At 43.4% G+C, this 72,089-nt stretch overlaps 1 pseudogene; it reads right to left on the reverse strand.

Annotated features, from left to right (window-relative positions):
• Positions 1 to 32,375: 32,375 nt before the first annotated feature.
• On the reverse strand, positions 32,376 to 46,889 carry LOC127663629 (phosphoglycerate mutase 1-like; annotated as a pseudogene).
• Positions 46,890 to 72,089: the final 25,200 nt, after the last annotated feature.

The following is a 72,089-nucleotide window of genomic DNA, read 5'->3' on the forward strand; positions in this document are numbered from 1 at the left end:
CATTAAAATGCAACTACATAACGTGTTAGTTTCTTTTGTCAGTGCCATAATGAAACACCTGGCAAAAGCAATTAGGAAGGGGCAGGGTATTGTGGCCAACGCTTTTAGGGACATTTCTTCATGGCAGGAAAGTCCTAGCAGCAAGAGGGTGAGGTGTATCCCAGTCAAAGTGCACAGTGAGATGCTCAACTCCCTTTGTGTATGTGTGTGTGTGTGTGTGTGTGTGTGTGGTGTTGTGTTTATAAAAAGATAAGGGAGAGAGGATATAATTTGGTGGGTGTGTCGTAAGATGTTGAGGAAGGGAGTGCTTCTGCAGACTCATGCTGAGGCGTCCCATCCCCCTGAGGTAGGAGCCACACAACAGTATAGTATAGAATAAAGTTTATCCGGGCATGGGGAGGGGAGTTAAGAGGGTAGTACACACACACACACAGACAGAGAGAGAAAGAAAGAGAGAGAGAGAGAGTAGAGAAGTAGAGGATAGCCATGAGCACATGGAGAGAGAAGGGGGAAGGGAATGGGGAGAGATGGGGGAGAATAGAAGCAAAAAGGCAAGAACAAGAGAGTGAGGAGGGAGCAAGCATCCTTTTTAATAGTGAGTCAGGCACTCCTGGCTGTTGCTAGGCAACTGTGGGGTGGAGCTTAGACAGAATGTTAACAGCGTGCGTGCGTGTGTATGTGTGTGTATGTGTGTGTGTGTGTGTGTGTGTGTATACATGCTACCATAGACAAAGATGAATGCTAGCACTCAGAACTCTGTTGTATATGTAATATGCATCTGTGTGCTGACATATGTTGCCAAGGACTAGCTTCAATTTGGCGTTCTGAGGAAGGGTTGTCTTGGAGCAGCAAAACAAATGTCTCAAAGTCAAATCATGGGTTACAAGTTGACAGCCTACGGTCTGCTCAAGACAGCTTTCCAGATTGCTCTATGTTCTGTTTGAGACAGCTTTCTCTTGCTATATTAAAAACTCTCTGGGTAGCTAAACTCTTGCAGATCAAAAGTCCAGTCTTTTATTTACATATCAATTCAGTCATTACCACAGGTTCCCTTTTGATTGTCCCATGAATCAGTATCCCAGTTCCCAGTCCTTCTTTCATAGAAAGAGACAGTGACTACATTTTTTTTTAAAACATTGCAAAAGAATTCATAAAATAGCCTGCCATTGTTAAATATAGACAATAAGGTTGCTGGGTGAGACCCTGCCCTGAAATTACCATTCCTACCATACCTGAGAACCTAAACTTCCTCTGTCCTTAGCTAACCTTGAACTCTGGAATCTGCTTGCCTTTGTAAGCACAAATAAAAAATTTAGCTGAGTGGGATCTTGCCCTGTGATCACCACTCCCTAAATCTCTTTATCTCTTCTCGTAGTATTTTTCTGACAAAATAGTTCATAGTGCAGCTGCTGCTGTGAAGTTCCTTATACAATTCCTATCATATCCTTATATTTTGCATGTTGAGAACTTATATATTTTTGAACTCATGTTTTCAGAGTTATTTCCCACAGCCTTAAAGGCTGCTCTGAAGGTCTCAGCATTTACCATTTTTCTGAGACTTTAGATATCCTCAAATCCTGGACTCATGGTGTTTCTAATTATCATGGAGTCAACCTTGGCAGGGGGAGCATTCTCTAAAGGAGGAACATGAAAACATGTACATTATTATACAAGCAAGCCTTAAGTCCACAGCAACCATCAATACCCATGGAGGTCTATGTCCTGCTGGCTCTGTTCTAGGTAGGGGAACCATGTAATTTTGTCCCTTGCATGACCAAGCCAGGCTTGGCAATATGTGGAGGCCAGAGTTCAACTCAAAGTATCTTTATCATTATCTACTTTTTTCCTCAAGACAAAGTCCTTATGCTTATATATCAAGCAATTTTCCCACAATGAAATCATTTACTCCAGCCCCTAAGCCCTCTTGGTTTTTTGAGACAGAGTCTATCTATATAGTCTGTATAACCCTGACTATATTTGTATTTTTACTATGTAGACCAGGCTGCCCTTGAACTCAGAGATTTGCTTGCTTCTGCCTCCAAAGTGCTAGGATCAAAGGTTTGCACAACCCTGCCTGGTCCAGTTTCTCTTTAGTATTCAGCCTGAAACTCTAACTCATGGAATGGTGTTGCCCACATTCAGGGTGGTTTCCAGAACACCTAGATATGTGTTTCCATAGTGATCCTAAATCCTAAATTGCCATTGAAGATTAACCATCAAAACCAGGTGGGAGCTGGGCATGGTGGCACATGCCTGTAATCCCAGCACTTGGGAGGCAGAGGCAGGTGTATTTCTGTGTTAGAGGCCAGCCTGGTCTACAGAGTGAGTTCCAGGACAGCCAGGGCTACGCAGAGAAACCCTGTCTCAAAAAAACAATCAAACAAACAAACAAACAAACAAAAACAAAACAAAAAACAAAACAAACAAACAAAAAAACCAGGTGGGTTTTATTCTAACATTACAATATCTCTAAGTTGTGGCAGGTATTGTAGTCTGGTGAGTATCTCTAGATGCTTGTGTATGGGAATAGAGAACTGAGCAGAGACACATAGCTACAGTAGAAGCAGGGGCAATTGGTTGGAAAACTTCTTTCCCCCAAGGGTAAAAGGCCAGAGCAAAGCGAAGTCTCACAAAGGCTGTATAAAGAATGGAGCCTTTAACATCATACAGTGAGACTTTTGGGCTCATTTGCATGCTATGAGCTTTCTGATGAATGCCTTCCCTCCCCCCTCCCCCACCCCCCTTCTTCCCTCCCCTCCCCCCTCCCCACCCCCCTTCTTCCTTCCCCTCCCCCCTCCCCCCAGAGATGTGTGTTCCACTGTTGTAATGAGCCAGAGGTCAGCTTCAGACTCTCTGGAGTACCTGGAACCAAGCTAGTGGCTTTAACCAGTTCTAGTTGGCCTTGCCTGAGGTTTCCAGCCATCATCTTTGCTGTTGTTTTTAAAAATTAAGTTGCAGCCTTTCAGTTTTTACCAAAGAAGACTCAGTAGCCAGATGCTGGCGTGAAAGCCTGCTAGTTCAGAAAGCCAGGGAAAGCACCCAGCTGCCCTTCCTACTCCAATGACACCTCAGGAGGAAAACGCTCCCTTTCCTTCACAAGATGTCTTTTCCTCAATGTCCCTCCTTTCTTTTTACTTATGTTCACTCCCATCAGTTTGCTAACTTGCTCGGCCTCTTGACCTAAGGTTGACTTTATCTAGCTCTTGGGCAAAAGGTGTGTGCTAGGGCTGAGCCATACCACAAGTACCATAGAGAAAGTTCTAGGCTCAAAGGCTGAGGATACCACATTACAAACAGGTCCTTACCGTTTACTACCTCAGGGTTCACAATGTGATCAAATATCCTGCAACGCTTTGTCACCTTCTTCTTTCTTCCAAGTGGTTCTTTTCAAGTTACCCTCTGACTTTGTTTACTATGGCAATAGATCTAAGGGAGGAAACAGCGTACACGGTTATATCAGAAGGCTTCAAATAGAGCTCATATGAGCTGACATGTTTTGGGAAGTCAGGCTAGATGGCTAGTGTATACTTTGTCTTTGTCCAGCACAGAGTTTGTGTGAACCTTGGAAGCGATGGTATCTTAGTTAGGGTGTCTATTGCTGTGATACAACATCAAGACCAAAAGCTATTCAGGGGAAAAAAAAAAGAGCTTATATTTCATCTCATACTTTGAGGTAACACGCCATCACCAAAGGAAGTAAAGGCAGAAACCTGAAGGCAGGAACTGAAGCAGAAGCCATGGAAGAACACTGCTTATTGATTTGTTCGTCCTGGCTTGCTCGGCTGTTCCCAATCAAGGGCCACCTACCCAGACATGGCACTGCCCACAGTTGGCTGGGCCCTCACACATCAATCCTCAATCCAGAAAATATCCTACAGACTGTCTACGGTTCCTTCTGATGGAGGCAATTCCTCAACTGAGATTTCTCCTTTCCAGCTTTGTCCAGGTTTGTGTACACTTGACAAAAACCCATCAGCACAGATGGGCTTTACTATAAAGCCACTGTGTATGTGTGTGTGTGGGGGGGGGGGGTGTTTGTGTACATGCGTGCTTCTCCGCATGGTTTTTCTGTGTAGCTCTGGCTGTCCTGGAGCTCACAATGTAGATCAGACTGTTCTTGAACTCCCAGAGACCAGCCTGTCTCTGCCTCCCAAATCCTGGTACTAAAAGTTTGCACCACTACCACCACCACCACCACCACCACCCAGCAAAATTATTTATTTTTATTTGATGTTTGAGTGTTTTGCCTGCTTGTATTTCTGTAAACTGTGTGAATTCAGTGCCCACAGAGGCCAGAAAAGAGAGTCAGATACCAGGAACTAGGGTTACGGATGGTTGTAAGTCCCCCTTTATAAGTATTGAGTCCAGGTCCTCTGCAAGAACAAGTGCTTTCAACTGCTGAGCCATCTCTCCAGTCCCAACATCCACTTTTTAAGTTGCTCTTTTTTTAAAAAAAAAGATTTATTTATTTATTTTATGTATATGAGTACACTGTAGCTGTACAGATGGTTGTGAGCCATCATGAGGTTGCTGGGAATTGAACTCAGGACCTCTGTTCACTCCAGCCCGACTTGATCCGGCCCGGCCCAAATATTTATTTATTGTTATATGTAAGTATACTGTAGCTGTCTTCAGACACACCGGAAGAGGGTGCTGGATCTCATTACAGATGGTTGTGAGCCACCATATGGTTGCTGGGATTTGAACTCAGGACCTTCCGAAGAGCAGTCAGTGCTCTTGTCATCTGCATTTGTACCTTCAGCCTTCCCAGGGAGTCCACAAGCCATCAGAGACCCTTCCAGATTTTTCTTAGCTTAAGCTTCTCCAATTTTCTTTCTTTCTTTCTTTCTTTCTTTCTTTCTTTCTTTCTTTCTTTCTTTCTTTCTTTCTTTCTTCTTCTTCTTCTTCTTCTTTTTTTTTTTTTTTTTTTTTTTTGGTTTTTTGGTTTTTTGGATTTGGTTTTTTCGAGACAAGGTTTCTCTGTATAGCCCTGGCTGTCCTGGAGCTCACTCTGTAGACCAGGCTGGCCTCGAACTTAGAAATCTGCCTGCCTCTGCCTCCCAGAGTGCTGGGATTACAGGCGTGCGCCACCACCGCCCGGCTCCGATTTTCTTTTACTTTTAAACTTTAACATATGTGTTTATTGATTGTGTGTGAGCACACACCTGCAGCAGCATGTGTGCAGAAGTCAGAGGATTACTTGGGGGAGTCAGTTCTTTCCTTCTACTCTATAGCTCCTGGGGTACAAACTGGAGTTGGCAGTTTTGGTGGCAAGTACCTTCACCCACAGGGCATCTCACCTGCCCTGGGCTCTTTGCAGATGTTTCAAATAAAGACTTCTGACTGGTGAAAGAAAACTAGTTTGTTATGTTTTAAGGCAGGGTCTTATGCAGCCAAGGCTAGTTTCAAACTCGATATGTAGCCAAGAATGGCCTTGAACATCTGGGTTTTCTTCCTCCATGTCTTGAGTTCTGGGATTTCAGTTATGTATTACCATGGCCAGTTTGATTTGGTGCTGGAAATTGAACCATGTCTTCCTGAATCCTACCATGATACTAACTGAGATGCATTCTTAGTCCCAAGGTGAAGAACATGTCTTTTAAAAGGAATGCGTCTCAAACCAAAAGCCAACTGTGTGTGTGTGTGTGTGTGTTTGTGTTACTGGTGGGGGCATGGCTCAGAATGGGGAGTGATCCCTAGCATCATTGTGAGAGCTGAGAGTTTATGATTCCTGTGGCAGAGAAGGCTGAATGAACCTGAAGACCAGAGATGTCGGCGATTTCTTTTCTGCAACTGATTAAATTCTAGTTTGCTGAGAATGGGACTGAAGACCCACAGCACAGAAAAGGTGGCTTGTGTTAGTGGAGGGGGGGGAGGGGAGACCTTGTGTGTGTAGGATGGAGCTGGGGCTGAGGAGAACTCTCATTCCACCACCTTCCAGTAGCCAAGTTCTCACAATTGCTAGGGCAAAGCTAGGCTTTGAGAAACAAGGAGTTTCACAGCGCTAAAAAAAAAAAAGTTAAGCGAGAGGGCTGTGAGGTCTGGGGCAATCCTGATATGTATGCAAAGCTATCTGAATACTAAGCAGGACTCAGATGTAGCTGTCTTCAGTTTAGAAGAACTTTAGAATCCAGACAATTTAGAATCCAGACATTTAGAACTATTTTTTTCTACTTTTAAAAATAAGGTATTACATTGCTTCCCTCTCCCTCCCTCTCTCTCTCTCTCTCTCTCTCTCTCTCTCTCATTCTGTGTGTGTGTGTGCTTGCACACATGTGTGGACTCATGTCAAATGTGTGTGGAGCCCAGAAGATAATATGTGAGAAGGAGTTGGTTATCATCCTCCATAAGAGTCCAGGGGATAGAATTCAGGTTGTCAGGCTGGGTGACAAACTTCTTTACCTGATATCCTGATTTTTATTGTTGTTGTTTGGTTGTTTGGTTGGTCAACTTGATAGGAGCTGGAGTCAGCTGAGAAGAAGGGCCCTCAACTGAGAAAATACCCCCATCAGATTATCTGTGGGAAGGCCGAGCTCACTGTGGCTGCTGCTGTTGCTAGTTCTGGCTTCTGTGAGAAAGCAGGCTGAGTAAGCCAGTGAACAGCAGCCCTCCATGGCCTCTGCTTTAGTTCCAGCCTCCAAGTTTCTGCCCAGCTTGATTTTGGGGTGTGTGTGTGTGTGCGCGCGCTATTGTTGGTTGGTTGGTGGTTTTGTTTTGTTGTTGCTTTGGTTTTGGAGATAGGGATTCTCTGTATAGCCCTGGCTATCCTGGAACTCATTCTGTAGACTAGGCTGGCCTCAAACTCAGAGATCTGCCTGCCTCTGCCTCCCTAGTTCTGGGACTAAAGGCATGTGCCACTAGTGCCCAGCCATGCTTGAGTTTCTGTCCTGACTTCTTCAATGGTGAACTGCTATGTATCAGTATAAGATGAAATAAACACTTCCCTCTTCTTATTGCTGTAGGTCCTGGTGTTTATCACAGCAGCAGAAACCCTAAGACACCCATTGAGGCATTTCCCCTGCTTTTTGTCCTTCCTTCTCTCGCTTCCTTTCTGTCTTCTTCCCTCCCCCTTCCTTCCCTTCTGTGTGTGTTCTTGTTGTTTGCTGTTGTTTTGACACAGAGTCTCATGATATAGTCTGAGCTGACCTCAAACTTGAGACCATCTTGATTCAGGTAGGATGATAGGCAAGCACCACCCGGTCTCACTTGTCTGCCAACTTAGAATTCTCCAACTCGCTGTCAACTCCAGCTAAAAAGCCAGCCCTGAGCCCCCATAGCCTGTGCTTTGTATTCTCTCAGTATGGGTTTTTTTGTGTGCAGCCGTGGGAAGGTCTTATCCCAGATACATACTCTGTCCACAATCTTGTCTACCCCTTGTATCTAGAATCAAGCATACAGCACTTCTGAAAAAGAAAAGAAAACAAAAGAAATGAAAAGCATCAGGGCAGGACCCTGTGAAGGTCCACAGTGAGCTCTCACAGTCACATGGGCAGGGAACTTCAGCAAACCCACGAGGACGAGCTGGATTACAGGCCTGGCACAGGCTTCGCTCTTTGGGACAGGGTGTGTTCAGGGGAACATTGGATCCAAGTAAAAAGAATTTCACTTGAAGATGACCTTAACTTTATTTTTTTTTCCTGTGCTTTCATAAGTCTTTGTAAGTAAGGTTCAAACATATATGCAGATGTGTATACAACAGATAAGTATGAAAAGAAAACATCGTGTAGCAGACGCTAACAAAGAAAGGGAGATAATTGGGTAGTGTATAAGACAAGTGCCTAAGTTACTAATGGGTTTTGTGTAAGACTTTCTGCTCTGGTAGTCCAGGTTGCAGGTAAATATTAGCATAGATTTTCTTGGTGTAACTGGTTAGCCACTAAGAGACAATTTCCCAAGTTGTCATTCTAAAAAATCCCCAAGGAGGTGGTACCCCAAACCAAAACCAAATTTGGAAAACTAGTTATTTGGGTAAAAAGTGACTCTCCATTGTGTAACTTGGCTTGGTGATGTGACAAAGGCATCCTCCCCCCCCCCCCCACACACACACACACACCAGGCATCCTTCGTGGGACACATCATGTCTTTCCATATTTCTTGGAGATACCTTTCTCCTGACAGCTCAGTGCATTGTAGAGAGTAAGTGTGGGGGAGAAATAGAACAGAACCAACTTGGCTCCTTTCTCACTGCTGGGACAAATACCCGACGAGAGGCAACCCAAGGAGTCAGGGCTTATCTTGGCTCACAGTCTCACGGATACAGTCCATCACGGTAGAGAAGGCACGGTGGCAGGCCACTCTATAACAGAGGGGACGGGCATCTGCGGATTCTCAGCTCCCAGCAGCATCTTTGTGGGACAGGAAGCAGAGACTGGTGAGTGTCTTCATTACTTTTCAATTGCTATGGCAAAGCACCATGACCAAGGCAACTTAAAGAAGAATCAGTATTGCGGTGGCAGCATGGAGGCAGGCAGCCCTCACACTGCAGGCAATTTTGAAACGGTTTCTTCAGCTCAGAAAAGCAGGACAACTTAAAACACATACAAGGTCTGTACACTTCTGCACTAGAGGACAGGGTTCTGGGAAGAAAATGTACACTATCTCTTTAAAGATTCTGTCTTCTTTCACCTTCCGAGGGGTGGTCCTTAGCCTGCAATTGAATCAGTCCTACTGGAATGTTAGGCTCCACCTGGAGCTATAGATTCCATTTTCTCCACCAGGAGTTTGGTTGTTTTGTTTTTTATTGGTTTTTTTTCCTATGTTAACAGTGGACGATGGGCTGGAGAGATGGCTTAGTGGTTAAGAGCACTGACTGATCTTCCAAAGGTCCTGAGTTCAATTCCCAGCAACCACGTGGTGGCTCACAACCATCTGTAACAGGATCTAATGCCCTCATCTGGTGTGTCTGAGACAGTTACAGTGTACTCACATACATAAAATAAGTCTTTAAAAGAAAAAAACAGTGGACAAAAGGAACTTCTGTAAGTTGTGTACACTGTGATACACAAATACGTAGAATCTATCTTCTATCATCTATGTATCTATTAATCTATCATCTCTCTCATCTCTCTACAATCCATCTATCTCTCTATTACCTATCTGTCTGTTTGTCTATCTATCTATCTATCTATCTATCTATCTATCTATCTATCTATCTATCATTTGTGTTTTTCTGCCCGTCTAGCTAATAAAGCTTTTCTTTTAATAAATCTCAAGGCTATCCATCTAGAACAAACAAGCAAGCATTTTTTTTAAAGATTTATTTATTATTATATGTAAGTACACTGTAGCTGTCTTCAGACACCCCAGAAGAGGGCATCAGGTCTCCTTACGGATGGTTGTGAGCCACCATGTGGTTGCTGGGTTTTGAACTCAGGACCTTCGGAAAAGCAGTCAGTGCTCTTAACCGCTGAGCCATCTCTCCAGCCACGAAGAGCAAGCATTTATAACAGCCATTAGCTCAGCAGTGATAGCAGACCTCCCTTGTCCACAGCACAGTGGCACACCAGCACCTTCTGTGCTAGAGCAAACATCTTGAGATGGGAATGTCTCTGAGGTGGGGGTGCCAGGCGTGTGGCATGGGCATCTGCACTGACACAGTGTTTGGGGAATATCCTAACATATTAGGGAAGAAGGGCTCAGAGGACAGAAGCTGAAGATGCTAATAACCTGACAGGCTATGCAAATGGAAGGCAACTCTGTACCTCAGGTTATTTTATGGCATGCCTTGCTTAGGGTTTTCTGAGACAATTCACCACACTACCCAAGTGGCTCTGCAATTTGCAGACTCTCATGAAAGTCCCACCTGAGCTTCTGACTAGCTCATCTGTACCCCAGCCCCCGTGCCTGGATCAAACATCAGGCTTCTGTGGTTTTTCCAATGTTGGGAATCAAACGCCCAGTCCTGTGTTTATTAGGCACGTGCTCTACCACTGAGTCACACCCCCAGCACTCATAGTACTTTGAAGAGACTTTACACGGTTGCTTTAATCCATTTATTATGAGTATTTGTCTTAGTGTATGCAAATATGCTTTCCGGCTGCTCAAGGAAGTCAGAACAAGATTCCAGATCCCCTGGAGCTGAGGTTTCCAGCTGGAGTGAGCCCCTTAATGTGGTTTCTGGGAACCAAACTCAGGTCCTCTGTGAGAGCAGCAAGGGCTCTCCACCATAGAGCCATCTCGGCAGCTCCTGACTACTGCTCTGAAATTCTAGGGTCCTTATCTTGGACATGGGGGCAACTTTAAGTGTCACCTCATTAAGCATACAGCCAATGTTTAAATCTCATTGCTGAGTGCCACCCAGCCATTCACACCAGATCTGGATGGAAACCTGGAGTCTCTGTCTTCTTCCCTCTATCTTAAGAAAATATAAAGAATGTGGGTTTTTTTGAACGTTGACCCTATACACTGGGCTTGGTGGCTTCTGTAATCCCAGCCAGGCACCAGGGAGTCTGAGGCCGAAGATTACTGACAGATAAAGGTCTTCGAGGACTATGCAGTAAATTCAGCCTGGGTTACAGAATGAGATCCTATCTCAACAAACAAACAAACAAACAAACAAACAAGCAAAACAGAAATCAAGCTGAAATGTGTCCTTCTGTTTAAGGCAATGCAGTCTGGGTTTAATCCATCTTCCACAAAACACCTTTAGGAAGCTGAGACCTTCTGTTTTCAAAGCCAAACCTGCTCAAGTTTTAGGGGCTCTGTCTCCTGCTTTATCTCCACAAACAGGTTTTCCTTGTAAGAATTTACTGCTCTACTTCTGGGTAGAAAGAGTAGCAGTTCCTCATTTTTTATGAATACAGGCTGGGATTGTACTGTCCTACTGGAGGGCTCTTGCTGGGGGGAGGGGAGACACCTCAAAGTGGGTTTGAGTGGCGGAGAGTTGGCTGCCTTCACCTGGTCACTTTTGTGTTAGGAATTGCTTTTGTTTCCAGGCAATTGCTGGGCTGCTGGAGAAACTCAAAGTCCCTAGGGGGGTCACAATCCAACAGATTCCCAAACCCCATGCTTTCTGTTACAGGTTGTAGCTCTTCGTAAAGGAGTGACTAGGTATCTTTTAGACATTAGTGAGGATGCCAACAGCAGCAAATACCTATTGCTGTCTAGATAAGAGAGCAGCACCAGGATTGTGAGCACGTTTGGATTTTCACATAAAGTTCTCATTCAATTTCACAATACTTTTACTATTCCAGTTCTGAAAAATTTAATCTTGCAAGATTCTTAGAAAACCACCAACAACAACAACAAAACAAAAAACAGTAGTAGAGAGTTTGAGAGTGGGAGTATGCTGAAGATTGAACCCCTGCAGGGCCTCTTTGGAAGCTCTTCAAGGCCTGCTAGTGGCCAGGCGCCGCCCTGGAGGACGTCCGACCACCAGGCTCCGCCCACAGACCCCACCGTCAGCCCCTCCCGAGGAAAGTGGCTAAGCTCCACCCTACAGAGTAAAAAGCCCAAATTTAGGATTTGAAATCCCACTAATCCGCACGCGTAAATCTCTACCCCCCCCCCAAAGCTACCTGCCCATCCCCACCCATCCCCACCCATCCGGCCCTCACCAAAGAAACCGTTTATAAACCTTGTCTGGCTCACAGCTCAGCGGTTTCTCCGCTGAGCAGAAACAGCCGCCCTCCTGGGGTTTTCCCTCAATGATTCTCTTGTGTGAGGTTTGTTGTGCGGTGTGACTTTCTGGTATTCCTTGCCTTCTGACTGCCAGGATACCTTTCGGTTGGGGAAGCCTTTCCCCTCAGAGCCGTAACGCACTCTTCAATACTAAATTGAACGAATGCTCTACTGAGTTATACCCCAGGCTCTGTAGATTATTGTGTGAAGCTGCGTTTTAAAGCCCCGTTTTGGAAGACTTGTCACTGAAATAACACCGTGCATGTCACCGCAAGGCCTAGGGCCACTCCTGGGAGCCAGCAGTGGTGGTGCATGCCGGTTCAGCCCACTACTGCTGAGGTGGCAGAGAAGATCAGGAGTTCCAGGCTAGTTAGTATAGTGTGTGTGTGTGTGTGTGTGTGTGTGTGTTTCACCTTTTAGTCTCCAAGGGTTCGAGAAAGAAAAAAACTTAAAATAAGTGGATTTTTGTTTTTGTTTTGTTTTTAAAGAAAACAGCCTAAGACTTTCCAAAGCACCTGGTTGTTGCCCTTTTGTCCCGGTTTAACTTAGTGAAATGCTCATAACCTCTGAAGTTGCCATTACACAAGGAAAGTTATCAAATCCAAATGTACAGAGCTGAGAAATGCCAACTCTGCCGGGCAGTGGTGGCGCACGCCTGTAATCCCAGCACTCTGGGAGGCAGAGGCAGGCAGATTTCTGAGTTCGAGGCCAGCCTGGTCTACAGAGTGAGTTCCAGGACAGCCAGGGCTACACAGAGAAACCCTGTCTTGAAAAAAAAAAAAAAACAAATCAAACAAACAAACAAACAAAAAAAGCCAATTCTTAAAGATACTTGGCCCAGAGCAAGGAATCTGTCTAATTCTTAGGAACATGAGATTTCAGGTTCATGGGAGGTTTTTATTTTTTGTTATTCTTTTTTTCTCTTTTTTTCTTGGTTCTGGGGATTGAACCTAGGTAGGGTCTTGAGCAAATGTAAGACTCAAAGTTTCTTTCTTTCTTTCTTTCTTTCTTTCTTTCTTTCTTTCTTTCTTTCTTTCTTTCTTTCTTTCTAAAGTTTCATATTTGGACCATTTTAAAAAGCCTCATAAAAATTCAGCTACAGTTAACTTATCAGCCCCAAACAAATGACTTCATACTTCATGATGCAAGTGACGGGATTTTCAATCACATCTGGACTTACGTTATTGTAACCTAACCCAGGCAGAGACTGCTCAGGGAGGACAGTGAGCTATGAGGCCCGCAGACTCGGAATTAAACTACTTTTCCTGTGGGAATTACAGGGGTGACCACCAAGACGGGCTGTTATTTCACTCTCCCAAAGTAAAGAAACAAAATGAGTTTTTTCTTTTTCTTTCTTTTCTTTCTTTCTTTCTTTTTTTTTTTTTTAAGCAAACACTGCTGCTAACCCCTCTGTGGTCATCCGATTGCACATGCGCACCACTCCATTTACTCCGTTTGGGACTCAACCTTCCTCTCCTTACCCGGAGGCCCATTCCTGGGTGGAATTTCTGCGGCAGAGTTGCTGTATGAGCTCAGAGGTGACACCAGTTCCCCTCCATCTGTTCCAGCCCTTCTGCCTACTACGGGGGAGGGGGAGGGGGTGCGACGAATGCAAGGGAAGGTGCTGTCCCACTTCTCCACTCGGTGGTGGATCCCATGGATCTCCGATACAGTCTTTCTCAGGAGCGAGCTATCTGGCCAGGGATGGTGACAGTGGACAAGGCTTTGTTGAGAAAAGCGCCCGTATTCCTCCTTGACAAGCAGTGTCTGGTCTGTGGCTCATTCTGGGCGCCTGGTTGGAGCATGACTGACTGTCACCCGACTAGGACGGTGAGTTAGCACGGCAACCCAGCAGACCAGGAACCACTTCACACACTGGATGGCCTCTGGTCGCTGACACTGGCTTCCACGGCCCGGTCCAATGCTGAGGCTCTTCCTCAGCACATCCAAGGGGCTCTTTCTTAGTTTCAGTGGGGTATATACGACGTTTGTTTGTTTTTATGTGCATTTGTGTGTGCTCGCGTGACTTGATGTACAAACGGTGCCTGAAGGCATCGAGAAGAGTGCCCCAGATCCCTGCCACAGGAGTCATTACTGTTATGAGCTGTCTGCTCAGAACCAAACCCAAGGCCTCTGTGAGAGAGAACAGTAAGTGCTCCTAATTTAACTGCTGAGCCATTTCTCGGGACCCTCTAGTGGTTTCTTAATTTGGTCTGGAGGTAGGGGTTCGGTACTATAAATGTTTATCTGAATTCTCGTCTTTACCTACACCAGTGGCTTTGCAACTCCACTGTGCAGATAATGGAATGTTTGGCCTAGAGCCAAGCGTGACTCAGATTTAGCTCACTGGGTGAAGCTTTTTTTTTTTTTTTTTTTTTTTTTTTTTTTTTGGTTTTTTGGATTTGGTTTTTTCAAGACAAGGTTTCTCTGTGTAGCCCTGGCTGTCCTGGAACTCACTCTGTAGACCAGGCTGGCCTCGAACTCAGAAATTCGCCTGCCTCTGCCTCCCAGAATGCTGGGATTACAGGCGTGCACCACCACCGCCCCGGCTTTTTTTGGGGGGGCGGGGGGCGGTGAAGCTTTTGAGGTACAAAGAAGAAACGCAGTGAAATGTGGGGTGTTTGGAAGGCATGAAGATCACACACATTTATTCTTTGGCGTTTTCAAGAGAACTGTCCTTGAGAGGGAATTGATAGCTTATAATTAATAATTTTAAAAACTCAAAAAACAACAAAAAATTTTTTTTAGGAGTAGTGCCTCTATATTCTATAGGAAAAATGAAGGAAAACTTGGAAATATCAAAGGTACTGTAGAGTATGGCCGAAGCATTCAATTCCTGAGTGCAGGGGTGGAAGGTTGGGTGAATCATAGTAGTGGCCAACTGTGAACATTTGTGGCTGTTTTCTTTAATTCCAAAGTTCACCACTGGGCTATCTGAGCTCTATCCTTGAATGCCTCTTAACAACATTTATTGAAAGGATTTTTTAAAAGATTTATTTGTTATGTACGCAGTGCTCAGCCTGCATATATGCCTGCATGCCGGAAGGGGGCGCCAGATCTCATTACAGAGGCTGTGAGGCACCATGTGGTCTCTGGGACTTGAACTCAGGACCTCTGGAAGAGCAGTCAGTGCTCTCAATCCCTGAGCCATCTCTTCAGCCCCCATTGAATGGATCTTATAAGCAGTTTCCCACAGATATCCTTATTCTTTGACAATTCCACACATGTCTATCAAGTATTAAGATTATTATTATTTATTTATTTATTTATTTATTTATTTATTTATTTATTTATTTTTTGGTTTTTTGAGACAGGGTTTCTCTGTGTAGCCCTGGCTGTCCTGGAACTCACTCTGTAGACCACGCTGGCCTTGAACTCAGAAATCAGCCTGCCTCTGCCTCTGCCTTTGAGAAGAGAGTCAGTTTTCTTCTGTTATTCAGGTCCTGGGATCAATTTGTGAGGCTTGGTCTTCTGGCTGACTCCGCGTACTGCATTTTAATCTTACATATACTAATTAGCCTTTATTATTCCCCTGCCCCTTCTTCTGGAGCCCTTCTCAATGAGTTCATCTACTTTCCTGTATGTGTGTCTATGTGTCTCACTGAGTTTTATCAGGGTAGTTTGCTGGAGCATGAGAAACTTACCTATAGTTCCATCACTGAAGAAAGTCACTCCCCTACACACACACACACACACACACACACACAGCCATTAACTGTACATTTTTCAAACAACAACAAAAAAAAGTATACACACAGTTTTTTCTTTTTCCTTTTTTTTTTTTTTTTTTTTTTTTTTTTTTTTTTTTTTTTTGCTTTTCGAGACAAGACCTATCTATGTAGTTCTGCTGTCCTGGAACTGGCTATGTAGATAGACCAGGCTAGCCTCAGACTCACAGGGATCCTCCTGCCTCTGTCTCCCCACTGCTGGGATTAAAGGTGTGTACCACCAGGCCAGTTTGTACACAGCTTTAAAATCTCAGACAATATTACAGGACAATGGTGCATTTCTTTAATCCCAGCACTCAGGAGGCAAAAGCAGATGGATCTCTGAGCTTGAGGTCACCCTTGTCTGCAGAGTGAGTTCCAGGACAGTCAGAGCTACACAGAAAAACCTGTCTCCAAACAACAACAAAAACAAACCGAGAAAACAAACAAAAATATATCATTTCGTAAGTTATAATAAGAACAAGTAAAGTAAAAGCATCCCTCCTGAAAACTGTAAGCTAACCCCTAACCCACCCTGGCAGGCTCTTGTCTCCTAGTCAGTGCACCATGTGCTCTTGTTCATTCTTCTGATATTTCCATGTCTTTCAGCAATATATTTATAGTAGCAGTATCTGAACCTCCCCTGTTAGGTGTCACCTATTGACTTAACATTACAGGAATTGAGAAATTAGCATGACTCTTCTCCTGTGGTACTCCTGCAGGCATACATGCACACACATGTATGTGCATGCACAAACATGCACACACCCCTTGGCTCACAGGCACATTTGTCATTCCCCTTTTCTCTAAACAAAGTCACACTGTAAACACGCTCTGATAGACCCTGGAGTAGCATCTACAGAATGGCAACTGTAAAACTGTGAAAGTAGTAAAACTGTTACTTTGCAAGAAAGAGAGTCAGGAAACAAAGTCAGTAAATCCATTTACCTAAAATGGCAGTGGTGATAAGAAGCAGAGGTGGGCCTGTTGCTACTCGTCTTTTTCTTGGTATGTTATTAGTTTTATAAGCAAATGTTTTATTCTTTCCATAGTAAAAGTTAAATGGACTGTTGTTGCACAGAAAGTGTAATATGCACTTTTTCCAACATGAGCATTACAGATAAATATTCAGTCATTTCACTACTTTGGTTATGTGCACAGCTTATTCCGTGACCAGTGGAACTATGGGATATTCCCACTTTCTGATGAGCTGCCCTATATGAGTGCCTGTGGGGCTGTAGACTGTGCCTCCATACAGAAGAATCAGTAAGGTTGTAGCAAGTTTAGTATCCCAATAAAGGAGTTCAAACTAGCTCCTGACCAGGATCCTGTCCTGGAGTACTGAGCAAGTACTGAGTAAGTACTGTTGTTAAAGATATTAGCATGCTTGGCTTATTCTGTTATTTTAACTTAACTTAATTTTTATTTATTTGCACGTGTGAGTCAGTGTAAATATGTGCTGCTTGTGTGTGGATGCCTACAGAGACCGGAAGAGTGAGTTGGATCTCCTAGGCTGGAATTATATGTAGCTTTGAGCCTTCTGGTGTGGGTTCTGGGAGCTGACTTCCAGTCCTCAGAAAGAGCAGCAAATGCTCTTAACCGCTGAGTCATCTCTTTAGCTTATTGTGTGATTGGGCTGAGTGTTGGGGCTTTATTCTATTTAATAATAGATTTTAGTATTGTTCTATTTGGAGACTATTTTCACATTTTAAAATTCCCCATATAGACATCACTTAGTGGTTCTACATCATAGATTAGGAGTGAATCTGGGCTCTGTCTGCCCTGGGCAAAAATCCTTGTGCATGTCCTTAGATAACTTGTGTATAAACTTCTTTTCTTCTTGAGACAGGGTCTCCTTGTGTATCTCATACTAGCCTCAAACTCCTGCCTCAAATAACCATGCCTTGGCTTCCAAAAGCTGGGACTATAAACATATACCAGCATACCCAGCTGTAAGAAGGTCTTCTTGGTTGTATACTTTCAAGTGAAATTCCTGATATGTAATATATATAGTCAGATACGTGGATAGATAGATAATCACATTTGATGACTATTGCTAAAAATGTTTGCATTCCTACTTTGGTCTAAATCATAGTGCGGTCAGGAATAGAGGAGAACGCCGGTTTCAATATAGTGTAACTAAAGTGGTATCCTCTGCCTTGTTTCTAAGTTTGAAAGTTATATAACTTTAAATTATTTTTATTTCGAGGAAAAACACATTACCTTTTTCTCTTGGGTTTTTAACAGTTTCCATGAAAAATGTTTAACTTATAAATTTTATGGGATGAAGACTTACTTTTTTTGTATGCATGTCTTTGTTTCAAGGTAAGATCTTTTCATGAAACCTCAGCTGACCTGGCGTGTGCTCTGTGACTCTGCTTTTTTTTTTTTTTTTTTTTTTTTTGGTTTTTTGGATTTGTTTTTTTTGTTTGTTTTTTTGTTTGTTTGTTTTTGTTTTTTCTGAGACAAGGTTTCTCTGTATACCCCTGGCTGTCCTGGAACTCACTCTGTAGACCAGGCTGGCCTCAAACTCAGAAATCCGCCTGCCTCTGCCTCCCAAGTGCTGGGATTACAGGCATGCGCCACGCCTGGCTCCCCTATGCATCTTTTGTGAGAAATATTTACTCAAGACCTTTCACTGTTTTTAATATATCATGCTCTTCTCTCTCTCTCTCTCTCTCTCTCTCTCTCTCTCTCTCTCTCTCTCTCTCTCTCGTTTGTTTTTTGTTTTGTTTAGTTTTTTTGAGACAAGGTTCCTCTGTGTAGGCCTTAGGCCAGGAGGAGCAGGCCCCGGGGCAGTATGGTCAAGGCCAGACCAAACCCCAGAAATCCCATCCTGTATTGACAGGAATAGGATCATTCTCCATGTACCCTGGGTCTGTATGTCCTGTTACACATAGATCTGTCCATCACCAGAGGAGGTCACATAGCCAGGTTAAACTTCCTTACCTAAGGTCATATCCAGCAGCACCTGGAGTTCCTCTTCAAGCAAATGAGGCATCCGCAGCCCCCTGATACCAGGTAGTAATCTACACTCATCCCGGAAGCCCCTACTCACCCCCAAAAGGCTTAAATAGCCTTTGTTCCCAGGAAACTGAACCAGTTCTCCAAAGCTGTTCCCTGATGTGTGTTCTTTGAGCACTTACAGTTGGCCAAGATCCTGCCTCCACATACTCGCGAGTGGAAAAGCTCCCTCTAGCATAGCCTGGCGTGCAAGGGCTCTGGCTTCCCCTCGTCGGCTTGGGAGGGGAGAGTGGTCACGGGGCAGCAACAAAGCACCAGTTCAAACTGTAATGTACATGAAAGAAAAGGCGTTTGGCTTTTGAAGCAGAAGAGTACCTTGGTGGATTGGGGCCAAGGAATACCAGAGAGATCACGTTATATAATGGATCTTACACAAGAGATTTATTTGGGGGTGGTAGGGGTGGGCGAAGGCTACCTCTGGGTGGAGACAGGAGAGAGATGAAAGGAGAGAGATGAAAGGCGAGAGAGACAGAGAGCAGCATTCCTTTTGGAACAGCGCCCATTCCCTTAATGTGTACGATATCACCCTTCTAGTAGATTCGCATGTATGTGGCCAAAGGAACAACTCCATGTTTCCTAAAAGGCCTGGAGAACACATACCGGGTGCCTCTCCTCTTTCTCTTTGTGTTCGTCGTTTTGGCGAGTTACTGAAAATGGCTGCCGCGGCCAGCTTTCTTTATTTTTATCTTCTGTTTCTACCTGTATCTCTTTCTTATTTTTATTTATTAGCATTTTAAACTCCTCTGTTAAGGTCTGTGTCCATATTTCCTACCTCTCTTGTGTTTGGACCTTCGCCACCTAGCATTTTGTTCAAGCGGATTTATAAGTTCTTATATCCTCGCTTCTAATGTCTCCGTGCCTTATTCTGTTTTGTTCATTTTGATACACACATTTTGGAATTTTTTGTTCTAAGCCTTGCTTCCATACTTTCCAGCTCTGCTATTTTAGTATCTTCTCTATTCTGATTTGTTAATTTTAGCAAGGTCTTACGTAATGCTTGCTTCCACGTTGACCTTCTTCTCTTTCCTGTCTTTCAGACATCTGAGCACTCTCCATACTGATTTATAAAATTTTGCATGTTGGCCTCTAAATATTGTCTCATGTTTCACCCTTTTCCTTTCCCTGTTTCTCAGATATCTGAGTACTCTCTTTACTCTGATTTATAAATTTGTGTATTCTTTCCTCTAATACTTTAACATTGTGTTTGCTTTGTTTTATATAAAAAATTTAATCCTTTTTTTTAAAGGCTCGTGTTTTTTTTCCTAGGGCCCAGTTTCTTTTTTTTAAAGACATAGCAATTAAAAAGTTTATTAGGATAAGAGAGAGTTGTAACAGTGCAATAATTATATTTGCCTTGTGTTAATTTCCTGCAGTTGTATCCCTCATGAACCATTTAAAATAGCATTACGTAAAATCCCAAAGGTCCTTATAGTGCTTTATGTAGACATATCTTTATGTGTCTGTTTCTCTCCGAAATTATCAATTTAACTTCAGACCCCTATTATCTGATTAGGAGCTTTTTGGGGGGTTTGTTGTTACTGTTGTTGGGCTGGTGGTGGTTGTCAGTGTGTGTGTGTGTGTGTGTGTGTGTGTGTGTGTGTGGTGCGTGCGTGCGTGCGCGTGCGCGTGCGTGTGCGTGTGTGTGTGTGTGTGTGTGTGTGTGTGTGTGTGTAAGAGCACATGCGTGACGTGGGCGTCGTGGTAAACAAGCAAGATTCTGGCCAAGAGGATCAATGTGCGGATTGAGCAGAGCAAGCACTGGAAGATCAGGGACAGCTTCCTGGAGCCGGTGAAGCAGAACAATCAGAAGAAAGAAGAAGCCAAGAGAAGGGCACCTGGGTCAGCTGAAGCGCCAGCCTGCGCCACCCAGAGAAGCACACTGCGTAAGGACTAACCTGAAGGAGTCTGAGCTGTTGGTGCCCATTCCATACAGATTCATGGCCTAACGTACATAAATAAATAAATAAATAAATAAATAAATAAATAAATAAATGCCCCAGACTGCAAAGTGTTTTCCTTGGGTTGAAAAAATAAATAACTAAAGTAAGCCAAAAAAAAGTTGTTAGGAAGCAAACTTTAGCTCATCCAGTCAGTGCACAACAAAAACCAGCAGATGCGGAACACACGCAGGTTTACAATGAACATAAATAGCACACTGTGGATATGCTGGGTTTGAGAACATTTAAGGAAAGTGTTACTAATTTTGGAATGCATTCATCATTCAAAAAACAAATCTTGACTTCTAGAGCTATCAAAACCAGAATAATTCCTCAAGACCAGAAAGATATGACAAAGCCAGGCCATGGTAGTGCATACATTTATTTAATCCCAGCACTTGGGAGGCAGAGACAGATGGATTTCTGAGTTCAAGGCCAGCCTGGTCTACAAAGTGAGCTCCAGGACAGCCAGGGCTACACAGAGAAACCCTGTCTCAGAAAAAAAGAAAAAGAAAGAAGAAAAAGGAAGGAAGTAAGGAAGGAAGGAAGGAAAGAAGGAAGAAAGAAAAGAAAAGAAAAGAAAAGAAAAGAAAAGAAAAGAAAGCTATGACAAGAGCAAGTGGTATTGGTACCTAGGCCACAGTTACAATGGCTTTCATGGTGGAAAGAAGAGGCTAAGGAGATAGACAGGGTTAGATAGACAGGAGATAGATAGAGAAATAGAGCCAGACCAGCTGCTAGGTAAAGGTAAATATGTTGAGATAGAGGCGCAAACTGTATATGACTAAGACCTTGGCATTATGTTGTGTAACAGCTTTAAATGTCTAGGACAAGATTAAGAAGATAGGAAAACTACTTAAACAATTTACTCAGGTTGTACAAGTTTCGAAAGACATTCACTGACTTTCTGTAAAGATTAACTTCAGCTATGGATAGAAAGACATCGGATCCACTATCTAGGAAGACACAAATCAAACTTTTAGCTTTTGAAAATGCTACTGCTGAATACAGAGAGGTGATCATAGGATTGAAGGTGAAATCTGCACCTATTGATGAACAAATTAGGGATATGATTGATGTTAGATCTCATTTACCTGAGATATACTTAGGAGCAGAAGCCATCCCTTAAGGTTGTGAGAAAAACCTAACTCACAAATGTCTTCATTCCAGTGAACAAATACATTTCACAAAAACAAAAAAAACAAACAAAAGCAAAACTATAAAGAAAACCAAACTGATTCTGAAAGAGAGTCCATTCCTTTAAGTCAACAAGATGTGGCAAAGGCAAACATCAGACCAAGGAATGCAGGTCAACATTAGAAAAATGAAGTAATACTTTATTAATGGATGCCCAGAGAAGGCTCTTGAAGGCTCCAATACCAAACAGCAGAAGTACTCTTCCACAAAACAAACACCAGTCCTCTGAACTTAGACATTAAAAAATCCAAATATCAAGAACAGAGGAATTTCTATAGATAAAACAAAAAACCCAGAAGGGGCCAAAGATGCAAATATTTTGGCAAGTTTCTATAGATGATTAGAGGCCAAAACTAAAGGTAATTGTAAATAATATTGAAATTGAAGGAATGGTAGACACTGAAGCCAATGTAACACTACTATCACCAAAATCTTGGCTTCCAGATTGGCCTCTTCATGAGATAGATACCTAATTTCAAGGAGTTGAAACTTTATCCCAGGTAAAACAAAATACTAGATGGCTTAAATATATAAGGCCAGATGATCAAATAAGAAAATTAAGGCCACATGTGGCTGATATAGCCATACCCTTGTGGAGAAGAGATTTGTTACAAGATTGGAAAACTCAGGTTAGTCTCCCTCCAACTTCAGAAACAAATCATAAAATAAATGATGTTCCTGATAAAAAATATTATATAAGACAGTTATAGACTGTCCAGGCTGTCCATAAACAAGATAGAGCAGAGGCTTAGTCTCCAACTTTAGTTGGGGGAGCCACAGCTGATAATACACCAACAGCCTTGTCACTAAGGTATTTGGCTGACTAGCCTGTTTGAATTGAGCAATGGTCTCTGACAAAGGAAAAATTACAGGCACTAGAACAACTGGCCCAAGACTGGCTGGGGGCTGTACATACAGGAGTCCATCAGCCCTTGGAACTCTCTTATATTTGTCATTAAAAAGAAATCTGGCAGCCGGGCACACACCTATAATCCCAGTACTCTGGGAGGCAGAGGCAGGCAGATTTCTGAGTTCTAGGCCAGCCTGGTCTACAGAGTGAGTTCCAGGACAGCCAGGGCTATACAGAGAAACCCTGTCTCAATAAAACCAAATCCAAAAAACAAACAAACAAACAAACAAAAAAAGAAATCTGGTAAATGGAGGATGTTGACAGATCTAAAAGCAATTAATAAAAGTATTCAGGGTTTTTTTGTAGCCTGGAATCCCTCTTGCCTTCTTTGTTACCTAAGGAATGGCCCATTGTAGCAATTAATTTAATTGAATTTTCAATTTAATTAATTAGTTGAATTTTCCTAATATTGTTTTACAAGTATAAGAGATAGATTCACCTTCACGGTGCCCACATTTCACCACACAGTGCCAACCAAAAAGTACCAGTGAAAATTCCTGCCAAAAGGAGTATTGAATAGTCCTATCTTGTGCCATATTTTGTACAATAACCATTGGAAATAATTCATAAACAATTTTCTCAGTCTATAATTTACCATTATAAGAATGATATTTCACTGTCTGATTCAAATGGAGATACTTAGAATAAATGTTAAATGAAGCAGAGAGACATTTGCCTTATTGGGGATTACAAATTGCTCTTGAGAAAATAGATAATGAATAGAAGCTTTCTTTGTATTTTCTCAAGAGCAATTTGTAATCCCTAATAAGACAAGTTTGCAGGAAATTTGACCACAAAAGGTACAAATCAGAACAGACCAATTTAGAACTCTTAGTGATTTTTAAAAATTATTGGGAGATATTAACTGGCTACTGCCTTCATTTAGTTTGACTACTCAAAAGCTGAGTAGTCAAACCTTACAAGGTGATAAAGAATTAAATAGTCCAAGAAGATTATCAGCTGAAGCTGAAAATGAATTGGTTTTAGTAGAAAAAACATTAAACTACAAAATGATCATATAGATCCAAAGATGGCCTGTATTTTAGTTATCTTGTCTTCTACTTATTCTCTCATAGGAATTCTTATGCAGAGGGAAGGTTATATCTTAGAATGGATATATTTAGCACACAAACAGGTAAAAAAAATTAAATACCCCCCCACACACACATATATGTTTATGGTTTCTGAATTGATACTAAAGGGAAAATTAGACTTCATCAATTATCTGGAATACATCCAGATACATCTGAGATTGTGGTACCACTTACTAATATTGAGATTGCCTCATTATGGACACAAGATGAACATTGGAAAAGAGCTTGCAGTAACTTTTTAGGGAGAAATTAACAACAAATATACAAAAGCAAACGGCTTCAGTTTATAAAAGAACAAATTGGATTTGCCCTGGTATTAAAAAAGGGACACTAATTTCTGGAGTCCCTACTTTTTATACTGATGCAAATAAATCAGGAAAGACAGCATGTAAGTCAGAAAACATAAGTAAAGTAGTTGAGAGTCCTTATGATTCAGTTTAAAAATAAGAATTAAATGCAATTCTTATAGTGCTGTTAAATTTCCAAGAAACTCTTAATACATTAACTGACTGACCCTCAATATGCAGAAAAAGTTGTTTTGCATCTAGAAACTGTTGAACTTAGTATGTTTCCAAATTGATTTTGATGTTTATTCAACTATAATAAGTGAGCAAAATAGAAATCATCCATTGTTGGGCTGGAGAGATGGCTCAGTTGTTAAGAGCACTGATTGTTCTTCCAGAGGTCCTGAGTTCAAATCCCAGCAACCACATGGTGGCTCACAACCATCTGTAACAAGGTCTGACTCCTCTTCTGGAGTGCCTGAAGACAGCAACATTGTACTTACATATAATAAATAAATAAGTCTTGAAAAAAGCAAAAAGAAATCATCCATTGTATATAACACAGTCAGCTCCCACGCCTGTCTGCCAGGCCCTCAAGCACACGATAATGATGAAATTGATCAGCTATTGACAGAAATGTCCTAGAGGAATCAGAAATCTATAAAAATGACCACATTGACAGCAAAGGTTTAAAGAAAGAATTTCTATCACTTGGCAAGAAGTCAAGGAGATTATAAAGAAATTTCCTACTTGTTTTTTATATAAGCAACCTTCATTACCTGCAGGAAGTAATCCTAAAGGTACCGAAAGAAATAGCATTTGGCAAAGAGATGTATTCCATTTTTACAGAGTTTGCTAAACTGAAATATGTGCACCATATTATGGACACATATTCAGGATTTCAATAGGCTATTTCTTTAACTTCTGCAAAGGCAGATTCTATAATTACATACACATTAGAAGTTAAGGCCATCATGGGAATATCTGTACAAATTAAGAATGACAATGGTGCAGGGCTGTGGTGGCGCACGCCTGTAATCCCAGCACTCTGGGAGGCAGAGGCAGGCAGATTTCTGAGTTCGAGGCCATCCTGGTCTACAGAGTGAGTTCCAGGACAGCCAGGGCTATACAGAGAAGCCCTGTCTCCAAAAATCAAAAACAAAAACAAACAAACAAACAAACAAAAAGAATGACAATGGTCCAGCATATATCTCTAATATACCACATGATCCCACAGGACATCAAATTATAGAAAGATTCAACTGTACTCTTAAAAAATGCTTAACAAATAGAAATGGATAACAAAGACTCCCCAGAGATAGAACGCATAATGTTTTATTAACTCCTGAACAGAACACCAATAGTGTATGCTCTAAGATCAAGAATTGACAAATGGGACCTCATAAAATTACAAAGTTTCTGTAAAGCAAAGGACACCATCAAAAGGACAAATCGGCAACCAACAAATTGGGAAAAGATCTTCACCAACCCTACATCAGATAGAGGGCTAATATCCAATATATACAAAGAAATCAAGAAGTTAGACCCCAGAAAACCAAATAACCCTATTAAAAAATGGGGTACAGAGTTAAACAAAGAATTCTCACCTGAAGAACTTTGGATGGCGGAGAAACATCTTTAAAAATGCTCAACTTCATTAGTCATCAGGGAAATGCACATCAAAACAACCCTGAGATTTCACCTTACACCAGTCAGAATGGCTAAGATTAAAAACTCAGGAGACAGCAGGTGTTGGCGAGGATGTGGAGAAAGAGGAACACTCCTCCACTGCTGGTGGGGTTGCAAATTGGTACAACCCCTCTGGAAATCAATCTGGCGGTTCCTTAGAAAACTGGGCACGTCACTTCCGAAAAATCCTGCTATACCACTCCTGGGCATATACCTAGAGGATTCCCTAGCATGTAATAAGGATATATGCTCCACTATGTTCATAGCAGCCCTATTTATAATAGCCAGAAGCTGGAAAGGACCCAGGTATCCCTCAACAGAAGAATGGATGCAAAAAAAATGTGGTATATATACACCATGGAGTACTATTCAGCCATTAGAAACAATGAATTCATGAAATTCTTAGGCAAATGGATGGAGCTGGAGAACATCGTACTAAGTGAGGTAACCCAGTGTCAAAAGATCAATCATGGTATGCACTCACTAATAAGTGGATATTAGCCTGGAAAACTGGAATACCCAAGACATAATCCACATATTAAATGAGGTACAAGAAGAACGGAGGAGTGGCCCCTGGTTCTGGAAAGAGTCAGTGTAGCAGTATAAGGCAAAACCAGAACAGGGAAGTGAGAAGGGGTGGGTGGGAGAACAGGGGGAGGGAAGGGGGCTTATGGGACTTTCGGGGAGTGGGGGACCAGAAAAGGGGAAATCATTTGAAATGTAAATAAAAAATATATCGAATAAAATTTAAAAAAATGCTAACAAACAAAAAAACCAAAACTACAGCTGCTGAAAGACATCATGTTGTAGAAAAAACTGCTGAAGTAAACCAACCTGTTTATTTTAAAAGATGACCTAATTTCAGAATGGAAAACAGGGAATGTGTTATGCTGGAGAGAAGTTTTATCTATGCTTCCACAAAAAGAAGAGACTATAGGTTTCTTCCAATTTGATAAAAATCAGAAGTGAAGTCAGGCGGTGGTGGCACACACCTGTAATCCCAGCACTCTGGGAGGCAGAGGCAGGCGAATTTCTGAGTTCTAGGCCAGCCTGGTTTACAGAGTGAGTTTCAGGACAACCAGGGCTACACAGAGAAACACTGTCTCGAAAAAACAAAATTAAAAAAAAAAACCATAAATAAATAAATAAATAAATAAATAAATAAATAAATAATAAAATGATAGGAGAGACCTCCTGAAGATCTTAGCTGTAGACAGGAAGAAGGAACTAAAAAAAAGACCAAACAGGACAAATAACATGATTTGTTGACCCCTCCATATGGAAACAGCTTTGAAACTAGCTGAGACATGAAAAATGTCTCCATCCAAAACTTTAGCTTGCATAGCTAACAAGTTTTTGGTTTTTGGTTTTTTGTGCCCCCCTCCCCCGAGACAGGGTTTCTCTGTGTAGTCCTGGCTGTCCTAGAACTCACTCTGTAGACCAGGCTGGCCTCGAACTCAGAAATCTGCCTGCTCTGCCTCCCAGAGTGCTGGGATTAAAGGCATGCGCCACCACCGCTCCGCCCCTATCATCCTTTCATATGGCATGGATAGAAATCTATATTCCAGTTTGATTATACAATCCACACTAACTTATACAAAAATAGATCTCTTTTATCTACTCAAACAAGGAGCAAAAAAAAAAAATCACTTTTAACTGATCTGTGTACCTTGCCCATTTCACACATATGTTAATGCAATACCGTGTATTACATGTAAAAGCTTATATGTTCACAGAAAATAACAATCAGAAAAGTAGACCTGATAAGATCCACCCTTGAAGATGCCAAGATGCCTAATCCTACCTCAAACTACCTCAGGGATGTTTCCTCAAAAGATCAGTCTCCAAAGCAGCTTCAAAGAAAGCTGATGACATCAAATGACCTAGTCAGTTCTGTTTCTCTCAGTGTACACAAACTGGACAACAAATGTCCGGCTAGCTTTCTCAAGACTAACCATTTTCCAATTCTCCTTGCCCCCCTCCAAATAAAGAGAACAATGCCCCATTCCCAAGAGGGGAAGGGAATGATTTTTGGTTGCTCATTGCGAACTGGATGTTCATTGTCATGTAAAAGGGGATGGTTATGTGTAGTTATAGTCTTGGACAGGGAAGAAATGAAATTGGGAGGTTAGATTTGGGGATTTCTTTTTCTCTTTCCTCTATCCTTTCTCTCCTATCTACTATTAGGTCGAAAGGGGGGGGGGGTAAAAAGTAAAAGGGGGAATATAGGAACATTATAGAAATATCATATAGAAACAATAAAAGGGCAGATGTACAAATCTACTCTTAAAACAAAAATCATTTTATAGCCAATAATGACACCTTGATATAGACCTTTGTATATGGTTATACATTAAGATTATATTTTGTAGCCGGGCGATGGTGGTGCACACCTGTAATCCCAGCACTCTGGGAGGCAGAGGCAGGCGGATATCTGAGTTCAAGGCCAACCTGGTCTACAGAGTGAGTTCCAGGACAGCCAGGGATATACAGAGAAACCCTGTCTCGAAAAAAAAAAAAAAAACCAAATCCATAAAACCAGAAAAAGGATTATATTTTGTTATATTGATATAAATCTTTGAATAGCGTTGAAATTTTGAGGTTATATTTTCTTACATTAGTACAGATCTTTGTATAGTGATACAAAATTTGAGGTTATTTTTGTTACCACATGCTGTATATTATGTTTCACTCTTGTATAAGATATTGGACCTATGTAATTCATTTGCAGATGTACTGTAAAGTTCTCGTTTCTTTTAAGGTTGTCACTACAAACTGTTTAGGATAATTAAGAAATGCAGGTTGATAGACATTCAAACTCATGGTCATATTAGATCCTAGACTAGTTTATTACAATAAGATCCTTCCTAGGTTGAACAGATAGTAAATAGCTAAAAACAAGCTTGCCTATTCAGATATGCTATGATTAGATCGATGGTCTTCAAAAACCTCAGAGACTTACAGATTATGGCATTTAAAGATGTTTTTTATTAACTTAAGCCTTTTTTACATTGAGACCTGGCAATACCCTATTTTACTTGAAACAAGATACATGCATGGAAGAACCTCTATATGGGGTTGTGTCATGGGTGGCAAGGTACCACTGCACAAAAACTCTCATTGCTTTGATGGCAGACAAAATACTGTCCAAAATGGACAAATAGGACACAAAAGAATTGACTGATGAACTCTGCTAAGACAGGGTAAGAAGCTCTTCATAAATCCTGCTTCACAAAAGGTCTGTCAGATGTCCAGAAGGTTAAAGATGTGTGCTCCGATGTTTTAGGGACCCTTTTGGGGTACTGTTCAGGCAGGCAGCTATATCCGTTAGTCTATAATGCACTTCCTGTATACTCAGGTAATATTTATTCCTTCTCAAGTCTCTGATGGGAGTATAGTCTCACAATTAAGCTTACATTTTTCAGGACTAGAAGAAGATTTTTGGTCTAAGATGTCTTTGGGTTACTAATATAAGTTATGATAAAAAATGATTTAGATTCAGGACTCTAAACTCACCAAGGGAGGATAGATAATAGAATACTTTATCCAAATTTGCCAAATATAAACAGGCTAGACATTATGAATGTGACTCCTACTTACATTTTCATAATTGTTTCATATTTGTTCATACTGTATGTCATTTATTATTTTAAGATAAAGAGCTTTTTTATTTAGACAAAAAGGGAGAAATGTTGGGGGATTGGTCTGGTGCTGCTTGTATTCATATGTTAAATTCTGTACCCCAAGATCTGGTTGTCTCAAAATGAGAAAATTTTCATTCTACCAGGCATTGTTGTGTAAAACCTACTCCCCAATTTGAAACCATTGGGTAAATAATACTGACAATAGCCAGTTTCTGGGGATAACAGAGAGAGGTGGAATTTGAGTTACTGGGCTTGGGGTCTTAGGTAGTGTGATGGCTTGCATATGCATGTCCCAGGGAGTGGCACTATTAGGAAGGTGTGGCCTTGTTGGAGGAAGTGTGTCACTGTGGGGGTGGGCTTGGAGACCTTCCTCCTAGCTGAGTGAGGATGCCCAATCTGTTCCTGATTTCCCTCAGATGAAAATATAGAACTTAAGTTGTAGAACTCTGAGCTTCTCCTGCACCATACCTGCCTGGACGCTGACATGCCCTTGCCTTGATGATAATGGATTGAACCTCTGAACCTGTAAGCCAGCCCCAATGAAATGTTGTCATTTATAAAACTTGTCTAGGTCATGATGTCTGTTCACAGCAGTAAGACCCTAGATAAGACAGGTAGGGACCACAAGGGAGAAAGAGAGAGGAAAGAGAGAGGAAAGAGAGAGAAAGAACATGGAGGAGAAGATAGAGAGAATAGGAGGTCCCTATTAGTCTTGACAGACCAGACAGACTTAGTGCCTGAGTAAAATGCCCCCCACCTCAGGACACCAGACTGCTGGAACAGAAATAACAATTCAAACAGCATGTATTTGGGGAGCACCATTGAGGAAATAGCCAGTCTAGAGTTAGAGAATTAGATTAGGGATAATTCCCCAGTAATTATGCAGAGCCTAGTAATTATTCCATAGTTTGAGTTTCATTCATTTGAAGCTAGACAGGGATAATCATAATTCATATTAATTTACAGATGACTATAAGATATTTTGTGGTATATTCCAGGAACTGTCTGATTACCAACCCACAATATGTGCTTTTCTCGTGATCTTAAAAATAACTACTGATGCTGGAGAGGTGGCTCAGCGGTTAAGAGCCCTGACTGCTCTTCCACAGGTTCTGAGTTCAAATCCCAGCAACCACCTGGTGGCTCACAACCATCTGTAATGGGTTCCAATGTCCTCTTCTGGTGTGTCTGAGACAGGGACAGTGTACTCATAAAATAAATAAATCTTTAAAAAAAACTACAAAAGCCCACTTTCTATAATCACCTGCTCACTTGCTTTATAAAAGTATTTTCCTGCTTTTAGTCTTGGCTGCTTCTCTCCTACTTGTAGAAGACTGGAAGTTTGGCCTGGACATAAAATAAATTTTACCTTGCAACATTTTGGTGGTTATTTCTGGGTTTTGATACCATAACAATGTAAGCCAAACACACCCTTTCCACCCAAGGTTGCCTTTGGTTTTTTATGGTTTGGCCATGGTCTTTATCACAATAGAAACCTAACCAGGTCAAGCACTAATAATACTAGATGGTATGATTTACAATAATGACATAAAACCTATAGATTATATGTATATTCTACATAGCAAAACATTCTAAGATCAGAAATGACAGCAGGTTCCAAGAGAAGTAGAAACGCTTTTATTAGGAGGGTTTATTTTGCACGTCTGGGTCTAAGTCAGATTAAGGAAATTAAAAGGCAAGGTTAGGGGTTGTAGAGCAGGAGGGGGTTAGGGAAGTATAGATAGCATAGGTGAAGCTGGGTGATACTCCATGTTTCCTTGACATGAGATTCCAACAGCTGGATGTAGAACAAGGAGAACAGTTTCTATGAAACTGGCACAGTGCCTTCGATGTATCCCTATAAAACAGAAAGAGGGTTCATGCGCCTCTGCCTGTTATAAAATGCATTAATTATTTTGAGGGCTTTGCCAAATGCTCCAAAGTTCAGTCACCAAGTTTGGTGCATAACACAGGAATTTTTTGTTTGTTTCTTGTTTTTTTTTTTTTACACATATTTCAGGAATTAAATGTCACTTGGTTTTTTCTACTTGTAACTATTATTTTCATCTTCTTTTTTTTTTATTCGATATAATTTATTTACATTTCAAATGATTTCCCTTTTCTAGTCCCCCCACTTATTTTCATCTTCTTGTAGCTGTTCTTTGAAGAATAGTTTAATCCATATGTATGTGCATAGATATATACATATATGTAAAAATATATATTATATATTACATATACATCATATACATATACTTACATATACACATACAAAGGCACATACATATGTACAGACACACATCTAGTTTCCTTGCTTGTACCTGTTTATTTATTTGAGGCAGGGTCTCCCTGTGTAGCTCTGGCTGTCACGTAATTTGCTCTATTGACCAGGTTTTCTTGAAGTTAGTGATCTGCTGAGTGATGGATTCAAAGGACTGTGCTACCATGCTTGGCACTGTGTCTTACTTATCATTTTTTTTTATTGCATATGACTCCTTTAGTATACTAATCTAGAAAGAGACTTAGTTGTTATGCCCAAAGGAGTTCTGAACCCACACAGTAGGGTCAAGCAGCTGAAATGTGATTCAGACAGCGAAAGACAAAACCTTGAATGTGATCAAGGGCACTTCACCTCCACAAAACAAGGCAAAGGGATCCAAACACATCGAGAGGTACAAGGGGTTTATCCCATTGGATATGACGAATGACTTATTGTCTGCTGACCACATAGGACTGTTTCAACTGCCACTAGCACCCTCAGAGTTACTTCTGTGGGCTGATATATGTGTATATACTTTGTTTTTGTAAAAGTAAATGTAACACATGGATTTGACAAGCTTAATCCCAATGTGCTAGGCTCAGCAACTCCTTTAGGGTTGGAGAGAAAATAGGATTAAAACCACCGTCACTATCCACTGAACTATGCCCCCAGCTACCTAATTTTGGGGAAGAGTGCCGGACAGGTTCCAGGGACAAAACTGGACCACAGCTTCTCCTCCTTGGTCATACCATAGCACAGTTCCTCCTGGATTTCTTCCTAAGCAGACCCTTAGTAAACGTGGAACTAAGAAAAACTATAATTACTATCTCTCAACCCTCCTGGTACAGGGAGCCGTCCCTGGATGTGGACCAAGAACCCGCACCCCCAGAGGTGTTATTCTGACAAGATTTTATGAAGGGAGCAGGTGCAGGGAATAATATGCTACAATGAAAATGGGAGCCACAGGTCCCCATCAGCAGCTACAACTTAAACTTAAGATCGTAAAGATGTCAGTGTGGCAGGTGCTGGGACCTGCAGTCATCAGGCTGGCAGGAACCGGCAGGGAGGGAGGGGGTCCCGGTAGGAGTCCCTCCTTGCCTTCCCTTCTTCACCTTGCCCTGCACAGCCACAGCTTCCATGGCTTTACGCACCGCACCGTCACGGTCTCCTCATCTCCCTGGAACTGCCTGGGCTTGATGGGCTTCAAGTTCTTGTCTAATTCAGAGGCGACAGGAATGCCCAGGTTGGCAGGTTCAGCTCCACGATGGCCTCTTCTGAGAGACCCTCCAGATGCTTGTCGATGCCCTGAAGGCTGTTGCCATGGGCAGCAATCAAGACCCTTTCCCCCTCCTTGATCTGGGGGACAATTTCTTCATTCCAGAAGGGCAGTGCTCTCTCTGGCAGTAGTATCCTTCAGGCTCTCCCAGGAGGGTAGCTGGTCCTCAGGAAGGTCTGCCCGCGTACCTGCAATCCTTGGTGATGTTGCTGTAGAAGAGATGGTCAGGCTCCATTGGAGGTGGTGGGACATCCTAAGACTGGGTCCAGATCTTTGCCTATGCTTCACCATGCTTAGCAGCAGTTTCTGCCTTATTGAGACCTGTTAGGCCCCCGTAGTGATGCTCATGGAGGCGCCAGGTCCTGACCACTGGCAACCACATCTGGTCAAAGGCATTCAGGACTGCCCAGAGGGTCCAGATTGCTCTTCTGCACAGAGGTAAAGCAGACGTCAAATTCATAGTCAGCATCTCCCATGGCCTGCCCGCGGCACTTCACCTCGTCGTGGCCTGACCGGCTCAGGTCGGCGTCGCTTGTACCAGCACCAGCCGCTGAAGCGGCTCTCCAGGTTCCAGGCGCTCTAGCTGGCTGTGAGGGATCAGCATCAGCTTCTAGGCAGCAGAGGATGCTACAGCAACTTAGGATCTCTGAGATGCTCTTCATACTGCCCACCTCCGTCGCGCCTGCGCATTTGCACTCTCCAGTCCCTGCCCCTACGCAAAATCTTTCCACTCTCCCAACTGTCTTACTTATTTTTAAGGCAGACACTTGCTATAAACCACGCTGGTTTAAACTCACTAATACCCTGTCTCGACTCCTGAGTGCTGGGATTACACGTGTTGTCTTAGTTTGTGTTTTATTGCTGTGAAAAGACACCATGACTACAGCAAATCTTATAAAGGAAACCATTTGAGGTGGCTTACAGTTTCAGAGGTTTAACCCATTAACATCATGGTGGGAAGCCTGGCAGAGTGCAGGCAGACATGGAGAGCCAAGAGTTAGTTCTACATCTTGATCCTTAGACAGCAGAAGGAGACTGTGTGCTACACTGGGTATAGCTTGCATATATGAGACCTCAAAGCCTACCTCCACAGTGACATGCAAGGCCACCCTCCTAGTCGTACCACTCCATGAGCCAAACATTCAAATGCTTGAGCCATGCCTATTCAAAGCATCCCAAGTGTGTGCTAGCTCATCTTTTTCAAGACCTTGATTTTATGCATTCTATAAAGTCTGAGGTTCTTGTTCCTCATGAGACAGTGCAGACTTGCAATTCTTACAGCAATAACATTTGCCGTGGAAATATCTGTTTTATATCTTTCTGCTTTGCTTCCAAAGCTTTCTATTCAATCAATACCTTCTATTTTCAGTGCCAATGCATGCTGTAATCTTCTTAACCACATTTTAAAAGGCAGTTAAACTCAACATACACAGAACAAGCAATAAAATCTGTTACTATTGGGATCTGGCCAAAATTTATTATAAATATCAATTGGGTATTTTAAGATGCAAAAGAGGAGAAATGTGACTTAGAATCTTGGGCTGAGGATCAGTCCTTGCTTGCCTATAATAGAAGAACCAACTTGTGTAAGTTGTCCTCTGACATCCATCAGTAACATGCACGCAACACTCGCACGTCTCACACAATGGTTACTTCTGTGTGACATATACGCATATACAGACACACAGGATAAATAAATAAACTATAATAAATAAGTAAATATACCAAGGGACCACTGCCTTGTATTAAAATGCATTTATTCAGCCGGGCGGTGGTGGCACACGCCTGTAATCCCAGTACTCTGGGAGGCAGAGGCAGGTGGATTTCTGAGTTTGAGGCCAGCCTGGTCTACAGTGTGAGTTCTAGGACAGCCAGGGCTATACAGAGAAACCCTGTCTCGAAAAAAACAAAAAACCAAAAAAGAAAAAAATGCGTTTATTCTGGTGAATCCTGAAAATCTTTACAAGAGGAGACCAATTGATTGCTGAGAGGACCTATCCCTGTGCAGATGGTCTGACATCACTACCGCCACCCATCAAATCCTGTCACGCCTCTCCAGCATTGTAAGAGACAGATAATATGAGTCCCGCTCGTTTCTGAACACATGTTAGAATAAGACATGTGTCCTATGACCTTTGACCTTCTCTGTACAGTTGTCCACTGGACTAGTCTAATCTCAGATCATAAAATCTGATGCAGTGTTCACAAACCTTTTCACCAAGTTTCCTGTATATTCACTTGGGATTTATCAACAAAAACCTGGGGCAGCCATATTACATTGGAAAGTCAACAGATTCTGTTCTTCATATCCCTGTTCTACACAATTTGTCTCCCTTTTGTCTTCTCTAAGAACAATCTACCTTAGCTGTGGGTGGTGACTCAGGCCTTTAATCCCAGCATTCAGGAGGCAAAGGCATACAGATTTCTGTGTGTTTGAGGTCAACCTGGTCTACAGAGCTAGTTTCATACATCCAAGACTAAACACACACACACACACACACACACCCTGCCTAAAAAACAAAACAAAAAAACAAAAGCAAAACCAAACAAACAAAAACCAATCTACTTGAAGAAACGTTATTAGCACTACCTTATTTGAGGGATTTTGGAGCATTTGATAAGGAAGATAGGCCTGTTTTGGGTTTTCATGCTATAATGATCGTGGTTAATAAATACCCTATTCTGAATGAAGTAACTGCAGGGAGTCATGTACTCAGAGAACAACTGGATGAACACCTCAGAAGAAAGAAATGAGAAGGTTGCCAAGGTGTTAGGAAAACAACAGAAGGAAATAGTGGTTAGTTTGGAGCATGACTTCGGGTGCTGCCTTCCTTTCCTACATCATCGTACAAAGCTATATGATCTGCATCGGGCCTAATAACATTCACTCACCAACAAGTTAAGTTGTTTAACTCTGGCTTATTTGTCTAAGGCAGTGAACATGAGCTTGAGATGTAAAAGTAACTTTTATTCACCAGATGTAATTGTCATCTAGGAGACTTGCTGCTGAATAAGCTCACCCCTTCTAGTTCTTTCTGAACTCTGACTGACTAATTCATCTCAACTGTTCTGGCTCAAACTCCTTTCCAAACTGACTGATGTAAACTGGCTTCTCTTAGCATCTCACTGAATTGCTCTGTTTGGCCTCAAACTAACTCTGACAATTTGTTCTAATAGCCTGGCTCCTTTTTATTCTCTGGCTTCAACTGCCTCTGCAGGCCTCCACTGAACTGCACAAACTCACAAATGAACTCAACTCCATTGTACTACTTCCCCAACTGACAGAACAGAACTTGACCGTATTCTACTCTGAACTGCACAGAACTAACTCAACTCCACTGCACTGAACTCAACTGACTCCTAACTGGCTGACTCTCTCGCTGTGTTGCTCTTAAATAGCCTCTCTTTTCTGTGTTGTTCTTGTGAAGGTTAGATGTAGCCTATCTCTGACTCATTTTGTCAAATCTTTCTCTGATTAATCACTTTGTCTGCCCCTCAGTTAGATGTCATTTTTAAACTTGGCTGCTTTCTTCTACCTTTAGTGATTAAAGGTACGTGGTAAAGTCAGGTCTGTATTCTGGCCAGATCATACTGTAATCCAGCACATAGGTAGATCATATAGACCCAAAAGGATGTGATCCCTGTCAAAGCAGCCATGTTGCTGGATTAAAATTCATCTACATTAAGATAAAAAGCTAGATGAATTAGTAATAGAATCAATTATTTAAAAAAAAAAAGCTCTAGTAGTAAGTTCCTAGGCTTATATCCCCTGCCTTCTTCTTTACTTTTTTTCTTCCTTAAAAAAAAAAAAAAAAAAAAAAAAAAAGCTGCTAGTAGTGACATACACCTTTAATCTACCAAACACTTGAGAGGCAGAGGCAGGCAGATCTCTATGAGTTCAAGGCCAGCCTCCTCTACAGAGAGTTCCAAGACAGAAAAGTTCTCAAAATAATTTTTTTAATTTCAATTTATGCGCATGTATGTGTACCTGCCTTTTTGGGCGTGTACCATGTACATGCATGAGCCTGTGGAGGCCATAAGAGAGGCTTAGAACTCATGGAACAACAGTTGCAACCTGTGAAATGCCTGATGTGGGTTGTAGGTATTGAACCGAGGTGCTGGGAAAGAGTAACAAGTACTCTTGACTACTGAGATCTCTCCAGCGCTTCCCTTTCCTTTCCCCTTCCTCCCTTTCACCCATCTCCTCCTTCTCTTCTTCCTCTTTCTTCTCCTCTTCCCCCTCCTCCTATTTATTTTGGTGCCAATGATTAAATCCAGGAACACTGCGTGTGTACACATGGGGTGCTATTTAAAAATAAATCTATATTTTCTTTCTTTCTTTCTTTCTTTCTTTCTTTCTTGCTTGCTTGCTTGCTTGCTTGCTTGCTTGCTTGCTTGCTTGCTTTTTTGTTTTTGTTTTTGTTTTTGAGGCAGGGTTTCTCTGTATAGCCCTGGCTGTCCTGGAGCTCACTCTGTAGACCAGGCTGGCCTCGAACTCAGAAATCCTCCTGCCTCATGAGTGTCAGACACTGTTTTGTTTTGATCATAGGAAGAACAAATCAAGGAATATTAAGAGGCCATTTCTCCATCCCCAACCTGACTAGATGCTTGGTTAATTATAGGTTTATTCATTAGGGGTAAGTTTATATGACAATAAATGAGACTCTGCCACCAAAAATAAAAAGAATATGCCATGTCCTCACTCTGAAACATACCACAAGCAGTACTGGGCTTTCTTTTTCATGACTACAGTTAATGGTCTAGTCTGTCATCTATGAAATGCTACGTGTGGGAAATTACAAGGTAGAAGTATCAACTGATGTAATAGTAATGTAGCCAGTAAAACACAAGAAAGTGATGCCCAGTGTTCCCACCAATTATGTAGATATACAGGAGTATTTTAATGTGGCAGATGTTGGGGTTTTTTTGAGACAGGGTTTCTCTGTGTAGCCCTGGCTGTCCTGGAACTCACTCTGTAGACCAGGCTGGCCTCGAACTCAGAAATCTGCCTACCTCTGCATCCCAGAGTGCTGGGATTATTTGAAGGTCTTGTTGAGGGCACAGGAACCAATCCTGAAGCCACCATGGGGAAATCAGTGAGAGCTGCCATCAGCTGGGAGCTGGCTTTCTGCAGCCTGCTGGGAGGTAGCCTCAGGCCAAAGGCTGGCTGCCTGAAGGAACTGGGATACAAAATTCAGTTTGTTTCTTAATTTGGGACAATACTGAAAGACTATCCTAACTAGAGAGCCCACCACAGGCCTGAGGCCTCAGCGGCCCACTTTTCTTCCCAACCAAGGTTTCTTCTCTTGCTTCTGTAGGCCTGTCTCCTGAAGCCACTTGCCAATAAACTTCCTTGCTTAGTTTTGTCTCAGAGTTTGTTTACTACAATTTTCGTCTCTGATGATTGGTAAAAACAAACAAATAAGCATAAATAAATAAATAAATAAATAAATAAATAAATAAAACAAAGGCTCCTCCCACCTTTCCTCTTTCTTGCTCCCATTTCCTAGTTTCTTTTGAGTGTCAGTCTTATTTATCAGCCAATGATATGCCCTTACCACACATAACGTGGTATTCTTACATATTCTTTCGAGAGAAAACTATCCTTTGCGTTCTCTTTTGAGGCTACACACTTAGACATACACGCAACACCAAATCTTTTCGAGTTACAACGTGCTGTTTAGGAAAAACAAGATAATTTTGCACGATGCGTTATTTCACGATGCATATATCCCACCTCTCTTAATTTTTACCCAAATGATAGTTTAGTTTACAAACCATTCTGCCTTTTGGTTTTTTGCCCCTTTGAATCATATATATTTATCTCTTAATAATAATACATCTTGCAAAGCTGTCTTATTATTTTTAATGGATGTTTATAGTGGTTAGATCATGCTTTATCTAACTATCACTCCATTATTATTGAATATATATATGTATATGCTGTTTCCATCCTGTGCATATTTGTCTTCTCAGACATACATGACTGTATCTCCAGAGTACAGATCTAGAAGTTGAATTACCTGTGTTTTTACTGTCATAATGATAGAGTGACTGGGGCTGGGGGGTGCCTAGAATGCAGACTAGCTCTAGGTTCAACTTCCAGAGCCCAAAACAATAATAATGATGATGACAGATGCTGCCAAATTACTCTCCATAGAAGCTGAAAAATGAGAATACCTCAGCCAACGCCCTGAGTGACTAATGTCTTTGATCTTTATCAATCTGATGAGGAAGGAGCTGCCTCAACATAGCTTTATCTTGCCTTTGGGCCAACAGTGAGTGCCTTATGTTTAAAAAGCATCATAATCGTTTCATGTACCTGTATACGCGTTTGAACTGTCTCTTGAAATCCACTGTCTATATTTACAATTGAGTGGCTGCTATTGCTTATTTGTTTATAGCAACTATTTTATTAGAATTATATATTGTAAACTACAATGCTTTTAAAAGTTTATGAAGAGTTTTGCTATGATTTATAGTTTACATGTTATGTAATATTGTACTGAGAGGCTCACCCAGTGTTGCCCAGACTCTCTTAAACTCATGATCCCTGTCCTACCTCTTGAGCCACTGGGGTTACAAAGCATGTATCACTCCACTTGGCAATTTGTTGTCGTTTTGTTTCCCCTTTGAGATGAGGAATCATTGTGTAGCTCATACTGGCCTTGAACTCCTGATTCTTCTAATCAGCCACCCAAGTAGTTGGAACTCCAAATGTGAGAACCCTCAGTAAACTTGTCATGCTAATATTTAATTACAACTTAATATGTAATTAGCACAACTTCTCAACCGTCTGTGTTTTCTGGGATTTGAGCTATAACAGTACAGAAGCAAGAAACATTGAGATAAAAATTCAAGATGTCCTAGAAAGGACTATGCTAATCAAAACTTTGGGTAAGGTTAGAACGGTCTTATCATTGGGAACCTAACTCACTCCTGTTGTTAGACCCCAAAAACTGAGGGTGCCCTAGCACCCCACACCCCGGAAGGCGACACCCAAATCACTCAAGAGAAACGGTCTCAATGCAATAGCATGAGGATTTCTTTATTTCCAGAATTCTGGGTTCCATAGCTGTGCACCACGCAGGGTTAGATGACTATGGACCCCGAGTGCCGAATTGAGACAGCTTTTATAAGTTTACGACAAAGCCCTCGAATCACAAACCAATCATTTCTTAGCATGGAGAGCCCGCAAAATGGGAGCCAATTGATTTGTACCACTCTATAGTTTTTAGGCCAATTAGTTTAAATTATCGGAGCTCGCGCTCAGTGGACCAATTAGTTTTCTATAATGTCTACAGCTGCGTGAACTCCTGCTTAGGGGTAATGGAGTAAGTTTACAGAAGCAAGATAAGCTTAGCCCATTTCCAGTTACCCTATGGGGCCAGGATCACCTATTCAAGGCCTTAGGTCTAAACAAAGGGCGGGCTCTGGAATGTGACCTTTTACCTAGTTTCTAACAAAGCAAGATTGCATTTTAAACTCCTGATTTCCTGGGGTCACCAGAGTCAGGCCGTATTTTCCATCCCTTTACTGTCTCCTTCCATCCCATCTTCACTACAAAGTGAGTTCCAGGACAGCCAGGGATACACAGACAAACCCTGTCTCAAAACAACAACAACAACAACAACAACAAAAAAGATTTATTTATTTAATATATATAAATAGCTGTTTTCAGACACACAGAGGAGGGCATCCTATCTCATTATAGATGTTTGTGAGCTACCATGTGGTTGCTGGGATTTGAACTCAGGACCTCTGGAAGAGCAGTCAGTGCTCTTAACTGCTGAGCCATCTCTCCAGGCCCAATCCCATCTTCTAAAAGCTCCTTCTCTCCTAATTTGCTATATCTCTTCTCTTTGCTAAAGAATAACCTTTATCCTTACATTCCCTCCCACTCCTTTTTCTCTTACAACCTATACTCAATGCATAATAGAGTTTTGTTTTGCTTTTTGATGCCTGGGATTGAACCCAAGACCTGTGCACACTAACCGTGCACTGTACCACTTAGCAAGGCCCACTGCACAGCTCTACCCTTAAACCGTATGTATAACTGGTTTTGCACATGGCATCCTATTGCATGGCTTTTCCCATGGAGACGGAAGGGAGCAAATGCCTTGTCATTGCACATAGGACCCCACCAAGAGACTACCAAATATGGCAGTCTCCCTCCTAGTTCCCCAACTTCTACCCTGACTTGCAGCGTTCATGTCCAGGTAGTCAGAGAGTCTTCTTGATAAAGGATTCAGGTTGCCCTACTCCACTACTATATATTCTGGCTTCCAGCAAAAGTTCCAGCTCTCACAGTGCCTTACAGTTCACTGTGCCTCTCCACTGCCTCCCTCCGGCCCTCTTGGTATTTGATGTTTGAATACAACAAACTCTTTCTGGGCCTTTGTGAGACACTTCCTCAAAGCTCATTCCTGAGTGTCAAGATCAATCATTTGCTCCCTCCTTGCCTGGTTTTATTCAAAGGTCTTCCTTGCAGTTAAATGTTCTTTAAACATTCTGTCTACAGTTTCATTTCCAGCCCCAGCTGGATCTGGCTCTCCTGTTAGGTTTCCCATTGTATTGTTTGTTGTATTGTAGTTGTTTGATTGTTTTGTTTTGTTGAGTCAAGGTCTTATGAAGCACAGGTCGCCTCCAAATCACAGGGATGACCTTGAACTCTGCTCCCAGACTCCCAAGTGCTGGAATGATAAGTTTGTGCTGATATGCCTATTTTATCCACTCTGTATTTCTTATACAGACCTAAGGCAACAAGCCTGTGATTCAGAGGAGCAGATTATCTGTGCTGGCCTGTGGAAAGTTTTCTTTACTAAGTGTATGCTTTCTAAAGTAATTTCTTTAGTTTGTTCGTTTTTTCAAGCAAGTGATTACTGATAGAGGTAAATCCAACTTTATAGGAACATAGCCGTGTCTGCTTGTTTATAAAGGAAACAAACCTTCGCTCAGCTTATAACTCAATGCTGGATCCATCCTCAGCCCAGACTGTACACTGGTGACATGATCCTGGCCAGGTGCCTTGATTGACTTTGGAGTTGCCAAGCAGCCGTTTCCCATTGGGTTTTCTTGGCTCTCTTTAAGGCTTCTCTGTAGCATAAATCATTCCCAATTATGTCTTTAAGTGAACAGAATATTGAAACTTCCAGTCAGCTCGCCTCTGGCAGCAAAAGCCAAGATCATGCATGGTATCTCCTAATTCTAAAGTCCAATAAGAGAAGATACTGAGTAATCAAAAGGTTTGCGTATTACAGAGTAGTTCTGTGCATTATTTAGCATGCTCAAACTTTTAATTCCCCTTCCTCCTGTTTCTGTCAAAAACTATTTGCAGGGATGGGGAGATGGCTTGGTGGATCAAAGCACTAGGTGTGCAAGCCTCATGGCCTGAGTTTGATTCCTGAACCCAGGTAAAAAGCCAGAAGCAGGACTAGAGAGATGGCTCAGTGGTTAAGAGCACTGACTGCTGTTCCAGAGGTCCTGAATTCAATTTCCCAACTACCACATAGTGGCTTACAACCATCTGCATTGGGATCCGATGCCCATTTCTGGTACGTCTGAGGACAGTGACAGTGTACTCATATACATAAAATAAAGAAATCTTAAGAAAAAGAAGCTAGACGTAGTAGTATATACCTACACCTATAATTCTACAGTGAGTGAGAGGCAGAGGCAGGAGAACTAGCTAGAAGCTCATGGGCCAGCTAATATATAACAGAGCCACAGAAACAAGAGACTCTGCCTCAACAAGGTTAAAAGTACAACTGACTCCCAAAGCTGACCTTGAACCTACACAAACACAAAGTACAGTTTAAACACACACACACACACACATACACACACACACACGCTAGAAAAAGGTCCCTTGAAGTCTTATGTCAACTGATGGAACTGAGGCTAAACAACGTATATTTTAAAAAATATTTCTTTATTTTATGTATATGGGTATTTTGTCTGGGTGTATGTCTACACACCAAAAGAAAGCATGGGATCGTACGCTGCTACAGTTATAGATGGTTGTGATCCACCATGTGGCTGTTTGGAGTTGAACTCAGTAGCTCTGGAAAAGAGCCAGTGCTCTTAACCCCTGAGCCATCTCTCCAAGCCCAAAATAAACTTATTCAAACCAGGGCCTGGCCAGATTGCTTAGGAGTTAAGAGTACAGGCTGCTCTTCCAGAGTTCGATTCCCAGCAACCACATGTTGGTTCACAACTCTCTGTAACTTCAGTTCTAGGGGATTCAAATTTCCTCTTCTGGCCTTTGAATGCACCTGACATGTACTTGGTGAACATAAACACATGCCGACAAAATTATCATTTTTTAAATTATTTAAACCAGACCCTAAGCAGGCTGATAGAGGAACCAAGTTTGGAATCCAGTCCCTTTGACCCAGTTGCCTTTGACCACTATGTTTACTAGAGGGCTCTGGAGAGACTAGTAATGTAACTCTCAGGTGAAACAACTCCTAGTTGGGGTTTTACTGCTTAGAACAAACACCATGACTAAGACAAGTCTTATATAAACAATTAATTGGGGCTGGCTTACAGGTTTAGAGGTTCAGTCCATTATCATCAAGGTGGGAACATGGCAGCATCCAGGCAGGCATGGTGCAGGCAGAGCTGAGAGTTCTACATCTTCATCTGAAGGCTGCTACTGGAAGACTGACTTCCAGGTAGCTAAGGTGAGGGTCTTAAGCCCACACCCACAATGACACACCTACTCCAACAAGGCCACACCTCCTAACATAGCCACTCTCTGGGCCAAACATATATAAACCACCACACTACACCAATCAGTGACTTCTCTGAGGAAGTATAATAGAGATTCCGTAACAGAACTGATCTGGGGCGCATCAGGCTGATTCCCTAGAACATCGGCAATCTCATTAGAGTTCAAAGGTCAGAGTGGGACCCTGTTGCCATAACAACTCCTGATCTGGTGGCTAAAGACAACTGATGGTCAGTTATTACTCGGTTACCAGAACGGATGCTCCTGGCTTATGACAGCCTTCTGCTTAATGATTCAGAAACCCAGGATCTCCCTATTCCTGGCTTCCACACTTCCATAGCCTTACAGATAGTTAGAAGACAGGGGGGCTAGAGAGATGGCTCAGTGGTTTAGAGTACCTACTGCTCTTCCGAAGGTCCCGAGTTCAAATCCCAGCAACCACATGGTGACTCACAATCATCCACAACAAAGATCTGACACCCTCTTCTGAAGTGTCTGAAGACAACCACAGTGTACTTACATATAATAAATAAATCTTTAAAAAAGAAGAAGAAGAAGAAGAACTAGCTGGGCCGTGGCAGTGCACGCCTGTAATCCCAGCACTCTGGGATGCAGAGGCAGGCAGATTTCTGAGTTCGAGGCCAGCCTGGTCTACAGAGTGAGTTCCAGGACAGCCAGGGCTATGCAGAGAAACCCTGTCTCAAAAAAACCAAATCCAAAAAAAGACAGGGAAAGAACAGGTGTGGAAGATTCCTCAGTTCTCTTGGCCTTGGGAAAATACAATTCATTTCACACCTTTCTTTTGTTCTTTCTTCCTTTCTTTCTTTCTTTCCTTCTTTCTTTCTTTCTTTCTTTCTTTCTTTCTTTCTTTCTTTCTTTCTTTCTTTCTTTCTTTCTTTCTTTCTTTCTTTCTTTCTTTCTTTCCTTCTTGGTTTTTCAAGACAGGGTTTCTCTGTATAGCCCTGGCTGTCCTAGAACTCACTCGGTAGCCCAGGCTGACCTTGAACTCAGAAGTCTGCCAGCCTCTACCTCCCAAGGGCTAGGATTAAAGGCATGTGCCACCACTGCCCCGCTATTTCACACATTTTCCTTTTTTTCTTTTTTAAAATATTTATTTATTGTTATATCTAAGTACACTGTAGCTGTCTTCAGACACACCAGAAGAGGTCGTCAGATTTTATTACGGATGGTTGTGAGCCACCATGTGGTTGCTGAGATTTGAACTCAGGACTTTTGGAAGAGCAGTCAGTGTTCTTAACTGCTGAGCCATCTCTCCAGTCCCCAATTTCACACTTCTGTGAAAACATTTCTACATTTTTCATGTGGCCTCCTTTCACTGTGAGAGGCTAGGAGATGCAGTCTGTGACTGACCACTGAGTTTGCACCCTTGGGAACTGGAGCATAAAAGTTCGGTGAGCCCTCCCAGAAGCAAGGGGGTTGGACCTACACCCTGGCATCAGTCAGTTAATGATACCAGAGAATCCACCAGGTGGGGAGGAATGCAGTAACTTTCCAGATGTACCTGGTACAGACAGCTTCCCTCAGCCGGAAGTAAGCTTCTTGAGAGGAACATGACATCCAACACAGCCAACCTGGGAAGATGGTTTAGGGGGACAGTAATAGCATCTGGTCCAGTTAAACATTTGTGCCACTTGGCGCCAATCATTTCTCTCGGTAATGCCACTCCAGCTGGTGTCTGATTTGCCAGGATTCTGACTGGTGTAATCTCTGAGTCGTCTGGAGAGGAGAGTTAGTGTAATGAACATAAACAGCCTGAATGGTTTGTTGCAGCTGGGCCCAAGCTGTGGACAAACGCAATCATCTCAGGATGAATACTTCCTTGTTGCTCTGTGAAAGGCTCTCAAGCAGTCCTTTCGCCTCCACAAGTGGCTGGTTGGTTTTCTCAAAGGACTGTCCTCTACGGAGGCCTCTGAACTGCTTTTCCCTACTGACGGTTACAATCGCAGTAGCGGCAGGAGCTAGGTCAGCTTTGCTGAGGGTCCACACTGATGACCTCATTCATAGCTACTTGTGCTATTCTGTTTAGAGCACAACTAACTGTGTAAGAACTGGTGTGGTCAAGGCCAAAAGCTGAACCACTTTAGGTGATGTTTCCTTTTAATTTAAAAAAAAAATCATTTAAAATAAATTTTACAATAAAATTTAAAAATTATTATTTTATGTGTTTAGGTGTTCTGCCTACATATGTGTCTGTATACCACATACATGCCTGGTCCCCCGGGGGTTAAAAGAAGGCAGTGGGTGCCTTGGGACCAGAGTTACATACAGTAGTTGTGAGTTGCCATGTATGTACTAGGAATAAACCCAGATCTCTGGAAGAGCAGCCAGTGCTCTTAACTGCAGAGCCATGTCCAGGCCCATGTGTTTCTGACTCTTGTTTGGTGCCTCATCTAGCATACTTAGTTTTGGTGTGCCTTAATGGTACTCTAGGAAAAAATTATTACAATTATTTGTTGGGGAGAGGGGCATGCCACGCATGGGCTGGGGGTCAGAGGACAGCTTGTCCAAGTCCGTCTTCTTCTTTAAGGTGGAGCACGCCTTAGATGGGTCCAGGAGAAGAGAATTCTGGAATTCTCTTTTCTTGAGTCAGGCTCTCACTAGGTAACTCTAGCTCTCCTGGAACTCACTATGTTGACCAGGCTGGCCTCAAACTCACAGATATCAGCCTGCCTCTGCCTCCCAACCTCCCAAGTGCTAGGACCAAAGGTGTGCGCCATCACATCTTGCTGGCCTAGTAGCCCTTCTTGGTCACTATCCTACCGATTCTTCCAATCATTCATGATTCCACAGAGCTCTTTCCAGGCACATCATTGGCCGGGTCTGTGATCCATGTCGACCCTTTTATTGGAACAGTGTCCTCTCCACCCAAAGAGAATAACAAGGAATCCTTCCTGAAGCTCCAACACCAACATTGTTGTCTTCCTTCTATCCTTATCCTTTTGCCTCTAGTGTTGATGATCTAACTCACACTTCCTAAGCGAGTACTTTACCCCTGAGCTACACCCTCCTCTCAGCCTTCTGCTTTTCCCTTAGATGTTAGGGACACAAAGCACAATATTTCCAGAGAGGAGACATCTTGCCGGGACACTTCTCCATTGTAGCAAGTCCCTTCATGTTTTTAGGGCTTATCTTTGATCTGTAGTGTCTTGTCAGCATTCCAGAGAACTGGGCATCTCTTTCTTACCAGGTTCATCTTGATTTCAACAGGGCTGACCAATAGAAATGTCAACACAATCCTTTTGTGAGTTCTGTTGTTTTGGTTTTGAGACAGCGTCTTGTTGCACGGCCAAGGTTACCCTCCAACTTATATTCCTCTTGCCTGGGCTTCCTCAGTGTTCGGATCACGGTATATCCCACGTGCCCTTTGCTTCTTTGCTGGAGCAAACTTAGAAAGGACCAGCCAAGGTCACTGAATCACCACATCTAATTCTCTTAGGCCACCCAGACCTAACCTTGCTCGTTATAACATAGAGCAGAACAGGCCAAGGCGTTCATGGCCGCTCTTTCCATTTTGAGCTGGTGTTCTTAGACCTTGCAGTGAGCATGTCTGAATGTGCACGCCATCTTTCCTTTTAAAAACTGGTTTGTGTTATATTTATGAGTGTTTTGCCTGTGTGTATGTCTGTGTACCACATGTATGCCTGTGGTCCCTGGAGGCAAGAAGAGAGAATCCCCTGGAATTATAAATAGCTGTGATCCTCCACGCGGGCGCTGGCTGAACCTAGGTCCTTTGTTAGAGCAAGATCTGTTAACTGCTGAGCCAGCTCTCCCAAACTTTTCTTTGTAAACTATGATCTAAAACTAAGCATGCTCCAAATGTGTGTGTTAAGTTGAGCATGCTCAGAAATGTGCTCATTCCTAACATGGTTTCGTATACATCCTTGCACCCATCAAGACAAGACAATGGAAAGGGAACCAATGCATTCGACCACATGTTGACTAAAAGTAGGGTAGTTAGCATAGTTTCAAGCCAAAGTCATAGACAGCCACAGTGAAAAAACAATACAAGGAAAGGCCAAGACTGCTCCTGGTCATAGTGGAAGAGAAAGTTTATTGTAGATAAAAGGGAGAGCATAGCCAGAGGCAGGGACCTCTGGGAGAGTCTAGAGTGGACGTGACCCTGAGCCATGCGGGAAGTGGGGGGGAGAGAAAAGGAAAGGGAAGAGAAGAGGACAAAAGGCAGCCAAGAGGGCAAAGGTTAAAAAGGGGTGGGTAATCAAAGTGGCTGGATTATATAGGAAGAGCCTCTAGGGAACGGGCAGCCCAGCCCCTGGGTTGGAGTTCAGGGTAGGGGACAAGGCGTGCCAGCCTGTAATTTATAATGTGTAGAGATTATGCTGGGTCTGCTTTGATATGTTACATAGACACTTTGGCTACTTGCCCCAGGGTTTCAGACTTAATACAGACAAGTATACATTCCTGTGATCACAAACTATTTGTCATCTAGCTGTCTAAGGAGAATAGAAAGAAAAGTATAGCCAGGCATAGTGGTGCGCTCCTATAATCCCAGCCCAAGAGGCAGAGGCAGGCAGATCTCTGTGAGTCTGAGACCAGCCTAGTCTACAAAGTGAGTTCAGGGACAGCCAGGACAGTTATGCAGAGAAACCCTGTGTCAAACAGCGACAAACAAACAAACAAAAATGGAAAGGAAAGGAAGGGAAAAGAACAGAATGGCAGACTATCAGGCTGGGGTTGACGCTTTTTTCTCTCTTGTGGTAAGGACGCTGCGCCTGTCACAGGAGGCTGCTAGGACTTGGAGTTGATTGGCTCTGGTTCTCTGTGCTCTGCCACTGTTCCTTTCGCTCTAGAAACCAGGCTGTTTAATTAATTGGATATATATGGAAATCACCGCCTCCATATTTCTTAGGCATTGGGAATATATCACTGTCTACCATTCTACCCAGGATTCAATACTCCTTTCAGTTATTGCTATTTAGTTGTTTTTAAGTTTCAAGTTTATGTTCGGAAATAACCAGAGATTTACAAGAAGTTATAAACTACTCTGTCAGCAGCCCCGTGGATCCAGCATCTATAGTCCTTCGGGTTTCCGATGCCGGAGCCAATTCACAATTCAATGCAGCTTCTGTCAATCATCGCAGTGAACCACAGAGGGATTCGTTACTTGCCTTTTTGGTATGACAAACACCTGATAAAACACAGCTTAATGGGGGTTTGTGTTGGCTTGCAGTTCCGGGGGATACAGTCAACCATGCCTGAATAAGATAGCAGGAGGCAGCTGCTCATATTAAATCTGCTGTTGGGAAGCCGAGAGGCACGAATCTAGTTCTCAGTTCACTTTCTCCTTTTTGTTACAGCCCAGGACCTCTGATTCATGGACCGGTGCTACTACCCACGGTTAAAGCGGGTCTTCTCACCTATGATTTACTCTAGATGCCCCCCCCCCTTAGATAAGCATAGATAAGGCTTTGTCGCCTAGGTGATTATAGGTTGCCACGTTTGGCAGTCAGTATTAGCCAGCACTGATGAGTGAGCGAGCGTCTTAGCAATTATAGACTAATAATAGTTCACCCACCGGGGATGATGGGGTTCTCATCGCCATCTAGTGGATGAATGATGCAAGCACTTCACTTCCATGGCCAACCACATAAATGGTCCCTGTGGGCAGAACCTAGGATGAGGAAGCAGAGGAGAGGGATGGCTCCGTAGGCCAAACATTTCCCAGGGATCACATGGAAACTCACAGCCTTCTGTAACTCAGGTTCCACGGGATGCTCTCTCTTCTGGCTTCCACAGAACCAAACATGCATGTGGTACCCAGATATACATGTATGCATGCTTGCAAAACACCCATACACATAGAATAAGATGATTTTTAAAACATACACAAGAAAGAACTTGGGGTAGGAATTCTTACTCCTGTGATTCCAAAGGAGAAGCTTTTCACGGAGGTGAAAGGTGAAGCTATCCAGACCCCAGCTAAGCCCAAGGCCCTGAATATGATGAACTGAACCGCACTGCAGGTGTCCCGCTCCGTAATCCTTCAGCTGTTAATCTCTGTCCTGGTCTCCTCTGGGAGTCAGGCAGAGCCTTTTAGACATTGTCTCCAGAAGCACTTCCAGGGAGGGAGCCGCCGTCGAGCAATGCTAACCCTTCTACAATGACAGAGGCCTGAGCCCTGGTTGTGATCGTAAGAAGAGAAACAGATTTAAGAATATGTTCTATGGGGTGTGTGGTGAGGTGTGGGGAAGGCGGTGCCTCAGCGGGGCGTACGAGGCACCCCTTCCCCCTGAGGGACCCACCACACAACGGTATAACATAGACTAGAGTTTATTCAGGACACGGGGAGGGGAGTGAAGGGGGTAGTAGAGGCACAGAAAGGCAGAGAGAGGGAGAGAGTAGAGAATTAGAGGCTGGCCATGACCACGTGGAGAGAAGGGGGAAGGAAGGGGAAAGGGAAGAGCCCAAGAGAGCGAGAGAGGCAAGAGGAAGGGAGTAATGGAATAAGGGGGGGGGGGGGAAGCAGCCCCTTTTATAGTGGGCCAGGCCTACCTGGTTGTTGCCAGGTAACTGTGGGGGTGGAGTTTAGACGGAATGCTAACAGTCAGCAGTTCCACAAGGGAAGCATAGAGGGATATGGGCAGGGCAGCCAACAGCATCCTTTCTGCCTCCCAGAGAAGACAAAACTCTATAAAAACCGAACGATAAGAAGAAGGCAGCCATGTCAATGTCTCAGAGCCGTGCCGAGATGGGAACACCGTAGCATCCATGGCGTCCATCGAGAAGGACACCGTGGGCGGAATGTGAAGGTGATGGAACGCGGCCAGGATGGCCTTGCAAATGTGACAGAGGATGAGGTAAGAGCGGCCGGCTTTGGCTTTCCCTCGGGACACACTGATAAAGTGATTTAGCTCCTACATTAATGAATAATTTATCCAGGGAACCACTTCTCTTTAATAATTGGAGAGACGAGAGCCACGGTATTAATTTGATGGGCACTAAGACACTGAGAAATTCGAGTTCGTGACCTGGTTGGATTTGTTGTTCTTTCATTAAAATTACTCATCCACACATAGAGCTCATAGCTCATTCTAAATGTATCAGATCTCAGCTATCCCGCGCTCATGAATTTTTATGAGATTACAAAGCAAGTCTGGCGCTGACCTTGAGCCTCTTATCTAGCCTCTCTTCATTAAGCTGTGCTCCAAAGGGCCATTCCCTAAAGAGAGGTTGTATTAGTCACACTGCCATGCTCCAACACAAAAGAGCCCCGGACTTGTCACTTCTGACACCGACATCGACCTTCCCCTGCCTTTGTAGCCGGCGCGTTTTTATTCCCACTCTAGAGATACAGTGACTCTAATAGTGCCTTCCCGACTTCATTTATGGTGGGGTGGTGACCATCTCTGCAATTCTAAAGTGGATCTCCCCAGTCTCTGAGTGCTAAAGCCCTGCTCCCCACACCCACGGTGAGCTTCTTTCCTGTCACCAAACATCCCCCCCCCCTTCCCTTGTCCTCATCAGGGACCCTTCCCGGTTAGTTTTTTGTTTATTTTTGTTTTGTTTTCTATGGAAGAACTCTAGTCTTTTACTTCCTCTGCAGTTCATCCTTTGATCGACTTCCAGATTACTTTGTGTCAAACTGGCCTCAGGTGGGGCAGGTGCACACCAGCCTTCCTAGCATTTGGACAATGAGACCAGAGGATCCTGAGTTCCCAGCTACAAGGGACACTTCGTCAAGACAAGACAAAACAAAACAAAACAAAACAACAACAATCAAAAAAAGAAACAGATAAATTTCTTCATGAGCAGATTTTTTTCCTATGTAGTAATGGTGGGGTTTTTTATTATTAAATTTATCTTATTTGTTTTGTGTCTGTGTGTGTGCATGCCTAAGCCTATGTGCCCACAGCATGCATGGAGAGGTCAGAGAGCCCCTTTCTAGCTTTCTACCTTTACATGGGTTTCCAGGACAGAGCTGGGACAGTGTACACCTTTACCTTCTGAGCCACCCTGACACCTTGCCCACTGTAGTTTTGGCTCTTTGAGGCTGGGTCTTCTGTAGTTCAGCTGACTTCACACTTAATATATACCCAGGGATCACATTGGACTTCTGTCCTTCCTGCTTCAGATCCTCCCCACCCCCACCCCCATTCTGGAGCTACAGGCGTGCACCACCACACCCAGCTTTCTCCGTTGTTTTTGAGAGCCGTCTTCCATCTAGGCCATGAGCTCAGGAGCTCCCTGCCTCAGTCTGCTGAGTGCTGATGTTACAGACAGGTACCACTAAGCTCAGAACGCACCCATTCTTCCTCCCTCCCTCCCTCCCTCCCTTCCTTCTTTCCTTCCTTCCTTCCTTCCTTCCTTCCTTCCTTCCTTCCTTCCTTCCTTCCTTCCTCCCTCCCTCCCTCCCTTCTTTCCTTCCTAGACCCCAACTCAATGTTTTTAGACCCCTAAACAACTAGCCCAGCACAGAGTAACTTGTTTTTCTGCTTTCAGCTTGAGAAAGATAGCCCACCCTGTTCTAGTTCCAATGTTTAACTATACAATGCCCCAAGGACGTTTGCTCCAGATAATCTCTAACCTTCCTTAAGGCACAAACTATTGCCTGACTTCCTCATTCTGTACTTCCCCATTCCTTTCATAATGTGTCCTCCACCCCTTGCTTTGTGATTTTTGTCTTCCACTTTGTCCTCCACCCCTTGCCTTGTGATGTTTTTCCCCTTAAATACCCCTGACTTCAGTTGCACGGGGTCCCACAGTCCTCTACCCACGCATGGTATATCACTGTGGACCCCAGAGCTCTGCAATAAAAATCCTCTTGCTTATTGCATCAAGACCGTTTCTCGAGAGTGATATGGGTGTCACCTTCCGAGGCGTGGGGTGCTGGGGCACCCTCGATTTTCAGGTCTTACATTTTCTTCCTTCCTTCCTTCCTTCTTTCCTTCCTTCCTTCCTCTTTCTTTCATTCTTTTGTTCTTTCTTCTTCCCTCCTCTCCCTTTGTTTTTTCAAGACAGGGTTTCTCCGTGTAGCCTTGGCTGCCCTGGAACTCCCTCACTCTGGCCTCCACCTCACAGGGATCCACTTGCCTCAGACCCCTGAGTGCTGGGATTAAAGGTGTTCACGCCATCACTCAGCTTTTATTTCTTTATTTAAAGGTTCAGGGAGGTCAGGGGTTGAGACAGTGTCTCCACTTGTACTCTCCATGTACTGAGGAAACTGAACTCCCAATCCTCCTGCCTCTGTTTAGGGAATGCTGGGATTAGAGGGTGCAGGAGGAGCCCCTTTTAGCATCTGCTTCTATTCTTCACGGAAAAACCAGCTCTGCTGGAATTCTGCTCACCTTCCCAGAGACATGCTTTCCCTCTTCCCCCTTGCCTATCCTGCTCTTCATTCCCAATGTAAAAAGCGCGCCCCAGTCCTCAGCTCCTCAAAGCTTGCTTGTCAACTGTATGGTTTGTCTGTTCTCTGGAAGGTTGCTCGCCTGGTGTGTGGGATGAAATGCAGGCTCAGCGGCAGCTGGAGGAAACCACCTTTGCTTTTGATGCTTTCTGAGGGAATGGCCACGAACATTCCTGTACTGGCAAAGAATTCTTTGAACTTCTACAAGTTTATTATCCTGACCAAGAAAGAATGTACTTGCCACAGTTGCCACTTTTAATGTAACAATGTTGGCATTGTTACAACTAGCTCTCACACACTCTCTCTCTTTCTCTCTCTCTCTCTCTCTCTCTGTGTGTGTGTGTGTGTGTGTGTGTGTGTGTGTTGGTAGGGATCAATTCTAAAGCCTAGAGATGAGCACTCTACTTCTGAGTCTCATCCTTAGTCCTGGGAGTGTCCGGTGTGACTCCCCTGAGTGAGGAGGACATTTAGAAGCTTGTGCCTTCTGCTTTATCCTGTGTACTTTTTCCCTTATGCCGCAGTCAAGAGTACGAGCATATGAACATATGCTGATATGTGTGGGTCTCTATAGTGAATTATAGAACATACATGTAAATCCTTGGGACCTTTGAACCTAAGACCAAATGTTCTTCATCCAGTGAATAGAGTGTGGCATGGCCATAGGACAGATTACTGGTCAGTAATAAAGAGCAATGAGTTACTGATACAGGAAACGATTTAGAGAGCTCTCAGGAGAGTGAGAAAAGCCTGTTTCTCAAGGGTTTGCTTAGCAAAGGATTGCGTGCCAGTGACTTTTGTGAAATGGCCAAGTTATATGAATAGAAGACAAATCAGGAGTGACCAGGAGGATGGTGTCCTGATCAAAGGGCAACCTGGAGAGTTCATTGTAACAGCAGATCCGTGAGATCATTGTAGCCATGGTCACTTGTGCCTATACTTGTGATAGAATTTGATGGATTGACCATATGTCTGTAATTCTTTATTTCCCCCCACCTCCCACCCCGAGACGGAGTTTCTCTGTATAGCCCGGGCTGTCCTGGAACTCACTCTGGAGACCAGGCTGGCCTCAAACTCAGAAATCCACCTGCCTCTGCCTCCTAAGAGCTGGGATTAAAGGTGTGGGCCACCACTGCCTGGCTGTCTGTAATTCTAGTACTCATGAGGCTAAAGTTGGAGAATCTGAGTTCTAGGCTAGCCTAGGCTACAGAAGAAGATTCTCAAAAACAATCCCTTTTTCATAGAATTAGCCATCAAAACACCAAATCACAATAAAGGGTGAAAACTGCTGAAATCAGAATAAGAATTTTTATGTTTTGAGACAGGGTTTCTTTGTGTAGCCCTGGCTGTCCTGGAACTTACTGTGTAGACCAGGCTGGCCTTGAACTCACAGATCCCCCTACCTCTGCCTCTCGAGTGCTGGGATTAAAGGAGTGTGCCACCACAACAACATTTTGAGATGTAGAACCTAGATGAGAACCTTCAGAGTGGTAAGTATAGAAAATGTTTAGACAATGAAGGGCTTCCTGTCCCCCAGGAGCCCGTCCACATGCAGGGATGTCTTAGGTCCTCCTGTTCCCTCTTGGGAAGCACATTCCCACCCGGGTGGGCCAAACTTTTCTCTGGGCATGTTCCTTTTAAGCTTTATACTTAAGCTTGTTTTTAAAATCTCTCTAGCAAACTCCTAACTATGCTGGCTCCCAAAGTAAGCTGGCTAGTCCTGAAAGTCTTTTCAACATCGAAGCCATAAACCCTGGAGCGATTGAGTTGAGATCCCTAAAAGTCACTCAAGCTGTTATGGATGTCAGTGTGAGTATCTGTCCTCTTACAATGGGCGAGTACAGGGATTGGGAAATGTGTGGAAAGCATTTCAAGGTGACATCCCTGGGGATGCATGAGCAACTCTGTGGACACCCCAGAACACAGATTTAAAAATAGTTTCACGAGGTTTTTATTGTTTGAAACAAGGAAAAATAAATTGAGGCACTTTGCAGCTAACTTGTTGGAAACATCAAAGCAGTGGATTATAGCTAAGTGGGAAAGCCTCTGCTGTAGCCTCAGATGCTGTCTGGTAATTGTTTGGGTTTGGGCTGCTGGAAGCCAGTGCTCTAAGTCAATACATTCCAAGGAGAGTCCAGTGCTCTGTACATTCTAAATGATTGACACTCTGGTCACAAAGCTGTTAGGCCAGGTACAGAAGAGGGCAGTAAATGGCTATTAAAATGGCTAAAGATGAAGCTTGGAGAGCTGGCTCAGTGGTTAAGAGCACTGGTTTTGCTGGGCGGTGGTGGCTCACGCCTTTAATCCTAGCACTCTGGAGGCAGAGGCAGGCGGATTTCTGAGTTCGAGGGCAGCCTGGTCTACAAAGTGAGTTCCAGGACAGGCAGGGCTACACAGAGAAATCCTGTCTCAAAACAACAACAACAACAACAACAAAAACAAACAAAAAAGAGCACTGGTTGTTTGCTCTTCCAGAGGACCTTGGGTTTAATTCCCAGCATGCATAGCAGCTCATAATCATCTGTACCACCATTTCTAAGGGATCTGATCCTTGGGCGTCAGGCGCACACGTGGTGCATATATATATATATATATATATATATATATATATATATATACAAGCAGGCAAAACATGTATATAGATATGGGAACAAACAGGCTGAAGGTGGACCAAGATACTCAGGTTCTGGTCCTGCAAGAGTCTACCCTCTGGACAAGCATTGTTGCTCCTTTCAGCTAATCCTGATGCAGAGGCTCAGCTGAAGCCTCTTTCTGGAGACTTCCATTTACAGTTCATCCTGGTGGCTGAGCATCACATTGTGTGTGTGTGTGTGTGTGTGTGTGTGTTTGCGTGCACACGAGCGTGTTGGGGCACATACTGTTTATTCAATGTGATCAGCGTTCCATGGCACTCAAAGGCTTGCTGGCCTCATATGTAAATGAGGCTGAGTCAGGAAAGCAGACTCCATCCAGGACAGAGGAGCAGCTGCCAAAGCCATTAAGGAAGAAACTGGCTCACATTAAACTCTTCTAGACATTATGATCTGGCTCTGATCTTTTAAACTTATTTAATCTTCTGTATTTGACATGATGTGATGCATATTAGGAGTAATATACCTAAATTAAAATAATATCAAGAATACTGTCTGAGCTTATATAGCAGAGGACTACCCGGTCTGGCCTTAGTGAGAGAAGATGTACCTAACCCTGGAGAGACTTGAGTCCCCAGGGAGTGGGAAGGTGGGGGGGAGGGGGACATCCTCTTGGAGACTGGGATGGGGGTGGGGTGGGAGGAGAGGAGCTATGGGATGGGGAAGCAGTGGGAAGGGGGCAGACCTGGAGAGGGGAGATGAAGTCTGAACTGTAAAATAGGATTAAAGAATAAAAATAAATAAATTAGCCAGGTGGTGGCGGTGCACGCTTGTAATCTCAGCACTCAGAGGCAGAGGCAGGTGGATTTCTGAGTTCAAGGCCAGCCTGGTCTACAGAGTGAGTTCCAGGACAGCCAGGGCTACACAGAGAAACCCTGTCTCGAAAAAACCAAATCCAAAAAACCATAAATAAATAAATAAATAAATAAATAAATAAATAAATAAATAGAAAAAAATACTCTGAACAGACGGAGGAAATACACATTTTAAACAACCAGAATTTCCATAATTTTAAAAACTAGATTGAACATTTTATTTGAATCTAAAACACAAAATACATATTTAAGCTATCTTAAGTATCTAAAACGTATACATACAGGTAAAACACATTAATAACCTTGTGTTTTCTTAGCCAATTTAAATACGTTTATTTGTAAGGAATTAAGTTATTATAACAGCTCCCTCGAAATTGTATTTTTTGTTGTTTTGTTTTTTTCAAGATAGGGTTTCTCTGTGTAGCCCTGGCTGTCCTGGAACTCACTCTGTAGAACTCAGAGATCCGCTTGCCTCTGCCTCCTAAGTGCTGGGATTAAAGGCATGTGCCCAACACTGCCCGGCAATTGCTTTTATTTTTTAAAAAAGGCATTTATTTCTCATTAAGGTTTATGAGGCATTGAAAGCCAAATAAGGTTGGGTATCTTAATTTTATTCCTTTTGAGCCATGTGTTAACCTTTGTGATAAGTACCATAATCATTTAGCAACTATTTCATCTAAGCTACTTTATCTTTATTTCACAGAGAAATCACAGAGATGAATAATTAATTGTTCCGTGCATATTATTATGATCATGTTTAGTAAGATTACCTGTAAACATTAAAATGTTTTTATAAGCTTTGCCTTAGATCTTTAAAAATAACCATTTAAGAAAAAATGTTTAAAGTTATATCTTACTCAAGGTTCAGTAAGATACTGAACACTGAAAAATCCTGTTACATTTTGTTTTTAAAGAGCATAAAAATACCTTTAAATTCTTAAAATGCACACATGTGCACACACACGCACACATACACTATCTAAAAGCCCTGAGATCAGCCACAGTTTTGTTTTGTTTTGTCTTGTTGCCCTCCTCCCAAGACAGGGTTTCTCTGTGTAGCCCTGGCTGTCCTGGAACTCACTCTGTAGACCAGGCTGACCTCAAACTCAGAAATCCGCCTGCCTCTGCCTCCCAATTAATTCTGCCTGCTGGAATTAAAGGCTTGCGCCACTACTGCCCAGCTTGTTTTTGTTTTTTGAAACAGGATTTCTCTATGTAGCCCTGGCTGTCCTAGAACTTGCTCTGTACACCAGGCTGGCCTCGAATTCACAGAGATCCACCTGCTGCTGTTCCCCACCCCCCCACCCCCCCACCCCCGACTGTTGGGATTAAAGTGTGCACTACAACTGTCCCGCCGACCAGTCTTCTTTTAAGTCATTGGAATAAAAAGCTTTGCACATTAAAGAAGCACAAGTATCCCAAAAGAAAAAAAAATACACACAAAGCAGAAGTAACCATCTCTTCCTCAAGCAATATCTGGCTTGTTGCAGAACCAGAGTCAAGACAAGGATCCAGAAGATAGCATCTGAACCAGAATGGTGTGGTTTTATATGTATCTATTTTATCTTCTTTTTAAAAGAGAATTTTCATTTAAATGTAAAAGCTTTAATTCCAGCCAAGTAAGAGCTAGGCCAGCAGCCAGTCCTCCTTGTTTCCTCAAAGTGTTCACATTGACTAGACACCTTCTGTTTGTCCGTTGCTTTTAGTCTGTCTCTCTTCAACTGGCATACTGGACATGGGTCCAGATTTACTTACCTGGCTTAAATTGGTACTGACGCTTTTCCACTTGAAATTTTAGTTTTACCCTGAGCCGAAAGGAAGCTGAGGCTACTGAATGGCTTCAGTCTACACGCGTATCTCCAAGCCAGTTTGGTACTGAGTAAATGTTATTATATGTGGACTGTAGACATAAGTAATCATGCTAGCTTTTAAAAAATAAAGCTGAGCAGCTGTCAGGTGGGCAGCTACCTTTATTGATTAAAAACATTTTTTTCAATGTTACTTTAGGGCTTTTTTGTGTGTGTGTGTGTGTGTGTGTACCATCTAAATTGTATTTACCATGCCTGCTTTTGTATCTAAAAGAAAAGGGGAAGAAAAGAAATAAAAGAAGTGTAAGTTCTTGGATCAGGAGTCCTCTCCTGGCGCAGTGTCAGTCTGGAATATAGCTCCCTTCCTAGACCTGGCAGTGTTGGTCGGTCTCTTATCTGGATTACACAACACAGGCCTGTCCCCACACAGCCTTTCCTCAGCATCTGGTCCTGACCAGTGTTCAGATAGCTCCTTCTTCCCTCTAGACATCCCTAGAACCAGGAGGCTCTGGAATCAGGAATGTTTCTGTCCAGATACAGTTTAAAGACAAGGCCACAGACACACAGGCACACACAGGCACAAGTGCACCACACACACACACACACACACTGGCTTTGTAAAACTTCTCATAAAATGAAAAGATAATGAAGTTTAAATTCACCTGCTTTGACCTGTAAAGTTAGAGAAGTCAGTCTCTTCTTCAGCATGTCCTAGGTGAAGGAAGGCTGCAGATTTGCCCTGGCCTAAGCTATTAGCTTTAGAGACAGCAGAGGATACAGGCAGGTGTGAGATGGTGGGAGATGGTGGGAGAGCACATTCCAGACCTCTGATTGAGAGAAAGTTTAAGCATTCCTAACGTGCTGCTTTGGGGAGTTGTTCTCTTGGAGGCAAGAGAGGGCCTTAGGCCCCTGGGTCTTTGGCTCTTAGGACATGCCCCGGAGAAGCTCTGCCTCAGCAGACCCAGGAACGGAACAGGGTATGGATAAGTACAGGGGGCTTTAGTTTTTGGTACCAGTGGTGCCTACCAAATGCTTCCTGGGTCTCTGGCTAGAAAAACAGAAGCTAAGAAGCCCAAGGGAACATACAAGCCAGGCTTAGCAGGGTAGATCAGCCAAGCAACAGACAGGAGGATTTCACTAACACTGGAAGATGAGTCTCACCACAAGCCCTCAAAAATGTTAGTAGTGAGAGCATGGAGAAATAGCTTCTCTAGCCATCCCTAGGAGCCTGAGGAATTCCCTAAGCTCTAGAGATCTCTGCAGGTCAGGAAAGGGATTAGAGACTTCCAGAGGAAAAGGGTGTGAAAGCAGCCAGTATTATAGTAAATAAGTGTCATTAATGGTAAAAGAGAAAGAGCTGCTCACGGAGGAATATTTATATAAGTGTGAGCACAGTTGCCCAGATGAAACAGGGTTTTTCTTCTTACTAACTTTCTTGGATTTATTATTCTTTTATGTCTTAGTCACGGTTCTATTAATGTGAATAAACACCATGACCAAGGCAATTCTTATGATAAAAGTCATTTAATTGCGGCCCTGCTTACAGCTTCAGAGGGTGTGTCCATGCTCATCATGGTGGGGAGCGTGCGGTACATGTGGCACTGGAGCAATAGCTGAGAGTGACATCCTCACACTCAGGTCCAAAGATAGTGAGGGGGTGGGGAGGGCACTGGGCCTAGCATGGGCTTTTGAAACCTCAAAGTCCACTCCCACTGACACACTTCCTCCAACAAGGCTCAAAGCTCACTCCATCTTCCTTGAACAAGGCCATGCCTCCTAATCCTTCTAATCCTTTCAAACAGTTGTACTCCCTGGTGAGTAAGTGCCAAATTTATTTAATTTATTATTTTACATATGAGTACACTGTGGCTGTCTTCAGGTACGCCCGAAGAGGGCATCAGATCCCATTACAGATTGTTGTGAGCCACCATGTGGTTGCTGGGATTTGAACTCAGGACTTTTGGAAGATTAGTAATTACTAATTAAATGTAAAACCAGCTGGGGTGCCAAACACCTATAATTTTTCCAAACCCTTCTCACCTCCTTAGGTTAGATATGGAGGAGTGTTCTGGGGTAAGGGACGCAGGAGACTAGCAAGCTCAATAAACAAAGTGCAATCTGAAAACAAGCAGAAAACAAACCTAATGTCAGAAGTCAACGTGCTTTCTACGCAAACGAACCCAAAGACACCTTAAACCTGGCACATTGAAAACAAATCCAAACCAAAAAGGAATTTTTCAAGTAGGATCCTTAAACAACCAACTCAAATTAAACAAATGGCCCACCAACAAACCAAGGAAAGCCTGAAAGCACCAGAAAGAACTCACCAAAATTCACTGGCGGAGATAACGTCAGTTGTTTTTTTTTGGTTTTTTGTTGTTGTTGTTTTGTCTTTTAATCTGTTAGTCACAGAATGTTTAGACATGGAGGTGGGCAGAGAGTAATTGTTTAGGGGGCTAAAGGCTGACTGATGGCAGTCAGGCTCTGGACCAGCAAAATTCCAACTTTTACAGTCTTCGTAATTATGATCAGCCGTTCAGCCTTGTGCAAAATTCTCTTGAAGGTAAAACTTATTTTTTCTTTTGAAACATCTAGTCACTTGGCAATGAGGAAGACCCAACACACACACACACACAGACAGACACACACACACACACACACACAGGCACTATACATATGTTTGCATACAGTTAACAGACTATAAATACACACCACTGTATAATCATTCTCTCTTTTTTGTTTGTTTGTTTGTTTTTGAGACAGGATTTCTCTGTGTAGCCCTGGCTGTCCTGAACTCACTCAGGTAGACCAGGCTGGCCTCGAACTCAGAAATCCGCCTGCCTCTGCCTCCTAAGTGCTGGGATTAAAGGCGTGCGCCACCACTGCCCTGCTATAATCACTCTTGATAGTAAGCCCTTGGACACAAAATGGGAAGAACCACCATAGTATGGAAGGAGGAGTGGAGTCATAGCTTCAGAGCTCTTGTCTGCTGCTGGCAAGAGGAATCTAAGAAAAACTGGCTGAAAATTTATAACTTGGAATTTGGTGGCAAATTTAATGAAGAAAGCAGGAAATGTAATATTTATAAAACCCAGCTCAGTAAAATGTTACTCCAAATCATATAAAGACCCAGATCCAGGGCTTGGATTTTGTCCACCCTAAAATCTATATCATCTAAGAACAGTTGGGGCGTGTGAAAGGGGCAGTCCTGCTGATCCAAAGCCGCAGGATCTCCAGAATACAGGGCAACAACGGGCTAACTGGGGGAGACTCAGTGAACGTCCAGTGATCGTATCACAGAAGCCGGAGACCTCAAACCAGATCAGTGAGTGAAGATGTGTGGACAGAGGGACACACACACTGTGACGCACTAAATTCAATGATGAAATGTTTTCTATGCTTTGTTTTGTTTTGTTTATTTATTTTTGTTTGTGTGGGTTTTTTGGGGGGGGCGGTTGTAAGTGGAAGGCAGGTATGAGGGGAAGGTGCATTATGGGAAACTCAAAAAGTCAATAAATAGTTTTATTTTTAAAAAAAGCCTCCAAAGCCCTCAAATATCTTGTGAGCCCACTGGGGTTGAGTCATCCAAGTACAGAGAACCCCCAAGAATCCTGGGTGAGCTTTGGGCCTCCTTTCTATCTTCTGCTTTGGCCCTTCAGCAAACATTCACTTCAGGACTGCTCCCTGCAAAGCACTATGGGTGAAGGCAAGGGGAAATACCAAGAGGATTAGGGGATAGCCTCAGTCAGGAAAACGCGCACAGAAAGAATAGTGATATAAAATAAAACTGATCCCAAAGCCCAGAGGCAGGAGAGAGTGTTTCCTATACAAAGGGAAGGCTTGGAGCACAGATTACAGCTGAACCAGGCTCTGAATGGCTGGCAGACCGGCATATGGCTCTATCCGGCAAGTAGGAAAAAACAAACAAACAAACAACAACCAAAAAAAAACGAGAGGGCTCTGGGCAGGCAGGAAAAGGCACAAGCTGCGCCCAGGAGCCTGCAGGGACGTCATATATAGTCTGATGGAGACCCAGGTGGCCTCAGACTATGTAACTAAGGAGGATGGTGAACTACTAATCCTCCTGCCTCCACTTATCCATTACAGGAGGGCATCACCTCACCAAGCTTTAACTGGAGATTTCAGCCACCTCGTTGTAGCAGCTTATGAAGACTTGGTAGAGCTGTCACAATTCACCCGTGCGACAGAGGAGTGAAATGCAGGGGACACAGTAGGAGCTTTATACTTGGTGCAAAAGAGAAAGATCTGTGGGAACGATCAAGAATGCCGAGTAAATGGTGGTGAGACACCAAATCTTTTAAGGTAGAGAACTTCATCTATGTTTAAATTCGAGTAAACTAACGGGCCGGTACCCAGCATTAGTTTCCAAGTACCTGCCCTCACCTCCCTCAACAAAACTTGAGCCTAGCTCCAATTGCTAGGTTTATTCTAACAAGCTACATCTCCAGGCTAATCTCCCCCAACAAATGCAATGTTTCCAGGTTAACTCCTAACAAGCCCGCCCCCTGCCGGACATCCACCAATGCACGGGAACTGAGTGAAGTTTTGGTTGATTCCCAGCACCAGTCAATTATGCTAAAGACCACTGTAGCTCTCCAATTAGATCACTGCCAAGCTAGACACACCCCTCGCTTGCTGCTGTCTATAAAACCTTGCCCAGATAAGGGTTCTGGGGTCTTTCCCCCCAAACCATCCAGTCTGTCTCGACGGCGGTGGGCTCAGACTTGAACAAAGGCCCTGGTATAATTACTTCGGATCAGCTCTTGACTGGTCTTTCGGGGTTCACTGACAATTCCTTGGCACCACAGTGGGTGTAGTTCTCCCCCTCCCCCCCACAGGGTTTCTCTGTGTAGCCCTGGCTGTCCTGGAACTCACTCTGTAGACCAGGCTGGCCTCGAACTCAGAAATCCGTCTGCCTCTGCCTCCCAAGTGCTGGAATTAAAGGCATGCGCCACCACTGCCCGGCGTGGGTGTAATTTTTAATCCTAGCTGGGAGGCTGAGGCTGATAATCTCTAAGTTCAAGGCCAGCTTGTTGTACAGCGTGAGTTCCAGGAGACACAGAGCTACAGAGGAACCCTGTCTCGAAAAACAAAAACAACAAACAAGTGCCTATTAAAATCACCAGCAGAACACAAACTCCTGGTCACCTACAGGGTCGCGGAGAAGTGGCTTTGGTGAAGTAAGTGTGGGAAATGGGTTTAAAGGGATTTTGTTTTTGAGACCCAGAGAACTAAAACTAAAAGGAATGCCTTAAACGGCTGTCACCAACCGATACCAAACCTGAAGGAAAACGTACAATAGGCTGAGTGTTGGCACTTGGGAAGCAAAGACAGATGAATCTCTTGAGTTCAAGATCAGCCTGGTTTATAGAGTGAGTTCTACACTTGCATTGTCAAACACCTAAAGTTACCTAAAGTTTACACCAGACCCAAGAATCAGGAGCTTACTGTTACTTACCAATAGAAAAGCCGGGCAGAGGTGGGGCACGCCTGTAATCCCAGCACTTGGGAGGCATAGGCAGGCGGATTTCTAAGTTCGAGGCCAGCCTGGTCTACAGAGTGAGTTCCAGGACAGCCAGGGGTACACAGAGAAACCTTGTCTCGAAGAAAAAAATAAAAAAAGGATTAAAACACATTATGTACGTGTGTAAAATTGTCAAAGAACAATTTCTCAAAAGGCAACAACATTTGTATGTGGGACTGTCCACTGGGATGTGTACCAACACCATTGGCTTCCTCCCCAAAGAAAAATGACTCCCCCCCACCCCCTCAGCTGTCATCAACTGCCATTGCTTCTCAGGTAGTGACAAGACACAGGGAACCCCTCCCATGCAAACCCCGTCCTTCCTTTTTTCTCATTTCTTCTTCAGTCCTTTTTTTTTTTGAAACTAGATTCTTCTCTCATGCAGTAAAGACATCCCAGCTACAGATTCCCTCCCTCCACTCCTCCCGGACAGCCCCCACCTCCCCTCTCATCCAGATCCACACCTGTTTCCTCTTTGGAAATCGAATTGCATCTTAGGTGATACAACAGAGCCCCCTTCTGGCCCAGCCAAGGAACTATGCGCGCAAAAAAAGAATAAAATAAAATAAAATAAAATAAAATAAAATAATACAAAAATACAAAAATAAAACATCGGGAAGGACAATTGAGCGTCTAGGGTGAAACAGGGTCCCAGAGGAGTTGGTGTTTTGTAGCTGTGGCAGCAGGACAGAGGGACCAGCACTTTCTACCTGAGGAGGAGCTTCTGTTGATAAAATACATGTTTGTACTTCCCTGTACTCCCAGCACTCCCGAGTTCAAGGCTAGCCTGGGCTACAGAGTGAGATCCTGTCTCAAAAGACTAAAATAGTCATCATCATCTCACCCAGGAGTACTAACATTGGGGTCATTTTGGTGTTCTGGCTCCCAGCATTGTTTCTAATTGTATATACATCACCATCATCATCATCATCATCATCACCATCATCATCATCATCATCATCATTCTGTCACACACAAAAGAAAAACAAACACAGGCAAACTGACCCACTCTTATTAGTGTTCTGGCACATAAATGCCCCATATTCCTTTTAGAATACACAGATCCATTCTTGCCAGAGCCCAGAGGATGGAGAGGAGAGCACATAAAGATTTAATTCCAGACACTACCCACCTTTTCTGCACCTCCCCCTCCTTCCTCCCAACCCTCCCGCCATGGACTATGCCTGCATAGCTCAAGGTTCCTCAGACAGACAGAAACTAGTTAGTACTGGTTAAGTACACTCGCCAGGCATCTCAGTATGGGCGAGCTATTCCCACAGGCAGTTTGCACCTTGGAAGCCCCAAGGACTGCACAGTCCTGGGCAGGACCCTCCTAGGCTAAGGTTCACAGTACATTAGGCTCTATTGGGAGGGAACTCTGTGACCTCAAACTAAGCCATAATGGAGGAGGGAAGCCCTGAGAGGAGTTGTGGGTGTTTGAATGTGTTTGGCCCATGGGAAATGGCTGGAGAGATGGCTCAGCGATTAAGAGCACTGACTGCTCTTCCGAAGGTCCTGAGTTCAAATTCTAGCAACCACATGGTGGCTCACAATCATTCGTAGTGGGATCTGGTGCCCTCTTCTGGTGTGTCTGAGGATAGCTACAGTGTACTTATATAGAAATAAATCTTTCAAAAAAGGAGGTGTGGCCCTGTTAGGGAAGGTATATCCCTGTGGAGGCAGGGCGTTGAGGTCTCATATACATGCTTAAGTTTGGCATATGTATGTGAGACAGTCCCCTTCTGCTGCCTGCTCACCAAAAAGTAGAACTCTAGGCTCCTCCAGCACCATGCCTGCCTGCATGCCGCCATGTTCCCAGCCATGATGATCATGGACTGAACCTCTGAAACTGTAAGCCAGCCCCAATTAAATGTCTTCCTTTGTAAGAGCTGCCCAGTCATGGCGTCTCCTCATAGCAGTGGAGACCAAACTAAGACAGGAACTGAGCATGAAGTCAGGCAAGGGGCCGTCTGAAAGAGAACACCCTCAGGCAAAGAGTTTGGTAGTCACAGAAATGCAAGGAAAATCAAGTGTGGAGGGGAGTTAATTACTGTTGTACAGTTATGACTAACATACCTGAGAGAACAATTTAAAGGACAGAGGTTGGTTTTGGCTCATGGTTTCAGAGAGTCTGGCCATATCTGTTACCCATGCACTTGGGCAGAGCATCATGGTAGCAAGAGGTGTGGATGAGGCAGAAACAGGAGGAGGACTGGGGCCAAAATGAAACTTTCAAATGCACATCTATTGACCTTCCTCCAGTTAGGCCTCTCATCCTAAAGTTTTCACAACATCCCAAAATAGCTCCGTTAGCTGAGATCAAGTGTTTAAACATTCAGATTCAAAGTGTAACAGACAGAAAACCTGGTGACAATAGGGTCACTGTCTCAGAGTAGGACTTCACAGAGTTAAGACTGTGGTTACTAAACAGCATGTGTACAGCTAGAAACTTTTTTAGATTTATTTTCTATATGTGAGTACATTGTTGCTGTGTTCAGACAATCAGAAGAGGGCAACAGATCCTGTTACAGGTGGTTGTGAGCCACCACATGGTTGCTGGGAATTGAACTCAGGACCTCCAGAAGAGCAGTAAGTGCACTTAACTGCTGAGCCATCTCTCCAGCCCCAGCTGGGAACATTTATAAAGAAAAGTTTGAACCAAGTGTAGTGATGCAACTTTAACTCCAGCACTCAAGAGGCAGAGACAGGCAGATCTTTGTGAGTTCAAGGCCAGGCTCACTCTACAGAGTGAAACTGAGTCTCAGACAAAGAAAACGAAAGCTTGGGTCGGGGGCATAGCTCAGTGGTCAAGAGCTAGCCCAGTGGTCAAGAGCTAGCCCATCAGTCCAGAGCTAGCCCAGCATGGGTGAAACTCTGGGTTTGACCTCTAGCACTGAGGAAGAAGGAGAAAGAGCTCTTTTATGTAGCTCATAATTTGAAGGCTGAATGTGAGAAGGGATAGGCCTGCTGGTTCAGCTCCTGGTAAGTGGACTCATACTCTGAACATAACCAAGATGGAGATCATATCCTAAGACAGGCCTACCACCCGGGAGGCACTTGATAACTATCCTTGATCATGAAAGCAACAACGTTATCAACATAGCAGGAAACTAGCATGATTTGGTTTTGTTGTTATTGTTTTTTTTTGTTTTTTTTTTTGTTTTGTTTTGTTTTTTGGATTTGGTTTTGTTTTTTTTCAAGACAGGGTTTCTCTGTGTAGCCCTGGCTGTCCTGGAACTCACTCTGTAGACCAGGCCTTGAACTCAGAAATCTGTCTGCCTCTGCCTCCCAGAGTGCTGGGATTACAGGTGTGTGCCATTACCGCCCAGCCAAAACTAGAATGATTCAAGAGTTCTTACCCTCATAATAACTAAGTCAGGCATCCCCCCAAGTGCTACCGTAATTTCTACTGAGGGTGCACTGCCAGCTACCCAAGGCTCCTATTACACTTCAGCACTTAACGCCCCCACTGTGGGAGACCAAACTTCTACACAAACACAAGAGCCCTTGTGAGGATGAGGGGACCCAAATCACAGTGGATTGGTGCCACCAGCTGTGAGCAATGTATTCAGGGGTCTCTGCATGTGACCATTGCTCATTTCAATTCAAGATTTTTCTTCTCTCTAGTCCTAGAGATACATGAAGATCCCAACTCAGATTAGACCCCAGACTTAAGGTATCCTTTCATAGAGGTCTTGGGCTGTAAGATGTCCTACAGCGTTCCCATTCCTTGTTTCTGTAAAATTGTCGGGGCTTCAGTTATCCCTGAGATTTTTAAACTCAAGTGGCATAAAGACTACCTCTGAAGTTGACCCAAAGACCTTGCTTTCCCCATTTTCAGCTGAACTTGCTTTTGTGGTCCAATGGCCATGAAAATACTGGATTGGTTCTCAGCAGGGGCAGGAAAGCTTGCTCTTGAGACCTGGGTTAATTGGTTCAGATCTATTTTAGAAGCAAGGTAGTATTACACAACTATAAGTGAAAAATCTACTTATCCTAACCAGGTTTTAGACATTTGGGGCTACTAACCTCTCATTTCTTAGCTATGTAATTTATATTAATGTAAAGAATATCAAGGAGAGGTAGAAAATGAGCCCTCTGTGGGGAACCCCGGCTGTTAGGTTTTGGGTTGATTATGGCACAGAATGACAGTTAGCACCAGTGTGATGTTACATAGAAATATCCGTGCTTTTCCATAGTAAGAATTTATAAAGCAGCACCCTTACAAGCCACATTGGTTTCATCAGCTGTAGCTTGTCAGAAACTCCCAGCTTCCCTTGATAGCAGTGTTGGCGAATGCAGATTCTTTTATTCCACTTTTTAAAATTTATGTATTCACTTTACAACCCAATATCAGCTCTTCCTCTCCTCCCAGCACCCTCTCCTCATGCAAGTCCTCTCCCCATTCCCCTAAGAAGAGGAAGCCCCTCTCTGGGTGCCAGCCCCCAGCCCCCTCCCCATAGCAAGCTTTTTTATTCCAGTCCTAACAGCTAAGGTTAACTTTAGGTCACACAGTAGAAATCACACAAGTTTCTCTCTCCGTTTATCCTTGCCCACCCCACACAGTGTGTGTGTGTGTGTGTGTGTGTGTGTGTACATTCTTGTGTGCATGTGCGCTATGGAATGGCCACGAAGAGTTAAGCCTGTCTGTCCCTTGATGCACACCCTAGGTGTTATATGACAGGCTACGGCCATCACATTGTTAGACGTTCCCTTCTTCATGGAGCACAGGTGAGGGTGTGGTACACTTTCCTCGTCTAGTGTGTTCGGTGAGTACTCAGGCCTGGTTTTCCTTTTATTTAAACTCATCCATACGCTCACATGGTTCCAATTAACTTTCTGGGAGGGGTTGTTCTCTCTACATTTAGCTGTAAGTTACTCATCCGCCTGTGCCTTGTGGGCGGTGCCAGGCAGATGGAGTTGTGTTCCCACCAAGGCATCGAGTCCTCCTTTTGTTAGCACCCAAAATAGTCACCTGTAGAGTCACCCAGGGCAGGGGACAGCCTAAGAAGTCAGTGACACTGAGCAAGGTGCAATCTGATCTCAGCAGTTATGTAAATTAAATTCCCCAGCTTTTCTCTCTCATGCACTTTTCTTACTATAATATTTATTCTTAGAGAATGAACACAGTAGGTTTTTGTCATATTCACCCTGCACTGAGCCCCTCATCTCCTCCTGGGAGCCTGTCTCCTCCAACCATGACTTTCCCCCAACATCTTGTCCTTTTATCTTTTATAACTTACTGGGCTCAGTTAATGTTTCCCAGGTCTGCATGATATGAGCCCTATCTATTAGAGCATGGGCGACATACCAGGGCCCAGATTCCTGAAGAAAATGAGCCACCACCCCCAGCAGTTATCAACTGCCAATAGCTCCTCTGCTAGAGGATGAGGCCTGTGAGCCCCTCCTCCATCCATGTTGGCTCCATCTTGCTCAGATCTTGAGCATGCAACTGTAGCAGCTCTGAGTTCAGGAGGTGACCGGCCATGTCATATCCACAGCAGCCTTCTCCAACTTCTGGCTTTTACAAGCTTTTTTCTTTTTCTGGGATGTTCTCTCTCTCTCTCTCTCTCTCTCTCTCTCTCTCTCTGTGTGTGTGTGTGTGTGTGTGTGTACATACTTGTGTGCGCATGTGATTTAAATGTTGTATTTGGGCTTAGAATTCCACAGTGACTTATTCTCTACACTTCGACCAGTTATGTGTCTCTGTATTAACCACCATCTGCTGCAAAAAGACGCTTCTCTAATGAAGGACAAGAGCTGCAGTAGTCTGAGTATAAAAAGTATTTAGGGCTAGAGAGATGGCTCAGCGGTTAAGAGCACTGACTGCTCTACCCAAGGTCCTGAGTTCAAATCCCACCAACCCCATGGTGGCTCACAACCAGCTGTAATGAGATCTGATACCCTCTTCTGGTGTGTCTGAAGACAGCAACAGTGTACTCACATATAATAAATGAATGTCTTTAAAAAAAAATAAGTATTTAGAAGTCAGACTGATACCATGCCCATTTAACAAAACAATAGTAGAACATTTCTCCCCAGGATCTATGGTGGCCCCCTTGGTCATGAGTTCCTAGCCAGGTCTACAGTGTCATCCATGAGTTCTCTCCTGTGGACTGGGCCTTAAATTTATCCAGAAAGCAGGTCATCGTCCCCATAACATCCATGCCGCTATTGCACCAATGGGGAGAGCGTGGCAAGCTGGGAGACACTGTAGTAGCTTGTGGGTTTACAGCTGGGTAAGACTGGCTCCTCCCTCCCCGCCCCCCCCCCCCCCCCAGCAGCGTTCATCTCCTAGTACTAGGAAGGTAGTCAGCAGAGGGGAAGGTTCCCAGTCAGGACCAGTTTGATTTTTTTTCCATGCCCTGTTGCTCAAGTATCTGGTGTTTTCAGCATTATGGTCTTATTATTGAGATCTGGTTACAACCAAAAGCAATAGCAAGAGCAATGTGTTGTTTGGGGTGGGGTCTCTAGGTTGCCCCTGACCAACGACTTGAAGGGAGGTACCCTGGTCCTGAGAGATTTCTCTGACAACCTATGTGTTTTGAGCGGGGACATTAACCTCCATGTAAACTAATTCAATTCAAACTCTTTTTTGTTTAATTTTAAAAATATTTATTTAAAATGTAGGAGTGCTCTGTCTGTCTGTCTGTATACCTACGTGCCAGAAGAGGGCATCAGAACCCTTTTATACATTGTTGTGAGCCACTCTGTGGTTGCTGGGATTTGAACTCAGGACCCCTGGAAGAGCAGCCTGTGTTCTTAACTGCTGAGTCACCTCACCAGCCCCTTGTTTAATATTTTTTTTAAAAAGCTTATAACATAGGTTTCCATATGGCTTTTTCTAGCTCCTTCTTCAGTGTTAGTTATTCCTCTGTCATCTTTCCTCTGCCTTCTCCTCTCCCTCCCTAACTTAACCCTTCCCTTCCCATGATTCTCCCATCACCCTTCCTATACCACCTGTATTCTACAATCCTTTCTCCATTAAGATCTTCTCTCCCCCCCCTCCCCGAACACGCACAATTTAAGAATAATAAATAAACGGGAGCTGGAGAGATGGCTCAGCAGTTAAAAGCACTGACTGCTCTTCCAGAGGTCCTGAGTTCAATTCTCAGCAACCACATGGTAGCTCACAACTATTTGCTATGAGATTCAATGCCCACTTCTGGTGTGTGTGTGTGTGTGTGTGTGTGTGTAGACAGCGACAGTGTAATCATATACATTTAAAAAAGAATCATAAATATAAATCTTCAAAAGCATAAAGTTAGCTCAGGAGCCGGGCGGTGGTGGCGCACGCCTGTAATCCCAGCACTTGGGAGGCAGAGGCAGGCGGATTTCTGAGTTCGAGGCCAGCCTGGTCTACAGAGTGAGTTCCAGGATAGCCAGGGCTACACAGAGAAACCCTGTCTCAAAAAAACAAATCCAAAAAAAAAAAAAAAAATGGTGCTCATGAACTCACAAGAGTTGCCTGTGGTGTCTGTACTAGACTGAGTCAGTGAGCATTCAGTCACAAATAGGGGAGGATCTCAGGTTCCCAGCCCCAGCCCAAGAAGCTTTATTGCAGATGAATGCAATAAATCTTTGTCTTAAGTAGCCTGGTGTAGCCTCTAGGAAGCTACTTAAGCTTCGGTGGGTAGGCTACACACCTGTGCCCAAGAGAGCATCCGTGGTTAAAGCCAATGATTCACAAAGCAAAACCAAAACTCAAGCAAGAAATCCTGAAAGTGGGAGGAACTTGGCAAGAGGGAGGGAGAGAGGGTTGGTGTGATGGGGAGAGGCCAGAGGAACAGGAGGGACAAGGGTACTAGAATGTATCTATCACATGTGTGGAACCATCAGAGAAGCCCTTTCTGCCATCTTGGTGCCTGTGGAGGTCTGCTGGGAACAGACATCTAGAAAGCAAATATGTCTGGAAGACATGTGCAGGTTCCTCATCACTGACAAGGAGATCTGGAATCAGAGAGGCTGCTCTTCACAGCTCTTCTTAAAATCGAAGGTATTTGTGGCTGAGATGAAAATGAATTAATTATACTTAGGTGAGAGATGTGCTCATGTTGGTAAAGCTAAGGGCAACTGTCTCTTCCCCCACAACATTAAGCTGGCTGGCAACCCCCACTCTTCCGATGGGTTACCTCCGGCCTTTGTTCCTTGGAACAATAAGGCGCCTTCACTGCCTCAAGGCGGTTTCACCTGAGACCCAACAGAGACCTCGCCAGACTAGAAGCAGGCGACCCGCTGAGATCTGGAGCCTGCCCTTTGATGTTACCAGCTACTGGGAGGGGTTGGGTTATTCCCCTAAGACTATAAATCTTGACATAGAAATATTAAAGTTAGTCTTGACCGGCACTGTCGCCTTGACTCAGTCTCTCCTTTCGCCCCCCCTTCCCATCGCCCTCAGAATTCTCTTCCAGGTAACCCGGTTCGTATGTGGCCGCTGGCAGCCTACAGGCAACACAGTGTCTCCTGGTAGCAAACCAAACAAATCCAGAATAATGTGGGGAAAGGCAACTCAGGCCCA

This window comes from Apodemus sylvaticus, chromosome 13 (assembly GCF_947179515.1).
Source record: "Apodemus sylvaticus chromosome 13, mApoSyl1.1, whole genome shotgun sequence".
Classification (NCBI taxonomy): domain Eukaryota; kingdom Metazoa; phylum Chordata; class Mammalia; order Rodentia; family Muridae; genus Apodemus; species Apodemus sylvaticus.